General features: G+C 46.5%; 2 protein-coding genes and 2 long non-coding RNA genes across 4 annotated transcripts; 3 read left to right on the top strand and 1 right to left on the bottom strand.

The window, feature by feature from the left end:
• Positions 1-8169: 8169 nt before the first annotated feature.
• Positions 8170-9525, bottom strand: LOC123409794 (WRKY transcription factor WRKY28-like). Its single transcript, XM_045102665.1, has 2 exons — positions 8839-9525; positions 8170-8729 (listed from the first exon to the last, which is right to left on the bottom strand). The coding sequence occupies exons 1-2, from the start codon at positions 9376-9378 to the stop codon at positions 8310-8312; spliced, it is 960 nt and encodes a 319-aa protein (XP_044958600.1). The 5' UTR covers positions 9379-9525; the 3' UTR covers positions 8170-8309.
• Positions 9526-36457: 26932 nt separating this feature from the next.
• Positions 36458-42017, top strand: LOC123412074. The gene is made up of 2 exons (XR_006613400.1): positions 36458-36997; positions 41854-42017. It is a non-coding gene; the product is annotated as an uncharacterized LOC123412074 (long non-coding RNA).
• A 480-nt stretch (positions 42018-42497) lies between these two features.
• Positions 42498-45345, top strand: LOC123412073. The gene is made up of 2 exons (XM_045105025.1): positions 42498-44820; positions 45069-45345. Exons 1-2 carry the CDS (start codon positions 43884-43886, stop codon positions 45161-45163), a joined length of 1032 nt encoding a protein of 343 aa, XP_044960960.1. The 5' UTR covers positions 42498-43883; the 3' UTR covers positions 45164-45345.
• Positions 45346-45369: 24 nt separating this feature from the next.
• LOC123412072 lies at positions 45370-46555 on the top strand. The gene is made up of 2 exons (XR_006613399.1): positions 45370-45877; positions 46002-46555. It is a non-coding gene; the product is annotated as an uncharacterized LOC123412072 (long non-coding RNA).
• The last annotated feature ends 25534 nt before the right edge of the window (positions 46556-72089 follow it).

Below are 72089 nucleotides of genomic sequence, written 5' to 3'. Positions count from 1 at the left end.
TCTGTCGCCACGACCGACGCGAGGCTCGTCGCGGCGGGCACGAGCTCTGGCCGCGAGCATGAGCTCCGGCTCGGCCACCACAACAGGTGCGAGGCTCGGCCACGGCGAGCATGAGCTTCGGCTCTGCGCAGCCACGACTAGTGTGAGCTTCGGCTCTGCGCAGCCACGACTAGTGTGAGCTCCGACTCAGCCGTCACGATAGGCACGAGGCTCGACCTCGGCGGGCGCGAGCTTTGGCAACGAGCACGAGTTTCGGCTAGGCCACCACGGTGGCGCGAAGCTTGGCCAGGAGCTCTGGCCACAAGCACGAGCTCTGACTCAGCCGCAACAGCGAGCGCGCGCTCTGGCCACGGGCGTGAGAACTCCGGCGTGTTATTGCATATGGAACAACCTAGGATAACTATGATGTGGAGCATGGTGTGAGGCGTGACCAGGCAGCTTTATATTGCCCCCAAATTCGAGACGAGTTTGACATGTGCCGTGTTAGATTTTGGGGCTCATGTGGTTCCGATTGACGTGATTCCGACGTTGAAAATCCCTATAAATCCAAAAATACCCGAAAGTTAACCTAGAACTTCCGCTCTGATGACGCGACTCTTTGGATAGGAGAAATCTCATCCGGAGCTCTTTCTGGTACCCTGTCGGAGGAGCTAATCATCACCAGAGGACATCTTCATCATCCCGAGGGAGGCAATGACGAGAAGGGAGTAGTTCACCCTCGGGCTGAGGGTATGTACTAGTAGATATATGTGTGATCTCTCTCTCTCTTTCTCGCTCGCTCTCTCTCGCTCTCGTTCTCTCGCTCTCTCTCTCTCTCTCTCTCTCTCTCTCTCTCTCATACGGTGTTCCTTGCTATCTTGATGTGATCAATTGAATCTTTTCCTTTGAGATTTTGTTATGTTGGATCGAATATTAGATTTGAGATCACTTGATGTATATCTTGCATGAGAATACCCGTGGCGACAATGGGGTATTCTATTGACTCACTTGATATATGTTTTGGTATTCAAATTGAGGATTCCTGAGGTGACATTGGGGTAATATATGAATAGGGGTTGATACACGTTCTTGTCCTACTTTCTTTGATAGAAATCTTCGGTACTCTTTGAAGTTCTTTGTGTTGGATTGAATAAGATGAATCTAAAATTGTTTGATGCATGTCGAATAATTAACCCACGGATACTTGATATGACATTGGAGCATATAGGTAACATTAGGTTTGATTGATATGTATCATATGTGTTATTGTAGTACGGTCTCTAGGGTTGTTTGTGACACTTACAGGAATAGCTTAAAAGATTGATCGGAAAGAATAACTTTGATGTGGTTTGCTACCTGCAACAACTTCTTCTTATGTTCTACGCTAATTGGAACTTTGGAATGATTCTTTGTTGCACACTGAGGGATGATCATATGATTTTACTATGTTAGCATTGTTGAGAGATTGCACAAGTGAAAGTATGAACCCTAGGCCTTTTTTAAGCATTCATATACTGTTTTGCTTGTTGTTTACTACTTGTTACCTCGCTGTTTTTATTTATTTACCGTAGGCCTTGTTTCTAAGCATGAATATAATGTTTCTATTTGTTGTTTGTTTGTCTTCTTTTAGTTTGTTGTTTGTTTGTCTTCTTTTAATTTGTAGCTTTCCAAATGTGCAGATTTTTGGATGATCATGGAGAGCTATGGGGCATTGAGGTGCCAAATATGTATGATCTTTTTGGAGCTATGGGATAATTTGTTCGCAACAAAAATTAGGTGACTCGACATCATTATTTAAAGGTTAGCATATTCAATGTTGCTATTGATGCAACTCTCACCCAGATGAATCACCAATTCAATGAAGTTAACACCGACTTAGTGGATTGTATGTCTTTCCTTATTCCAGCAAACAACTTCTCAAAGTTTAACATTGACAAACTTATTCGGCTTGCTGAAATTTATGATGAGGATTTTACACAAGCTAAGCATTTGTTGCTAAGATATGAGCTTTCAACTTTCCTTACAAATATTAGGAGAAGTGAGGAATTTAATGGATGTCCAGATGTTTCTACCCTTGCTTGGTTGATGGTTCAAACAACAAAACATAGGACTTTCCAATTGGTATATCGGCTTATCGAGTTGACATTGATTCTTCCAGTGGCAACTTCATCGGTCGAGCGGATATTTTCAGCAACGAAGATCATCGAAACTGACTTTCGCAATAAGATATCACATTGTTGCCTCAATGATCTAATGGTATGCTATTATGAGAAAAGGATATTCAAAAGTATTCCCGACGATCAAATTATGATACGATTCCAGAAAAACAAAGATCGCAAAGGACACTTGCCTTTTGAGCATAATGTGACTTCTTAGAGGTATATGTCTGCTTGTCTTCATTTTTGATTGTTTCTCTTATCCTTGATGTATTGGTGTATGAATTTCATATCTATTTGAGCACATATTGTCTGTATAAATTGGTATAAGCATTTTTTTTTCTTTTAAAATTTAATGACAATTTGAGCACATATTTGGCACATATTGTCTGCTTAAAACTTTGAGCCCATCCTCCATTTTCTTTCTAGATTCGCCGTTGTGTGTGGTTACACATGAAAGGAGCAGAGGAAGAAGGAAACAAAGCGGGGAAAAGAAAAGAAAATTAATCTTCAAGAAGTAATGCATGTATGTGTATGTAGTGAATATACTAGCGAAGAATGTGGAGTTTAATTGTCGAGGAGAGTGATGTTTGAAAACGGAGAGAGAGAGCAATGGCTCATGTCCGACATATGAGGGGCTACCGCGTGGTGGAGTGGCGGGAGGGCCCACCGTCCAGCACTCCATGACGTCTCGCTGTGTGGCGGCAAGGCCCACCGGTTGATCCCGTTTCATCGCAGGCCGCCGAATCCTGTAACGTGGTGCTTGCCGCCTGGACCTGTCTCCCGGCGTGGCGGCAGGTGCCATGTGGCACTTGGCGTGAGTGCCGTCATGATCTAGGTGGTCCATTCTATCAATCTGATCTATGGATGACCTTTTCTGTGAGTTACACTAAAGAGGTGGTCTTTTTAGATAAAAAATCTTTAAGAAGATGTAACTTTTAGCATTGCGACCTCCAAGAATTGTAGGGTCATCCAGCACCATATGGGGAGGTGGCAAGATCTATTGGGCGCCACATGCGCCCGTTGCAATGCAATTTTGCAATTGCAACTTTGCAAACGGGTGCCTGGAGCGTCCCCGCGCTGGGCCCACTACTAGAAAAACTATCAATAACGACGGTGGCCAAAAACTGTTGGTCGCTAAAATTCTGAGCGAGTCTCCACAGGATGAAAATAAGGCTACCGTGTAACATTAACAACCACGTGAGTTACCCGTCGCTGGCTAAAACATGGGTGCAGTTGTTATTTTCTAATCTCCTCTTATGCGTGCAACTCTCTAACAAACTCAACCAGTTAAACTTTCCTTTAAAGAAAACCAATCACCTCTCCTTAATCCTCGGGTCCTCCACATCGATCCCATCTACGCCGCGTTCTTCTACCCATCGGGATCCCGACGCGTGCTGCACCTGACCGGCAACACGCACTTGTGCTGCAGCCTACACCTCGCCGGCAGCCTCGACACCGGCCTGCCTACGCTGTAGCCTACACCTCGATTGCCGCCTGCCTCGACCTAAGCGTAGCTGTGCTGAATCCACAATCTCGCTGGTCACCTCGACCCCAGCATGCCCATGCCGACGACGGCGCGCTCAAGCTACAGCGTGCACATCTCCACTTGACACCATCAACGTGATTCTGCTAAAAGCTTTGTTGTTACCCAAAAGGTGATTTTTCTGTTACTATTAAACTCGCAACTGAAAATTTGTTTCCTTCATTTTTATTTGTATAAATTCGCTATGTCATGACAAATACAATCCATTATTTTTTTGGATCGAAATACAATCCATTCACTCATAGCTCTTCTAAGACAAAATATATAGAATAAACTATATGGACATATCTAGGCCCCTGTACAGTTCAGTACCTCTGCACTAATAATATGTTAACATGGCTATTTGTCAGTCTGGCCGTAGGTAGCAGCTAGCTTGCAAGAATATGATAACAACATGGTGCTACTAGTTTATGCAATTTTTAATCTGTACTAATCCATTTTCTTCATATAGTTAGCTTTTGTGATTCTGAAACTGAGTTTCCAACTAGCTTGTATTGCGCTGATAAAAAAATTCTACACTTTGTTGTCTTGAAGTTACTCATGAAGTTGGTGCCAGCACTGTGACGATAACCGAAATGATATGGATTAACTTTATGGCACAAAAAGATGTCTTTTTTCTTTTATCCACCCTCTTTACCGATTGGTTGTATATTTTCAGGCCCAGCAAATGGTATTGATGAATTAACAAGTAATGAAAAATATGGAAAGTAAAGAAGCCCAGCGTAACCTTGCAGCTACCTAAGTCTAGTGAGCACCACAATGGAAGTGAATTAGTTGGTGTAATTTTGGAAAGTGAAGAAGCGCAGGGTAACCATAGCATTGGAGCTACATCAAAGACTGGTAAGTTTAATGCAACTGGATTAGTTGATACCCCATTCGACCTGCTACAATATTTTTTTGCTTGATTGTTTTTCCCTGATTTGTGCTTGACTAACATAAGTGTTTTGAATGCACAAAATCATAAACTAACGAAAAGCTCATAATTCATGGGATGAAGATATTCATGAAAAGTAGATGATTTCACGGAGTCCCGGGTAGAATTGTTCGTAATCCTATAATTACCATGGTGAGGCTCTAACATTATAAAGCAATTTTTTGTAGAATTGTTCGTAGAATTGTCCAATATTACTGGCAGAACTCAAACATATTGTTCACTCAATTATGATAAGTTCTATAAAAGGCTCTAACATTATAAAGCAATTTTTTGTACTGCTGTATTTATGATATTCTGCTTATGAACACCTATTTGGGAAAAGTTTGCAAATATTGATGAGAATATTTTGTAGGTTTGATGGTCCACCATAATATATAAAAGTATTTGGAGGCATTGTAATCACTGACGAACAATAATATCCATTCAAACAACGATGGTGCCCCTTGATTGAAGATTAATACATACTATCTTTTTTAGTTGTCTCGTTTTCCAGTTAGATATGAGCAAGTATATTGACCATGTAAGGAGTGGTTTTGAGGACATTTCTTAAATGGGATTTACTCCCAAATTGTATGTCAAAATTTTGTTATTTTATCTGATTTCTGTTATTAAAAGAGGCTATGATCCTATGAATTCAAATTCTTCTGTCTTTATATTCATGTGGATGTTAATATTCAAATGTGGGTGTTGTATAAATGATCGATGAACAGGAAATAGAAGTAAATCGAGTTTGTTGTCATGGATACCAAAATGGTGAAAACAATGGTCGGTAATGATACTTTAGTTGCCATTCGAAAATTATTCACCAAGACAAAAGTGGTCGTTAATAATATAGTTGTGGTCGTTATTGCCTTAGGATTGACGACAACAAATCATCCCGCCGTTATAAGAATAACGACCACGAAAGCTATGTGGTCGTTATATTTTTAACGACGGAGCCTACTACGATCAGCAAATTGTGGTTATTACTGACCTCTAACTACCACAATCCATCTTTTAACGACCACGTATACCGTCGTTAAAAACCGTTTCCCTAGTAGTGGCCGACCCATGTAGGATGACTCAAAGGATGAAAAGAGAGGTGACGTACAATGCGGGGTGTGGGGTCGCTTTCCCCGATTGCTTTCCTCCTTTCTTTCTTTTTCCTTTTTCCTTTTTCTTTTTTTTCCTTTGACCTGGTTCAACGGTTTTTTTTCTTTTGACCTGGTTCAACGATTTGAAAAGAGTTCATCAAATTAGTTTTTTAAATGATGAACTGTTTTCAATTTTTTGGACTTTTTTCAAGTTTGATGGGTTCTTTTCCAAATTCGATGATTTTTTTTCCAAAATCGGTGAACTCCTTTTACAATTTGATGATTTTTTTTCCAAAATCGGTGAACTTTTTTCACATTCTATGAAAATTTTCATAAATCGGTGAACTTTATTCAAAACATGAGGAATTTTTTTCTAAAATCGATGAACTTTTCAAAATTGGTGATCTTTTTTGTTCCAAAATTGATGAATTTTTCTAAAATTTAAATGTACTTTCTTTTAAAATTTGATTGCCTTTATAAATATTGGTTGATCCTTTTTAAAAATCCATGAATTTTTTAAAAGAATTTATAATTCATATTTTTTTTCTTCTTTCTTATTAAAGTCAACAATTACCAATCAATTGGTCAACAGCAACAGTTTGCGGCGAGCGAGCGAACGTCACACGTGACGAGTTGAGCGCTCGCCACAAGGGCCGACCCATGATTTGGCGGATGTGAACGCCAGCTGGAGCCTGAAGGGGCAACTAGGTGCTCCCTGAGGAGGTGGCTTGTTGTGTTGGGACCCCCTATTGCACACCTTGAGCACCACGGAACGTAATTCGCGCTCGCAACAACTTCTTGGTGGACCGGCCCACAAACGAGCTGCAAGAGGATAAAAACCTGCAAAAATTGGCACAGGATCAGGATTTGATCTCACGCTTTCGGGCTTCCCTGCCGAGAGGCTTACCACTTGACCAACATAATCCTAGTAGGTTTTTGCAGCGTGGAAATTATAAGAACAGAGATGTACACGTGATATTTATTGCGCACTTATCGTTTCAATTTTTCAACTATTTGAAATCATGTTCACAGATTTCAAATTAAGTTGAGCAATATGCAAAAGAAAATCGCATATTCAAATGAAGTTCATTTTGTTGTGGAAAAGTTCACAAACTTTCAAAGAGTTAATGAATTTGCCAAAAAGCACAAAATAGAAAAAAGTGCATGATTTTGGAAAAAGGCTCATTGAAATTTGCAAAAACAAATCATCAATTTTGAGAAAAGTTCAAAATATTCGAAAAAGAATCAATTTTGAAAAAGTTAACTGAATTTAAAATAAATCATTCGATTTTCAAAAAGTTCCGGGAATTTTAAAAACAGTTCATTGTATTTGAAAATTTTCATCAATTTTAGAAAACGTTCATGGAATTTTAGGAAAAGTTCACTGGACTATCAAAAAGTTCATCTATTTTTTAAAAAAATCATCAATTTCGAAAAAAGTCGTTGAATTTGAAAAAATTACAACGAATTTTAGAAAAAGTACATCAAATTTTGAAACAAAAAATCATCAAAATTTGAAAAAGTTGATCAAAGTTTTAAAATGGTCATCAAATTTGAAAAAAGTTCATAATTTTTTTTTAAAAGTTCATCAAATTTTAGAAAAAAGATCATCAAATTTTAAAAGAGTTCACCATGTGAGAAAAGTTCATCTAAATTTATTAATAAATAAAATCATACATTTTGTATAATATTCACGCATTAAAATAAAGGATAAAAAGAAAAAAGAAAACCTGAATAAAACAGCCCCGCAAATGACAAGAGAATCGGGTAAAGAACGGTTTGGGAAGCTTCCGGAATTTTTCCAAAATAGACGATTCCTGTGACCGGAGGAACAAATGTATATGTAAAATCATGTTTGTCGTAGGAAGTCATCAATGTCGTAGTTGTGGGTATCACTCGCGCCAAGGATCTGGTCGCGGGGTCGAACTCCCACTTCGGCCCTTTTTTCGAACGTTTTAGTGAATAAAATAGCCGATAGATAGGCCGGCCCATCTTGAATAAGTGGAGGGATATGCTACAGGCGTCCGTATGGGAAAATCCTATTTGACGCTGCAGGCGTCGGTTAAAGTGCATTTTTTAACTGGCGCCTGCAGCGCCGGTTATGGGCCGGCTCAGTGGAAGGGCGGTTTTTCCGAATTGTTTTCATTTAGTTTTTTCAGGACTTGTTTTTTTTTCTTGTTTCTTTAATTTACACTTTTTATTACTTTTCTATTTTTATTTTATTTTTTAAATATTTTTATTTACTGTTAAGGCGTCGATTAAGAGCTTCCGTCCGTTTGTGAACGAACACATAAACGTCAATTATGAAATCCCTGCAGTATGGGCCGCACTTGCGAAAGCAGCGCTCCAAGGGCCCATAGCGGCATAGGCCCCATAGGTTACCCTATGGGCTATGGCCTCAACTTCGCATTCCGGGCCTGATTTTTTGTTGGACCCACATTCTTTTTTGAATTAAAATTTCTTTTCTGAACCCAATCCGAATTAATTGACGCAGCCTCTGCCTCTCCAATCCAATTTAATTGACTCGGGCTTTATATAACTTTATACAGTGTCAGTTTTTCTTCAATTTTTCCCCCTCTTGAAATGTGCTTTTCCTCTCTCTTGTGCTGGGAGATTTCCGATCAAGCAACAGGGATCCGACCAGAAAGCGCGGAGACGAGTGCCGCCTTGAACCCGGGGTCCCTCGTCAGCGTCGCCGCCATCTGCTCCACAAGCTTCTTCCTGTCGGCCACCTGATCCGCCGTCGAAGCTTCCTGCTCCCGCTGCTGCTGGACAAGCACCGGCGCCGGTGGTGACACGCGGACGGGGGCTGCGTCGCCGCTCTTCCTGCCACCAGAGCCTTGATGCTTGGGCGGCGGTGCGTGGTTGTGGTCGCCGTCGTACGTGGCCACAAGCACGGTCTTGTCCTCGGCGCTGCGCTGCACCTTCTTCTTCACCTGGCACGACGGCGCGGACGAGCACCGGAAGTAGGCCCTCGGGCACGGGTTGTCCTTGGTCACCTTCTGCCCGTACTTCCGCCATTGGTACCCATCCTTCACCACCTGCTCGTCAAAATCAGTCGCGGGTTGATTAGTCAATGATGGACGGCAAGAAACTCTCGTCCCGACCGGTGATCACGAGGAAGAAGTTTGCTGGGTGTTCGTTACTTACGAGGCTGAGGTCGGAGGGGTCGGCGTGGACGTAGACCTTGGAGACCCTGCTGGCCTTGTCCTCGTCGGCGCGGACGCGCTTGCTGTCGCCGGGCTCGTGGACGGACGTGCACTCCGGCTGGCCTGGGCCTACGTTGACGCTGCCGGCTGCGGCGAGCGGTGGCGAAGGATTGCGGTCGGCGGTGTTCAGGCTGTCGCTGCGGGCGCGCTTCCTGGCCGGCGAGGCCGCGGAACTGCCCTCAGACGTAGTCAACGACTGGTGGTGGTTGTTGGCCGCCGCCATCATGCCGCTGACCTTTCCCTGCAGGTCGGAGTACTTGGCCACCAGCGCGCGGAGCATGTCGACCAGCCTCCTGTTCTCCTCGCCCACTCGCCGGAGCTCCGCCTCCAGCGCCTCAACCTCGTGATTTTTCTTGGAGGACATGAAGTCCTCCTCCACGAGCACCTTGGTCACCGGGGGAGCACCTCGCGGCGCCGTCGGCTGGCCGACACCGAGGGCGAGGCTGAGGCAAGTCTGCCCGATCATCCACTGCTCCTCCATGTCTTCCTCGAATTCACGGTATGGCTCAAGAATGAAGCGAACCTGTCAGTCAGGCGGCGGCCGGAGAAGAAGGCCGGGAAGCTAGACGGGCATGAGCTAGAGAAGTGGTCGTGGCTGGGACTGGGAGGAAGCGCGCGGACATGAATATATAGAGTGGAGGCGGAGGGGGCATGGGAGGGTAGGAAGGAGGAAGACTCGGGAGGAGGAGGAAGCATCTTGGGGTGGCCCGCCTTGGTAACGCTTCTTTTGGTCGCCGTGACCACGATGGAATATTTTGTTCAAAAATTTTAGTGAAGCTGGAAGAAGTGGTACTACAAGGATTTGTTTTTGTGGGCGACAAGGAATCGGTGGATCATGGATGGATTGGCTTTGGGTTGGAGGAGTACGTGGGAATTGTTTGATTAGGTATTAGTCAAGTGGGGTGGGGGCAGACCACAAACCCTTTCTTTGGGGTCTCCGTTTGGTAAGGAGAGCCATCGCCTGCCAACAATTAGCAATGCTTTCATGCATACATTTTTGGCACCCCAACAAAGAAAAATGCGTGTGGCCTGCCTTCAATTTCTTTAGTAATTATAGAAAGGGAGATATGTACCTTTTGCCGGCTTTTATTTATCCGAGTCGTGATGTTTTTCATATATATATATATATGTTTTTTTATATCTGTATCTATTGTAAAGATTGAAGAAAAGTACAGAATATCTCAAACACAATAAAAATTTGCTTTGAGGTTCGTGGACCAATGAGTAGCCAATGTCGGGTCAGATCGGCTGCCGACACGATGTTGTCACAGCTTCCATATCGAAGCAGGCATGACCCTATTGATGACATTCAAGAAATCTTCATGCACATGCACCTTAGGACCAGCGTCATGTGGAGTCTTTATCCATAACGTTGAACCCTTGAATCGATCTGAAAAATCTGACATCAAATTTCATCGAGTCATCGAGAACCATAACCTTATCATCCTAGGACACGGTGGGAATATAAGCTCCGTCGAATTTGTCCCAACATGCGAACTAGAAGGGAATATGCGTTGAATTTATCTAAAAAAATGAACTCAAAGATGAAGCGTCGCCATCCGCCGGAGTGCCGCCCATGTAAGGACTAGAACCCTAAATTACCTACTAACCGGAGCCAAGGTACCATGATTTCATTCCCTGCCACTGCCCACCAGACCTAGAAGAGGATGGGAGGCGTATCTACCGACCCCCGTCGTCGAGGATCAATGAGAGACACGCTTCACTTTGTTCACCTTATTAGGGTGAGATTAGAACAAGTTTCAAGGTCAACCTGGTTTCACAAATGCAATATACCTTCATGGAAGAATTTTAGAGAACTCCAATTCATAATATCTTTTAACTTGGGAGTGTATTTAATCAATCACATTGTTGTACAGTTTCAAGTTTAGTTTTATTTAAAAGTAAGTTAACTCTTATATATGAGTCAACGGGAGCATTGTGCCGCCCACTTGATGAAACAAACTATAAATTCATATAACCCATTTCTGCATATAAGGTTCTAACATGAGACCTTGTGTAGGAAAATTCTTGGGTAGGACCTCCTCACCTTTTGATTTTCTATGCACTACATTCAAAACATGCAAAGAGTCATGTCACAGATCAGGACTGATAAAACACACAAAAAAAGTTGCTTTCCAGTTTCACTCGTAGTTTATGTTCGCCTTTGTTTCAATCTCTCCATGTGAAATTTGAACTTTTATAAGTCACTCTTTTTCTGTTAATATTTTGGTTATTTTTTCACAAAAAGTGTCACAAATGCACTTTTATTTATATGATTATGCTTTTCTTGAATTAAACAAACAATTGATAAAATCATCTCATCCACGCCTTTCATTTGTTTATGTTATTACGCTTTAGTGCCGAGGCACAGTAAGTTCACACACCTTGTGTTTACGTTTGTTTTTTAGTTTTTCGGAATTTTGGTACATTTCTCTGTTTTTTGGACGTATCCTATGAAAAAGAACATTGGTTCTATTTTATATTCCTGTCTCGGGCATGTGTTTTGAACTAATCACATATTTCAAATGCACCTAAATCCCACTCCAGACGCGTCAGGCTGAATTAGAACATGGAATTTGATTCTGTCAACCACTGGAAAAATGATTCTGTCTCGAGATATGCGCTGGGCCTGGTCCCAGCACGAACCAAGACTTTGAGTTGACGTGATCCCGGAAAGAATGGGTACGCAGCAGGTGACTAAACCAATATCCAGATTTGGCTTGATCTCTTCGCACCATGCATGTACGCAGCCGCCCACTCCTAATTAGCTAGCAGAGAATGGGCAAGTCGATGGGGGAAATAACACAGACCAGGTCACCTTGGTTGATTCTTGATTGGATCGTCAATGCTGATTAATTAACTACTAGTAGTACATTCCATAGACTTCATCCAGAGGACATACTTAAGTAGTGTGACGTATACACAAGTACTCATTCCGTCTTAAAATAAGTGTTTTAACTTTGTACTAGGTCTAAATTGTATTAAGTTTGAAACACTTATTTTGAAACAGAGGAAGTATGTGAATACCATGCTACCCAATATATGCATGACATACCACATGACACATGTGTATGCAATCCGAAAAATTTAAGAAAAAATTCCGCAGAAAAAAAATACTATTTAAGAAAAAGAAAGTCCATGCATGACATATCTTGTACAGACATCTCTCTTGGACCGGTGCTGAATTCTTCGAAATATCCCGGTTTCATATATGACATCAAAAGGTAACGAAGAATTTGTTCAGCATTCTGGAAAAAATGAATATGAAGAAACATAGAGGTTCATGAATTTTGACACTAGACACAAGTCAACCGGGACCAACACTAATCAAAACGGCCGCATCGGGAAAAAGACGACGGCCTCTTCCGGCACAAACCACAGGTACACACTTGTTTGCTCGCACGTGCGAAATCGAGGAGAGCTGCAAAGCCTGTGATTATTATCACAAGGTTGTTGTTAGGATCCCTTTGTTTTTTACGTGATTGTTAATTAGGATCCCTTTTTGGTTAGCCAGCAAGAATATCATACTCGTATGTTCGTGTCCAAGTTAATGTGATGCATGGATGGGCATGGGATTGATGCATCGAATCTCCAGGTAGCCACGTTTATCCTACACGTTTAGCACGTGTTGTGGCACATGCGCATAAAGATTCTTAAAAAAAAAAGAAGCACATGCGCATAAAGCATGCACGAACGGCACACCTGGAAAACGCCTGGAAAATGCAACAACTGATGGAGCTATCAGGTCACAGAAGATAAGATTCGATCAGAATTGGTTACATGGAACAGATTTGTCCCGCAATTAATTAGTGATACCCTCCATAATGGTCAGCCCCAAGGGTCCTCATGTGACTACAAATGATTACCGTGCAAAAAAATGGTTTGATCATTTGGAGAAACAAGACCTAAGAGGGACCTATGACCTCTTCAATTATTTGTTTTTTTGGTTTTTTTAAGAAAAGGAGGATATATTCCCGGTCTATGCATCTGAACGATGCATGCAACCATTTTATTAATTATTTTCAAAAACCTTACGAATCAATACATCAGTAAGCCTGAAGCCACCATCTTGACAACACATGCCTCTACTGCTATCCCCATGATAAAGGTGTGCCGAATGTCCGAGCCTAATACCAAACAAACATCGCACCAAACTTTAACATCTAAAGCCGGATGCCCCAACCCAGCCACATACCGGGACTCGGTCCAAACCGGTCCGGCGCACAGGTCGTCGCCGTCGTCTTCCACCCACCCATCTCCAGAGCTGGTACTGATGCAGCGACCTTGGCAGGCCTGTCGTCGACGCCACCACGGTGTCAGACAACTCCACCATCCTGCACGTATTCATCCACACGTGGCCGTCGGCGAAACTCCGCAGCACAATGCCGCCGGGATCCGTCATCGGCCTTGCGGTGAATGTAATACCGCTCTTCCTCTTGTCCCCTCCAGCCAGCACTTGCTCCAAAATGATGCCCCCAGCAGGGAGAACGACACCGAAAGCGTCGCCATCGTCCGATCCGGTAGACCCGGATCTAGGGTTTCCCCCGAAACATCCCGATCAAGTTGGCGTGACGTGCAACGACGATGCCTCGAGAAGGGAACGACGCCCGAGACGACGCCATTGTCTGCCAAGACCGCAGTCAGGCACGATTTTCACCGGTAGCCACGTGATCCCGATCTCGTGGCTCGCTGGAACCGCGCAGAGCCTCGCCATGAAGACGTACGCCGCCGTCGGTACTCCGGCAGAGATCCTTCATCCCCTCACCGGTCCCTCCACGTGTCGTTGGTCAGCGTAAGGCCACCTCGCGGCGGATCCGATCGGGGCGTTGGATCCGCAGCCACCGCCGCCACCATCTCCACACAGATCAGCCAACCCCGCCGGAAGGGGCACTGCCACCACCGCCGTCCTTCAAGGTCGCCGCTCCTCCGGACATGGAGCTTCAGCCACCGCCACATAGCATAGGGTCGCCGCCCTCGGACTCCCACGTGAGGTGCCCTTGCCGCCTCAGATGGGATCCCGCAGCAACCACCCGCCCTGGTGCCTTCGGCACCGGGGCTGCCGACACCGCGGCCCATGCCGGCGGCAGCGGTGGCAGGAGGAGGCGCGAGAGGCGGCCTATGGCGCTAGGGTTCAGGGGGCCCTAGCGTAGCCCGGGGGAGGTGACACGAGGGGGTACCTTTTGTGTTTCCATTTGTTTTTTCGGTAATCATATTGAGCGAATGTTCACGGAAAGAGATGGCAGTCACGAACTTTTCATGTGGCTAGCTTGGGTGTCGTGTTGATGGCAAGTTTAGTTCGTGAGGACGACAATTTTTTAGGCAAAAACAGAATTATATCGGAGTTGTTGTGCTTGCTAACACAATTCGAGGCCATGCATGTTGACTAAACTTGGATGGGTTGATTTCACTACAAGGAACCTACTCATTTGAGTTGCGCTCAGTTAACATCATGTGTGGTTGTTGATTTGGCAAACTTGCAACTCGAATACCTACTCTACGAGGGCAACATCGCACTTGTTAACACCATGTGCCACATGGCACAGCCGTTTGGAGCACGGTGTGACGTGGCATGTTGAAAGCAAATTAACTACGCACTATTGTGAAATGTAGAATAAACAATTTTACCTAATAATACTTCTAATTAATAAAATAGTAAATGTGGCGTGTTTTAATTTTTTTTGTTTTAAAAATACATGTAAATGTAACCGTACCTTCTAAACTGTGACAGAAGAAGCACATATAAAATACCAAATTCAGGAGGATTAAGAAGGACGACTAGTTGTGCAGTAAAACTGCAGAACGTTTGTCCAATTGTTTGTGGCCGTTGGACTATTGAAGAGCAGGCCTCTCGCAAGGATTAATAACTTGATCGAATGTTGTCATGATGCATGCCAAATATCTTCATAATTAACAGTATACTTTTCTCTGCAGCAATACCACGAGAACTCAGAATTGTTCAATTTCAACCAATAGACCCATCAGAGACGACCAGAATGTAACGTGCAAAACAGGCACGTAAAGAGCATTTGAAGCTTGCTTTGACTTTTCTTGACGTTGGATGGGTCGCGAGCTAGCTCTAGGCACCTTGAGTTCGTAAACGGTGGACTTTTTCGTGCTGACCTTCTCATACATACGCACTGTGTGTAGTTTCAACGGTACGCAATAGCTTGCTCCACTGGTCAACGCGAGGCCATGAATGGGCCGTCTTCTTGGAAAGAGCTTTCTGATGGGTTTGGTGACGACTTGCTTATTGGGGAGGTCAAGGGCGTTGACCTAACGCAAATGCAAACATTATGAAAGTCAGCAGGATGCTGTCCACGTCGGTCAAGTGGACCCTGACCTGATGGAAAGATAAAATGTGATAAGTCATGACTTGTTGTGTCATCTTGAACGACATAATCATTTAAAGCGAGCAAAAAAAGACAGTGTTTGACACTAAATTATATTACTTCCTCCATCCAAATGTATAGGACATGCGCGTAGTTCTAGGTCGTTAATTTAACTATTTAAATATATATTATATATAATAAATAATATACCATTAAATTCATACGGGAATGTAGTTTCTGAATATGTAGTTTTTATCGCATATAATATATATTTAACTAGTTAAATTGACAACCTAGAACTACGTGCATGCCTCATACATTTGGACGAAGGTAGTACGGATGATGGCCACGACCAAGATGGCTGACCGCGTCGGTCCAGTGGACCCTGTCCCTCGGCCGGCGCCGGTGGTGGAGCGGGACTTGGCCATTATTGCTTGCTGGCAGCCTCTTCGCTGTGTGGATGGTGGCTTTGTCCCGGACCTTGACCCGTGCCGTCGATGGATGCATGTAGTAATAGTACGTTCTTTTGCCAGCCTTTCCGCTTGCCCCGGTGAGGTTCATACATGCAATGCAAGTGATAAACGAGTCATTTGCTAGTGGTGGTCTATTTGCTGGCTTGGCTAGCTGCTCCTCGCGTGACGTGAGTTGGAACAACTAGGACGGTTTCTTTGTCCGTGAATCTTACGGGTCAACCAAGATTTCTTAATCCGCTTGTCTTTGGGTTCCCAATGCGAGCGAGACTGGCACGGGTGGGTCGCAACGCTGTACGACATAAGGAGAGGGGTCTCGTGCGTTCACACATACACCGGTCTAGGGCGTGTTTATTTCGCCGGCATCGAAAAATCCCCTCATCCTCGTCCCCAGATGCTAATTTCCCTCGATTCGGCTCATTTTTTGGTCCGACGATCCCGGATCGAACCCAGTGCACTGGAAAACGTTTGGGGACTCCGAATGAAAAAAAACAACGATGCATGGGTCACCATTGTCAGGCAAAAAATGTTTTTTCCATCTTCACATTCGCCCCTCGCGCATACTCCACCTTTCGCCATAGTGTCGATCACGACGTCGTCCACCTGCCTATTGCCGCTAGAAAGGCCATCCCCCCGCCGAGAAAGAGAGGTTCGCCGCTGCATCGTCCCCGCTGCTTCTAGGCGAGCTTTTCCGGCGCTCCGGCCATGCAAGTGGGGATACGGGCGACTGTGCGCCTACCATGTCCGCCAGGTGTTCGACGATTTGTCTCAGCGATGGACTCCCACGATGAGGAGGCATTCACGACGCTGCTGCAGGAGAAATCCAATACGGAAGTCCGGGACGAAGAGCACCTCATGGTCCTCGCCACTCTGGTCGGCCTGTTCATGAGCAACGCAAAGCCGCGGCGAGGTGGCTCGGCGTCGGGCTTGCTGAAAGCAAAGCAGAGGCATTGACTCAAAGGCTATTGCTTGCTCTATGCCAACTACTTCATCGATGTTTCACTGCACGGCATCAAAGTATTTCGGCGCCGTTATCGGATGAGCCGGAAGCTCGTCCTCAGAATTGTGAATTCCATCAGGGAGTTCGACAACTACTTCAAGTGCAAGAAGTATGTCGAGTGGGCATTTGGTGTGCTCCAATCTCGGTCTGCTGTTGTCCGGTACCCCGCTCAGACCTGGTCGAAAGATCAAATGTGAGAAGTCATGACTTGTTGTGTCATCTTGCACAACATGATCATTAAGAGCGAGCAAGAAGAGCTAGTGTTTGACACTGAACCATATTATAGGCAGGGTCCTCTTGCCTAAGTTGATCACCAGCTACCGACAATCTGGACTGCCTTCCTCAACATGCATCAGGACATCTGAGAGCCACATGTGCATCAGCAACTGCAGAACGATTTGGTGGAGCACTTATGGAGGCTCAAGAGCAACGCCTAGCTCGATGCGTGATGAATTATGAGTTTTTATTTGTTGAACAATTTTGATTTGTATTGATTTCTGTGAATATTGTGATAAAAAATAACCATCTGTTGAATTTGAGCCGAAACACGTCGAATATCGGCCAAAATTGGTCCAATTTTATGTCGAAAATGGACCAATTTGCACCAAAAGTAGGCCGAAATCGGTGGCTGGGGGCGACCTTGGGGCCGGTGTTGGGGAACGTCGCATGGGAAACAAAATTTTTCCTACGCGCACGAAGACCTATCATGGTGATGTCCATCTACGAGAGGGGATGAGTGATCTACGTACCCTCGTAGACCGTACAGCAGAAGCGTTAGTGAACGCGGTTGATGTAGTGGAACGTCCTCACGTCCCTCGATCCGCCCCGCGAACAATCCCTCGATCAGTCCCACGATCTAGTACCGAACGGACGGCACCTCCGCGTTCAGCACACGTACAGCTCGACGATGATCTCGGTCTTCTTGATCCAGCAAGAGAGACGGAGAGGTAGAAGAGTTCTCCGGCATCGTGACGGCGCTCCGGAGGTTGGTGATGATCTTGTCTCAGCAGGGCTCCGCCCGAGCTCCGCAGAAACGCGATCTAGAGGAAAAACCGTGGAGGTATGTAGTCGGGCTGCCGTGAGAAAGTCGTATAAAATCAGCCCTAAAACCTCCGTATATATAGGTGGGAGGGAGGGGGCCTTGCCTTGGGGCTCAAGGAGCCCCAAGGGGATCGGCCGAGCCAAGGGGGGAAGGATTCCCCCCCCCCAAACCGAGTTGGACTTGGTTTGGTGGGAGTCCTTCCTTCCCTTCCCACCTCCTTCCTTTTTTTTTCTTTCTTTCCTCTTTGATTTTTCTTCTCTTGGCGCATAGGCCCTCTTGGGCTGTCCCACCAGCCCACTAAGGGCTGGTGCGCCACCCCTAAGGTCCATGGGCCCCCCCGGGGTGGGTTGCCCCCCCCCCCCCCCCCGGTGAACTCCCGGAACCCATTCGTCATTCCCGGTACATTCCCGGTAACTCCGAAAACCTTCCGGTAATCAAATGAGGTCATCCTATATATCAATCTTCGTTTCCGGACCATTACGGAAACCCTCGTGACGTCCGTGATCTCATCCGGGACTCCGAACAACATTCGGTAACCAACCATATAACTCAAATACGCATAAAACAACGCCGAACCTTAAATGTGCAGACCCTGCGGGTTCGAGAACTATGTAGACATGACCCGAGAGACTCCTCGGTCAATATCCAATAGCGGGACCTGGATGCCCATATTGGATCCTACATATTCTACGAAGATCTTATCGTTTGAACCTCAGTGCCAAGGATTCATATAATCCTGTATGTCATTCCCTTTGTCCTTCGGTATGTTACTTTCCCGAGATTCGATCGTCGGTATCCGCATACCTATTTCAATCTCGTTTACCGGCAAGTCTCTTTACTCGTTCCGTAATACAAGATCCCGCAACTTACACTAAGTCACTTTGCTTGCAAGGCTTGTGTGTGATGTTGTATTACCGAGTGGGCCCCGAGATACCTCTCCGTCACACGGAGTGACAAATCACAGTCTTGATACATACTAACTCAACCAACACCTTCGGAGATACCTGTAGAGCATCTTTATAGTCACCCAGTTACGTTGCGACGTTTGATACACACAAAGTATTCCTCCGGTGTCAGTGAGTTATATGATCTCATGGTCATAGAATAAATACTTGACACGCAGAAAACAGTAGCAATGAAATGACACGATCAACATGCTACGTCTATTAGTTTGGGTATAGTCCATCACGTGATTCTCCTAATGACGTGATCCAATTATCAAGCAACAACACCTTGTTCATAATCAGAAGACACTGACTATCTTTGATCAACTGGCTAGCCTACTAGAGGCTTGCTAGGGACGGTGTTTTGTCTATGTATCCACACATGTAAATGAGTCTTCATTCAATACAATTATAGCATGGATAATAAACGATTATCTTGATACAGGAATTATAATAATAACTACATTTATCATTGCCTCTAGGGCATAATTCCAACAGTCTCCCACTTGCACTAGAGTCAATAATCTAGCCCTCACATCATCATGTGAATTACATTGTAATAAATCTAACATCCATACAGTTCTGGTGTTGATCATGCTTTGGCCGTGGAAGAGGTTTAGTCAGCGGGTCTGCTACATTCAGATCCGTGTGCACCTTGCATATATTTACGTCCTCTCCCTCGACGTAGTCGCGGATGAGGTTGAAGCGTCGTTTGATGTGTCTGGACTTCTTGTGAAACCGTGGTTCCTTTGCTAGGGCAATGGCACCCGTGTTGTCACAGAACAAGGTTATTGGATTCAGTGCGCTTGGCACCACTCCAAGATCCGTCATGAATTGCTTCATCCAGACACCCTCCTTAGCCGCCTCCGAGGCAGCCATGTACTCCACTTCACATGTAGAATCTGCTACGACGCTTTGCTTGGAACTGCACCAGCTTACAGCACCCCCATTAAGAATAAATACGTATCCTGTTTGTGACTTAGAGTCGTCCGGATCTGTGTCAAAGCTTGCATCGACGTAACCTTTTACGGCGAGCTCTTCGTCACCTCCATACACGAGAAACATCTCCTTAGTCCTTTTCAGGTACTTCAGGATATTCTTGACCGCCGTCCAATGATCCACTCCTGGATTACTCTGGAACCTACCTTCCATACTTATGGCCAGGCTAACATCCGGTCTAGTGCACAACATTGCATACATGATAGAACCTATGGCTGAAGCATAGGGGACGGAGCGCATATGCTCTCTATCTTCATCAGTTGCTGGGCACTGAGTCTTACTCAATCTCGTACCTTGTAAAATTGGCAAGAACCCTTTCTTGCACTGTTCCATTTTGAACCTTTTCAAAACTTTATCAAGGTATGTGCTTTGTGAAAGTCCTATCAGGCGTTTTGATCTATCCCTATAGATTTTAATGCCTAGAATGTAAGCAGCTTCTCCTAGGTCCTTCATAGAGAAACTTTTATTCAAGTAATCCTTTATGCTCTTCAAAAACTCCACGTTGTTTCCAATCAGCAATATGTCATCCACATATAATATTAGAAACGCCACAGAGCTCTCACTCACTTTCTTGTAAATACAAGATTCTCCAACCGCTTGTATAAACCCAAATGCTTTGATCACCTCATCAAAGCGTTTGTTCCAACTCCGAGATGCTTGCACTAGTCCGTAAATGGATCGCTGGAGCTTGCACACTTTGTTAACATTCTTAGGATCGACAAAACCTTCGGGTTGTACCATATACAACTCTTCCTTAGGGAAACCGTTAAGGAACGCCGTTTTGACATCCATCTGCCAGATTTCATAATCGAAAAATGCAGCTATTGCTAACATGATTCTGACGGACCTAAGCATCGCTACGGGTGAGAATGTCTCATCGTAGTCAACTCCTTGAACTTGTGAAAAACCCTTTGCCACAAGTCGAGCTTTATAAACGGTCACATTGCCGTCAGCGTCCGTCTTTCTCTTAAAGATCCATTTGTTCTGAATAGCCTTGCGGCCCTCAGGTAGTACTCCCAAAGTCCACACTTTGTTCTCATACATGGATCCTATCTCGGACTTCATGGCTTCTAGCCATTTGTTGGAATCTGGGCCCACCACTGCTTCCTCATAATTTGCAGGTTCATTGTTGTCTAACAACATGATTGATAAGACGGGATTTCCGTACCACTCTGGAGCAGCACGTTGTCTCGTCGACCTGCGTGGTTCGACAGAAACTTGAACTGGAGTTTCATGATCATCATCATTAACTTCCTCCTCAACCGGCGTCACAACGACAGAGGTTTCCCCTTGCCCTGCGCCACCATCCAGAGGGTTGAGAGGTTCGACAACCTCATCAAGTTCTATCTTCCTCCCACTCAATTCTCTCGAGAGAAACTCCTTCTCGAGAAAAGCTCCGTTTTTAGCAACAAACACTTTGCCCTCGGATTTGAGATAGAAGGTGTACCCAACTGTCTCTTTTGGGTAACCTATGAAGACGCACGTTTCCGCTTTGGGTTCCAGCTTTTCAGGCTGAAGCTTTTTGACATAAGCATCACATCCCCAAACTTTAAGAAACGACAACTTTGGTCTCTTGCCATACCACAGTTCGTATCGTGTCGTCTCAACGGATTTTGATGGTGCCCTATTTAAAGTGAATGCAGCTGTTTCTAATGCATAACCCCAAAAAGATAACGACAAATCGGTAAGAGACATCATAGATCGCACCATCTCTAATAAAGTACGATTACGACGTTCGGACACACCATTACGCTGTGGTGTTCCAGGCGGTGTTAACTGTGAAACAATTCCACATTGTCTTAAGTGAGCACCAAACTCGAAACTCAGATATTCACCCCCACGATCAGACCGTAGGAACTTGATCTTCTTGTTACGATGATTTTCCACTTCACTCTGAAATTGCTTGAACTTTTCAAATGTTTCAGACTTGTGCTTCATCAAGTAGACATAACCATATCTACTCAAATCGTCAGTGAAGGTGAGAAAATAACGATATCCGCCGCGTGCCTCCACGCTCATCGGACCACACACATCGGTATGTACGATTTCCAATAAGTCACTTGCACGCTCCATTGTTCCGGAGAACGGAGTCTTAGTCATCTTGCCCATGAGGCATGGTTCGCACGTGTCAAGTGAATCAAAGTCAAGTGACTCCAAAAGTCCATCAGCATGGAGTTTCTTCATGCGCTTTACACCAATATGACCTAAGCGGCAGTGCCACAAAAATATGGCGCTATCATTGTTAACTCTAATTCTTTTGGTCTCAATGTTATGTATATGCGTATTGCTATCAAGATTCAATATGAAAAATCCTCTCACATTGGATGCATGACCATAAAAGATATTACTCATAGAAATAGAACAACCATTATTCTCTGACTTAAAAGAGTAACCGTCTCGCAATAAACAAGATCCAGATATAATGTTCATGCTCAACGCAGGCACTAAATAACAATGATTTAAGTTCATCACTAATCCTGATGGTAACTGAAGTGAAACTGTGCCGACGGTGATTGCATCAACCTTGGAACCATTTCCTACGCGCATCGTCACTTCATCTTTCGCCAGCCTTCGTCTATTTCGTAGTTCCTGTTTCGAATTGCAGATATGAGCAACAGAACCGGTATCGAATACCCAGGCACTACTACGAGAACCGGTTAAGTACACATCAATAACATGTATATCAAATATACCTGATTTTTTCTTTGGCCGCCTTCTTATCAGCCAGATACTTGGGGCAGTTGCGCTTCCAGTGACCCATACCCTTGCAATAGAAGCACTCTGTTTCAGGCTTAGGTCCAGCTTTGGGTTTCTTCGGTGGATTGGCAACAGGCTTGCCGCTCTTCTTCGAATTGCCCTTCTTGCCTTTGTCGTTTCTCTTGAAACTAGTGGTCTTATTCACCATCAACACTTGATGCTCTTTACGGAGTTCAGACTCTGCGACTTTCAGCATCGCAAACAACTCGCCGGGTGACTTGTTCATCCCTTGCATGTTGTAGTTCAACACAAAGCCTTTATAGCTTGGTGGCAGCGATTGAAGGATTCTGTCAGTGATAGCTTCTTGCGGGAGTTCAATTCCCAGCTCAGCTAGACGGTTTGAGTACCCAGACATTTTGAGCACATGTTCACTGATAGACGAGTTCTCCTCCATCTTGCAAGCATAGAATTTATCGGAGGTCTCATTCCTCTCGATCCGGGCGTTCTTCTGAAAGATGAACTTCAACTCCTTGGAACATCTCAAATGCTCCATGACGCTCAAAGCGACGTTGAAGTCCCGGTTCTAAGCCATACAAGACTGCACATTGAACTATTGAGTAGTCCTCCTTACGTGTTAACCAAACGTTCTTAACATCCTGATCAGCCGTAGCGGGTGGTTCATCTTCTAGCGCAGCATTAAGGACATAATCCTTCTTCCCAGCTTGCAAGATTAGCTTAAGATTACGAGCCCAGTCTACAAAGTTGCTTCCATCATATTTCAACTTAGCTTTCTCTAGGAACGTATTAAAATTCAGGGTGACAGTTGCGTGAGCCATGATCTACAACACAAACATATTCAAAGTGGACTTAGACTATGTTCAAGATAATTATAGTTTAACTCAATCAAATTATTTGCTAAACTCCCACTCAAAAAGTACATCTCTCTAGTCATTTGAGTGGTTCATGATCCACTTACACTAGCTCAAGTCCGATCATCACGTGAGTTGAGTATAGTTTCAGTGGTAAGCATCCCTATGCTAATCATATCATCTATATGATTCATGATCGACCTTTCGGTCTCATGTGTTCCGAGGCCATGTCTGCACATGCTAGGCTCGTCAAGCTTAACCCGAGTGTTCCGCGTGCGCAACTGTTTTGCACCCGTTGTATGTGAACGTTGAATCTATCACACCCGATCATCACGTGGTGTCTCGAAACGACGAACTGTAGCAACGGTGCACAGTCGGGGAGAACACAATTTGGTCTTGAAATTTTAGTGAGAGATCACCTCATAATGCTACCGTCGTTCTAAGCAAAATAAGGTGCATAAAAGGATTAACATCACATGCAATTCATAAGTGACATGATATGGCCATCATCACGTGCTTCTTGATCTCCATCACCAAAGCACCGGCAACGATCTTCTTATCACCGGCGCCCCACCATGATCTTCATCAACGTGTCGCCATCGGGGTTGTCGTGCTACTCATGCTATTACTACTAAAGCTACATCCTAGCAAAATAGTAAACGCATCTGCAAGCACAAACATTAGTATAAAGACAACCCTATGGCTCCTGCCGGTTGCCGTACCATCGACGTGCAAGTCGATATTATCTATTACAACATGATCATCTCATACATCCAATATATCACATCACATCGTTGGCCATATCACATCACAAGCATACCCTGCAAAAACAAGTTAGACGTCCTCTAATTTTGTTGTTGCATGTTTTACGTGGTGACCAAGGGTATCTAGTAGGATCGCATCTTACTTACGCAAACACCACAACGGAGATCTATGAGTTGCTATTTAACCTCATCCAAGGACCTCCTCGGTCAAATCTGATTCAACTAGAGTTGGAGAAACCGACACTTGCCAGTCATCTTTGAGCAACAGGGTTGTTCGTAGCGATGAAACCAGTCTCTCGTAAGCGTACGAGTAATGTCGGTCCAAGCCGCTTCATCCAACAATACCGCGGAATCAAGAAAAGACTAAGGAGGGCAGCCAAACGCACATCTCCGCGCACAAAAACTTTTGTGATCTACTCGAGAAGACATCTACGCATGAACCTAGCTCATGATGCCACTGTTGGGGAACGTCGCATGGGAAACAAAAAATTTCCTACGCGCACGAAGACCTATCATGGTGATGTCTATCTCCGAGAGGGGATGAGTGATCTACGTACCCTCATAGACCGTACAGCAGAAGCGTTAGTGAACGCGGTTGATGTAGTGGAACGTCCTCACGTCCCTCGATCCTCCCCGCGAACAATCCCTCGATCAGTCCCACGATCTAGTACCGAACGGACGGCACCTCCGCGTTCAGCATACGTACAGCTCGACGATGATCTCGGCCTTCTTGATCCAGCAAGAGAGACGGAGAGGTAGAAGAGTTCTCCGGCAGCGTGACGGCGCTCCGGAGGTTGGTGATGATCTTGTCTCAGCAGGGCTTCGCCCGAGCTCCGCAGAAACGCGATCTAGAGGAAAAACCGTGAAGGTATGTGGTCGGGCTGCCGTGAGAAAGTCGTATAAAATCAGCCCTAAAACCTCCGTATATATTGGTGGGAGGGAGGGGGCCTTGCCTTGGGGCTCAAGGAGCCCCAAGGGGGTCGGCCGAGCCAAGGGGGGAAGGACTCCCCCCCCAAACCGAGTTGGACTTGGTTTGGTGGGAGTCCTTCCCACCTCCTTCCTTTTTTTTCTTTCTTTCCTCTTTGATTTTTCTTCTCTTGGCGCATAGGCCCTCTTGGGCTGTCCCACCAGCCCACTAAGGGCTGGTGCGCCACCCCTAAGGTCCATGGGCCCCCCCGGGGTGGGTTGCCCCCCCCCCGGTGAACTCCCGGAACCCATTCGTCATTCCCGGTACATTCCCGGTAACTCCGAAAACCTTCCGGTAATCAAATGAGGTCATCCTATATATCAATCTTCGTTTCCGGACCATTCCGGAAACCCTCGTGACGTCCGTGATCTCATCCGGGACTTCGAACAACATTCGGTAACCAACCATATAACTCAAATACGCATAAAACAACGCCGAACCTTAAGTGTGCAGACCCTGCGGGTTCGAGAACTATGTAGACATGACCCGAGAGACTCCTCGGTCAATATCCAATAGCGGGCCCTGGATGCCCATATTGGATCCTACATATTCTACGAAGATCTTATCGTTTGAACCTCAGTGCCAAGGATTCATATAATCCCGTATGTCATTCCCTTTGTCCTTCGGTATGTTACTTTCCCGAGATTCGATCGTCGATATCCGCATACCTATTTCAATCTCGTTTACCGGCAAGTCTCTTTACTCGTTCCGTAATACAAGATCCCGCAACTTACACTAAGTCACTTTGCTTGCAAGGCTTGTGTGTGATGTTGTATTACCGAGTGGGCCCCGAGATACCTCTCCGTCACACGGAGTGACAAATCACAGTCTTGATACATACTAACTCAACCAACACCTTCGGAGATACCTGTAGAGCATCTTTATAGTCACCCAGTTACGTTGCGACGTTTGATACACACAAAGTATTCCTCCGGTGTCAGTGAGTTATATGATCTCATGGTCATAGGAATAAATACTTGACACGCAGAAAACAGTAGCAATGAAATGACACGATCAACATGCTACGTCTATTAGTTTGGGTCTAGTCCATCACGTGATTCTCCTAATGACGTGATCCAGTTATCAAGCAACAAGACCTTGTTCATAATCAGAAGACACTGACTATCTTTGATCAACTGGCTAGCCTACTAGAGGCTTGCTAGGGACGGTGTTTTGTCTATGTATCCACACATGTAAATGAGTCTTCATTCAATACAATTATAGCATGGATAATAAACGATTATCTTGATACAGGAATTATAATAATAACTACATTTATCATTGCCACTAGGGCATAATTCCAACAGCCGGATGGGAACCCGAGCCCTCCCACGCCCCTGATTTTTTCGCTGACGCGCCCCCAGGCGACGCTATTCCAAGCCTCGGGGGGCGCGGACGGTTGGAGATGCTCTTAACTTCAAGAAGACATATTAATTCAGCCCGTGTGAGTTTCACCCTTTTTTCCTGTCAACGGGAGGCGCCTAGCATGGTGGACGCCGACCGGTCAGACATCGATGCGCAGCTTTTTTGTATGAAGTTTATCTTGCATCGAAGCATTATATGTAGATTAAAGAGGAGAAGGAAGATAGCAAATTAGAAGGGATCAGTTTAGCAGAGGTAGAAGAAGAAGCACACACCTCGCATCCTTCGAGGCCCCTCTCGTGCAAGAAGACCACCCATGAGTACTCATTGTGCATTGCTCGGGCTTGGCTCTGGTGCAACTATCAGTTCAAGCGTAGCTCGCGGACCTGGCTCTGAGATAGTTTAAAGTTCATGCAATGCAGGTCCAACAATGTACACACGTAGCTAAACATACCAAAAAATTTCGGTATGAATCTGATTGGGCCTAATATGAAAATTAAACATGCTTCATTTTTTTAACACAACACGCTCCAAATTAATCTGTTTGTTTGGCTCTTTGCTTGTGTACACAGATATATTTTTTAACGATAAAGGAGATATCGCTACACATACGGCTGCTACTTTTCCCGCGCGCCCTGGCATGCATGCTTGTTGTACTTCCTCCGTTTTAAAATATAGAACCTTTTAAAGATTTTTTACTAGAAGACTATATACGGAGCAAAATGAATGAAATCTATACTTTAAAATATGTCTAAGTATATCCGTATATAGTTTATAGTGCAATCTCTAGAAGATCTTATATTTAAGAACGGAGGGAGTAGTTGACATTGTCGTGGACTTTTTTCTTCTTTATTTTCTTTTCTGCTGAAACGATGTGAGATTTAGATTTGACCGATTGGAGCAGGTCTCTCATGCGAGTGTTCGATAGTCATGCATGATGCATGCCAATTCTTGTGAATTAACCGATGTAATGGGAGAATATTTCGGCGAGGATACGTAAGGGCATTTCAAGCTTTCTTGGACCCTTTTAATTAGCTACAACTAGTATTTCCTTCGTCATGGTTTGAAAAACGTGCTTGAAATTTTTTTGAAGCCTAGGAAGTTATCGATTGATTGTGAGATGAACAGAAAAATAACATTATTAAGAGGATGCTTGGATCCAAGGGACTAAAACTAGTCTGACAAAAACTAATCACTTTAAGAGGTTAAAGTTCCAAGCATCCCTGACTAAAGAAAGGCTAAAACTAGTCTTGAGGCTAAAATCTTTTAGTCAGGGATACCCCTACTAAAATGTGCATTAGTCCTCTCTCTCCTCTTTTAACTTCTCAGACTAGTTCTGGATTGGAGGGTTTGCAGGATAATAAATGCTGATTAACTTGATTTTAGTCTCTTTAGTATTTGATCCAAGCATGGGTGAGGCTAGCAAGTTTTAGTCTTACTACTTTTAGTCATGAGACTAAAACATATCAAGCACCCTCTAATACTCATGCGTCTAATGAGCTGAGAAATTAACACAACGCATGCATACAAGAGTAGCATTAATTAATAAAAGTAATTATTTTAACATTATAAACTTAGTCTATTGTGAAGTATGATTTTTACTCTGCTTTCTAAATCATAACAAAGGAAATAATAGGCACCAAGGGTTGCCTTTACGGTTGGCTTTACAGGGCTGACTTGGCTACGGTCCACCCAGCGTATGGGTCAGCTTCAACGGTACGCACCCGCTACGTACGTGCTACTTGTTGCCGACCCTTCCTTCTCTGAGAGATGCTATGCAACCACGGGTCAACGCCAGCCCATGCATACATGCATGGAAGATAATTCTGATGGGGTTGACAACCCGCATCACCAACGACCAAGCATTTCATGCATGGAAGATAATTCTGATGGGGTTGACAACCCGCATCACCAACGACCAAGCATTTCATTTCATGCTTCCTCGCATTCGATCGTTTGCCACTCTTGTCAAAGTCAACCACGGGAATGTTATACGGTGCATTTATTGCCGTGCGCATGCATGCATGCTCCATCTGGACTTCTCTTGTTCGATGGTGTTTCTTTTTAATGGGCTAGACTTTATTTTAGTCCCACGGACTAAAGAAAAAAATCCCTTCAATAGAAACTTTTTCTAGTCATTTAAGGGGGTGTTTGTTTCCAGGGATTTTTTTAGTGTAGGGACTAAAAAAGTCCCAAAAAGTCCCATATGAAACAAAGAGGAGGGACTTTTAGGGACTAAAGTGGGGTGTTTGAGACTATTTGGAGAAGTACCTGTGGGAGAGACTTTTTGGGACTTTTTCCTATACTGCCCCGCATCGCATCGCGTCTCCAGCCCTATCCGCTCGCTCGTCCTGCCCAGCCGCTCGCGCTCGCGTCTCCCTCCCAGCCGCTCGCGCTCGCGCCCCCACCAGCCGCCGCCGCCAGTTCCCTCGGCCCCGCCCAGGCAGCGCCCGCGCCGCAGCAGCCTACCGCTCCTCGGCGGCGGCCTCCTCCTCCTCGGTCCTGCCCGACGCGCTCGACCGGAGCTCCGACGCCTACGCGCGCAACGCCGCCGTCCTCGGTGGCCTCCTCTCCGACCTGCGGTCCCACGTCTCCCAGCTGCGTGCGCGCCGCCGGTCTCCTTCTCCCTTCCTTGACCCGACCCCTTCCTCTCCTTGACGAAACGGGAGGCCCTGCAGGAGCTGGGCGGCGGAGGCGCGGGGGCGGTGAAGCGAAACGAAGGGCGGGGGAAGCTGCTCCCCAGGGACCGCATCGACCGCCTGCTCGACCCCGGGGCCTCCTTCCTCGAGCTCTCTCAGGTCACCCATCGTTCTCGGTTAGAGTGTCCCCTTCTCTGAAGTAAATTGTACTGTACTAGGGAGTAGTAGTATGTTGATCTTTCATTATGAACCAGTGTTGTGAACAAGAGTTCTTTGCTTTTGTAATATTTGCTTATGAAGAAGTGTTATTTAATAATATGGTCAGGGATAACATAGTCTTTTTATATGTCATTTAATGACCTCTAGTCCCTCTTTAGTCCCTGGAAACAAACGGGTAGGGACTAGGGACTTTTAAGTTGGGACTAAAAAAAGTCCCGGGACTTTTGAAACAAACAGGGCCTAAGGAAAAGTCCTTCCTGTTTCTTTATCTAGGGACTAAAACAAACTTTTTAGTCTAGTCCCTAGGTAAAGAAACACCACCTAGGTCAACTCCAACGCGCGACCCCATCCTGTCCGGCCCCGTCTGTTTAGGTAAAAAAGACAAACCGGTCGACCCAGCGCGAGACGGTCCGGACCCATCTTGTCCGTTTTGTGTCTGGGGCGATCCATTGCGAGTGCAAACTAGCGCGGGGTTTGGGTCGTGGCGGACAGCAAACGGACGGACGCTCGTCCGCGTCGGGGCCGCGTGGCAAGCGACCACCTACCTCCCACCCGCCCACATCAATGCGCACGAGCGGCAAGGCCCGCCTATCATGCGCCCAGGGAACGGTCGCGGTCCTTCTCAAATGGGGAAGCCGTGGACCAGTCGTCGTCCACACTTCCCACTACACCTCGCGGCCTCCACGAAACCCGACACACCAAACCCTAGCCTCAAACTCGTCGGCCGCCCGCCTCGCGGCCATGGTGCTCTGGAACTACGGTCGTAAGGGGAAGCACGACCACGAGGCTGGCTCCTCGTCGGGACTCCGTTGCGGCTCCGTGAAGGACGAGGCCGCATCGCCACCGCGTCGGGCCTCCATGCCTGCTCCCTTCACCATCGGCCCTAGGCCCGCCGGCCAGCGCGACCGACAGTACCTCAACGCTGAGGTATGCCGGCGCTACTAGGAGACGAGGACGTCGGTCCCGTGGAGCGACGTCCACCTCCCGAACAACTGGCATCTCTTCGTCGACCGGGTCCGATCCAGCCCTTGCCAACGAGCGGCCGTGCGCGCCGCGACGAGATCAAGCGCCACTGCCGCCTCCTCCCCGACGACCTCTACTACGACGACAGGTATGTCCCCGATTTCGTGCTCTGGGACACGTGGCTCGCGGACGAGCACGACGTGCGGCGTGCCTCGTACTTCGTCGGCACGGTGTCGGGGCCGCGGCGGCCACGTCGGGAGGTGCGCGGGCGTACACGGGTGCGCGGCCTCACGCCCACGTCGTCGCCTTCCCCGTCTCCGTCACCACCTCCACCTCCTCGCATGACAGCGCAGGAGGAGGACCGGCTCATGCATCGTGTCATGAAGGACTCCATGATCACACATGATGAACGCCAATGGCCGGGCCTAGAGGACGCGATGGCCCTCTCTGCGGCCGGCGACGTCGCCATCCCCGAGCTGATGGAGGCGGAGGAGGTGATGGAGGACGCCCCGGTGGCCGCGTTCCACCCGGATCTGGTGGGCCAACAGTGGAGCTGGTCGTGCACGGCTCCAGAGATGGCGCACGCAGTGAGGGGCGTGAACTTACGCACCACGCCGCCGCGGTCACCGGAGCGGGACGCCTCGCCACGGGAGGAGGTGGTGCAGGCACCTACCAGTTTCCAGCCCGCCCCCGCGCACCATGGATCGCCGACCCATCTCTGGACGTCGTCGACCTACGTCGACCTCGTCAGCGACGACGACGACACCGGCGACCACTGAAGACGGCGACGTCATCGACAGACGTTTTTTAATTATTTTTTATGTTAATTCTGTCAACGATTGTGAAACTGGGCCGTTTTGTGGTGGTGACCCTTAATTTTATGTTTTAAATTTTTTAACTACGTTTATTTACTTTTTATTTAAGTTTTTTTAATCACGTCCAACACAAACATGATTTAGGGTGCGGCCGTGCGGTGGACACACGCATGACCCAACGAATAGAAACGGACATGGACGAATTCATTTCCGTCCCAAACAAATAAAATCCGACCAAATCAGACGTCCGTTGGGGTCGTGTGGTAGAGTTGGCCTTAGCTAGACAAATCGTCAACATTGTCAAAGTCAACCACCGTTTGTTACGGTGCATTTATTGTCAAAATCAACCACCGAAGAAGTAGTACCGTCCTGGAAATGTGGGACTTGATTAATTTGTTGTTCAATTAGCTAGACAAATCGTGGAGATGGTTTCCATCAGTGTGTGATCACCAGCGCCTCCCCTCGCGTAAATTTTCGAAAAATGTGAACAAAAATTTGAAATTGAAGAAATTGTTTTCGAGAACGTGAAGCATTTTTTGAATTTGTGAACAAATTATAAATTTCAAACAAATTCAAAACCACGAACAAATTTGAAAAAGCGAACATTTCATGATATTCTGAACAAAAAACTAAAACCGTGAACTTTTTTGAATTGGTGTAATCTGTCTCTAATAATAAAGCAAATAGGGTTTCTGATCGTCCGTCATGGCATTTTTTAAAAAAATCCCTGACATTTTATGTATTCAATCCGCACTTTCTTTTTAAGTGGAGAAAACGAAAAACGGTTCGTTCGGTCTGATATATATAAAGTGCCACCTCTATTTCAGCACAGTCATGTACTTACCGCAGTGGTCGACACACCGCCAGCTTGCTGCAGAGACCTGAGTTTGAGTCCAGGCCGGCCTGTTTTTCGTTTCCTATTGCTTTATATTTTTGTAAATTCAAATGCTTTTAAAACATTCATATCTTTTAAATCCTAACTCCAAATCTAAAATGTTATATATGAAAATCGCTCAGAAAAAAAGAAGATTTCAAATATGCTATTATTTTACATGTTACTTTCCTGTTTTCTTTTCCTATTGTTTCATTTTTTATGTAAATTCAAATGTTTTTCAAACATTCATATCTTTTAAATCCTAACTCCAAATCTAACATGTTATATATGAAAATCGCTCAAAAAAAATTAAAATTGGTCACGTAATTTTCAAAATTCATATTTAAAAACCTGTGTCCCCGGCCGCTTTAGCATATTAGTAGCCCAAATGGCTATAACTCAACCCTTTTACCCCATAATCCTTGATTCAATCACACATAAGCTTATTTTGTTATTTTTTCTATTGAGCATGTATTTTTTATATTAATAAAACAAAGAACTGTGGGGGCGCTTTTAAGGGTGGTTGTTTCACGCACAAATTTAAATATATGACGCACAAATTTTAAAACGGAGTGAGTACTTAAAATGAAAATAGATGGAACACTGATGAGCATAATAAAAGGTGTTGATAACCTATTGAGGTATTTAACGTGATTCATAAATTAAGCTGGTCTTTTTTTCCTCTCCGAAGAGCATATACGAAAATCGTAAGAGTCTAAAGATTTTTTATTCAGTTGTAACACATGTACGTGTGACAAACTGACACGAGAAAGAAGGAAAATAGCTATAGTCATAAGACATGTAACAATGTCTCCTGTTGCAACGCATGGGCATTTATGCTAGTAAATTAAAAAATGTAATATTCCATGAAATTCCGAAAAATAAATTGAAAGCACGAACATTTTTTGAAATTCTTGGTCATTGCTTGAATTTATGACCAAAATTTTAAACCGTGAGTTTTTGTTAAAATTCCTAAACATTGTTAAAAAATTAAAATTGGTCACGTAATTTTCAAAATTCATATTTAAAAACCTGTGTCCCCGGCCGCTTTAGCATATTAGTAGCCCAAATGGCTATAACTCAACCCTTTTACCCCATAATCCTCGATTCAATCACACATAAGCTTATTTTGTTATTTTTTCTATTGAGCATGTATTTTTTATATTAATAAAACAAAGAACTGTGGGGGCGCTTTTAAGGGTGGTTGTTTCACGCACAAATTTAAATATATGACGCACAAATTTTAAAACGAAGTGAGTACTTAAAATGAAAATATATGGAACACTGATGAGCATAATAAAAGGTGTTGATAACCTATTGAGGTATTTAACGTGATTCATAAATTAAACTGGTCTTTTTTTCCTCTCCGAAGAGCATATACGCCGTAAGAGTCTAAAGATTTTTTATTCAGTTGTAACACATGTACGTGTAACAAACTGACACGAGAAAGAAGGGAAATAGCTATAGTCATAAGACATGTAACAATGTCTCCCGTTGCAACGCGTGGGCATTTGTGCTAGTAAATTAAAAAATGTAATATTCCATGAAATTCCGAAAAATAAATTGAAAGCACGAACATTTTTTGAAATTCTTGGTCATTGCTTGAATTTATGACCAAAATTTTAAACCGTGAGTTTTTGTTAAAATTCCTGAACATTGTTAAAGAAGATGATGTCACACATAATGATACATGCATGCACTACCTCTAACCATGCACATAAACCACCCTACACACATAAAACTATTGTCACCTCACCACAAGGAGACTTTCTACAGAAATGCTGAAAACCAGATTCCCGTATCATCATTGGATTCCTTGGGATTTTCTACCCTAAATCCATATATCATACTGCCCATGTTGCACTCAAAAAAACACCACAACAATAAAAGAAACAAAATGACATAGAATCAAACTACTGCTATGTCAAGAACAGGGTTGTTCTTGAGCCTGCCCTATTTGGCAAGTATATTTCTGAACATATTCCAGAAATGGAAATATCTCCAATTATTACAAAAAATAACACAAACAATAAAATAACAGGAAAAACAATAATAAGGAGGGGGACCCACCTGACCCCCTGTGGCCCACTCTCAGCCACACACCACACAACACACACAACACAGCACACCACACCACACCAAAATTAAAAAACAACACACCACACCACACCACACCAAAATTAAAAAAAGAGGCAGGGGATTTGAATCCACGCCTCCCTGGTGGAAGCTTTGCGCTGGCGCCACTGGGCTAGAAGGGGGGTCTGAACCAGAAGAGGTTCGGTCCCCGATAGGCTAACCACCGGGCTCTTCTTCTACCTCCAGGTGGGAAGGAGGGGATCGACGCCGGTGAGCGATGCGGCAACTGCGACGGGTAGGAACTACCGGCGGGGGTGCGGGAACCCTAGGGGGTTCCATTCTCAGGGTTACTTGCTTGGTCTAGAGGGTCCAAGGCCCCGAGCTGCGCATCTCTGCACGCGGCGGCGACGGGCGGCTGCGACTTGTACTGCTACTCGAGCCACATCTACGCCACCACACCTACGCGAACTGCTGCACCACCTGCTGATGCTGCTACTCGATCCTCTGTTGAGCCACTGCACCACGCGCGCTAGCTGCTCTGCCTACGTTGCCTGCACGAACACCTACACGCTCGACGACTGCTCCTGCTGCTCTCTGCATCTGCTACTATGCTGCTGCGCTGCCATTGCTGCTACTGCAGCAGCCGAAGCTGCTCCTGTTGCTCCATGTGACAGAGCAGTGCCGGCGATCTACACGAAGCGAGCAGCTAAAGAGGGAAGGGGAAGGAGGAGGAGAGGCTCGGGCTGCTCACCCAAGGGGAACCGAAGCGGATCGGGGCGAGGAAGAGGCGTGGGAAAGGCACTGCTGCAGAAGCTCGGGCTCCGGGCAATCGCTGGAGACGAGGACGGGGCCATCGTTGTGGTGGCCCTCCGGCCACCCTAGAGGCGGGAATGGAACGCCGGGAACTCCCTCGAGTCCCTAGACATCTCCCTAGAGACGGAGGAAGCCACCACTAACGAGGAAGCCACGACAACGAGCCGATGCTGCCCCTGACTCTGTGTGTGAATTCTCTGAACCTCTCTGAATCTCACGTGAGAAAGGGAAGAAGAGGGGGAAGAAGGAGATGGCGACGGGGGAGGAAGATGGCTAGTGCTGGAGAGGGGGGGAGGAGCTTTTATTAGCCCAAGGACGCTGGGTGGCCACTGGATACGACCAGGAGAGGATCAATGACTCTCTCCTGGTTCGTACAGGTGTTGACGAACGCAGGAGGAAGAGGAACGCAGGGCTGGGCTGGCTGGGCCTAAAGGTCTACTGGGCCTCCTCTCTCTCACACACAAAGGAAAAAAATACAGGGGAACTAATCTAATTAAAACCCACAACAATTTTGAAATAAAAAACAGGGAGGAAAGGAAAGGTAAAGAAAAAAACTAAAAATAAAACTAAGCTTCTAAAATGTCCTCCTATTAATAAAAATATATGGGACATTTTTAGAGCAAAGTAAAAAAATGTTTTTATTTGAAGTTGACTCTGTTTTAAAATAGAGACAGAAGGAAAAACACAAAAATAAAGCCATACGCTTTCCCCATAATTAATAGAAGGATTTTTAAAAGAATATAAACATTTTTATTTGGGAAAATCTGAAACTTTAAAACAACCCAAAATAATTGGAAGAGAGGGGGGGGGGGGTTTAAGGTGCTATGGTGCAACAAGGGGTTTTGAGATGCACTTTTTGCACACACTCTCATGCCAAGATCAACATCACACATGCACTCACATATCCCACCAAGGTGACACAACAACACAAGGATCAAAACAAAGAAGACAAATAATATGATGCTATGCATGATGCATGAAGCACATGAAATGATGACACCACTAAGTTTCACATCCATCTAATTAAAAAACAAGGTTGCCATACAAGGAAATGTTACATAAAAGAAAAGGGATGCACTGGGGCTGTCACATGCATGCTGCTGCAACGCAACAATAGGCATGCCAAGCTAAGAGCATATACAACCAGACCCCTCGAACCTTTCTCAAACGTCTGGCAAGTCACCGGGTCGTTGTTTGATCATAAAAATCGGATCCAGACATGCCTCTTAAACTAGACTCAAATGCCCGGGCTGATTGACACCCTTCATTTTCGGCCCAAATATGAAACGGACATGGGGAGTTCGGACGCGCCCGAACACGTCAAGGATTGACAGCTTGACCCCATATGGACTCGCCGAAAAATTTGATGGTTCGACGGACGCCTCGACCATCGACGCAATGTGAACGCCGCGTGACGCTGCTCCGGGGTCGGGGCCGGCTATTTAAGCCGGCCGGCGCCCCCTCTTCCAAGTTATCCATGCTCTTATAACATGAAAAGCGTGATAAGAGATGTTGGCTCGCCAAATTGCCAAGAGGGGAAGGAGCAAACGAGGAAGAAAGGCAAAAGCAGTACCAAAGTGAAGAATAACATCCATCCATTTGTCCAGAATGTCAAAGTAAATAAATTCACATTAAGGGAGATGAGCTATAATTTTTTTTATATAACTTCCTACACTTTCTTCCATACAACTTGCTTTGATTCAACTTTGTGTGAATAAATTATCCTGAAAATTACAAAGGCAAAAGGTTTGGTGAAGTCATTGGGCCGGTTTGCGATAGGAGTTGGGCTCCCATTCTCCATCGGCCCTCACATTATTCGTCCTGAACCCTAGCTAGCTCGGATCAGCTGGAGCGGCGGCGGAGCATACCATGCGAGGCGAGCGCTCTCATATGATCGGATCGGTGGATCCAATCGGACCCCGCAGCCCAACCCCGACCGTCCCGCTCGCCTTGGCCGATGACCACGTCCCTCCAAAACGGCGGCGATGATGGAGGGATCCGCCAGCGTCGGCCAGGCTCCCAACCCATGGACTCGCCGGGTCGCCGCTCCTCGGGGCCAGCCCCTCTCGCCGCGCCTGCTCGGGGACCCCTCGGGGATGCCGCCGGTGCGGTGGGACGTCCGCGGCGGCGCCGGCTGGGCACCGAGCGGCGGGTCCCGTGGCGGGGGTTCCGGTCGGGGGCTTGGTCCGGCCGGCGCGGGATCTGAGCTGCCGTCGATCTGAGCCGCCGGCGCTTGGCTGCATGTTGCTCTGGATCCGGTACGATCCCCATCTCTTTCTCTCCGAGGCTCACGCACACACTCGCTCGCTCACTCTGTTTGTGCGCGCAGTTCACGCCAACGAACCCAATCCCTAAGCCGAATCAGGCGAGCTCTCGTTGCCGGATAGCTGGCCAATCGTCCGGTTGGTCGCCGCGTCAGTTCCGCACCGCTGTGGTGCTGCCAGCCACCGCAGCTCCATTGCCTTGGATTCGGGTGTGCTGTGGGCTGGGAACCATAGTACGGTGTTTGTCTGACGCGTCGTCTGCACCGAGAGGTTTGGTCGGTCGACGCCGGGCATGAGCAGCTCCTGAGCGCGAGCATGTAGTGGGTTTCATGGTCATTTTGCTTGGTGAGCAGAGGCAATCTCCTTGGAAAAAATAGAGGGGTGATGATGATGACTGTGGGTCTGTGGCTGAAATAATCATGTCTTGAGACATCAAGACAGCCATGGCGAGGTGGGACTAAACAGAGCTGAAAAAGTCGGTGGTGTCCGCGTTGGAGTTGGCCTGAGAGCCCATCCTTACCTCTGTTGCAGCCTGTTCAATTCGTCGCCAATGTTGTGATCTGTGCCTAGGACGGTCGTTCTGTTGAGCGATAACCAGCGCAGTTCTCTTACACTGCGATGGGTAGGTTGTGCAGCAAGAGATGTGAGCGTTGGGTTTGAAGACGAAAGACAAAACTGAGCCCTATTTTGCTATGCAACTTACATAATTTTTCACTTCTCAGTTGCATTTTGTTTTGGATTCGGTATGGATCCTCCTCACCTCTCTCTCTCCCTAAAACAAATCAGTCAAGCTGTCATTGCCGACTCACTTACCCATCATCCATATGGCTGCCGTGTTAGTTCCCTGACGCTACGGTGCTGCCAGCCACTGCCATTCGATGCCTTTGATTTGGTTGTGGCGTGGGCTGGGAACCTCATAGTGTTGTCTGATGCGTTATCCAAGCCTGAGGTTTGGTTGGCTGATGCCAGGTATGAGCAGCTCCTGACTCCTGAGAGCATGGTTAATAGTATAGCCAACTGCTGGCATGCGTGTATGGATATTATGGTCATGTTGCTGCCGAAGTTACTGTTTTGACCTTTTTGGAAAGGTTCAGCACAAAATGAACCATGTCCGTAACTTCAGCACAATCTAACCCCTTCTATCCATCCATCCATCCATCTACTATCCATCTCGGGCAATGATGATGAAACATGGCTGACATAAACTTGTCTTCGATTATTCGAGGAGCTCTGAGCATCAAAAACCCACTCTCCCCTCTTTTGGAACCTTCTATCGTTCTCACCGAATATTGACGGCTCTGTCTTGGATGGTCATTCTGCTGAGTGATAACCAGAGGAGCTCGACCTGGTGGGGGTTGATCTGGTGATAGAAGATGGTGGAGCAAGGGTTGTATGATGTATCAAAGGCGAATCTGAGCCCTCATAAATCTCAATGCCACTAATCGGTGTACTACCTATGATACTCCCATTGTGACCAGCCTTCCTCTCTTGCAGCCTGTTCAATTCATTGCCAATGTTGAGCAATCTGTGCTCGGACGGTCATTCTAATGAGTGATAACCAGGGCAGTTCTCTTACATCGCGATGGATAGTTTATGCAGAAAGAGATGTAAATTTTGGGTTTGAAGATGAATGACAAAACAGAGCCCTCTTTTGCTACGCAACATTAACCTTAGGTTCAGGTTTTAATAGGCCGGGCCGGGGCCCTGCCGGGAGTTAAGGCCGAGCGGCCGTAGGATCCGACGTGGCCGGTCAAAGCCAGCCAGCCCGCCCGGTGCCGCAGCCGAGGCGAGAGGTGATGTCGTGTCAGCGGTGCAGCGCAGGGCCGAGCAAATGCAAGGGTCGCGTCAGCGGCATGCTGGCTTCTTCGGCTTTCGGACCCAACTGTCGTATTCACATGCCCGCAGAGAGCTCCCCTCCCTTCCAGAGCCTGAAGCATTCCAGAGCCCTCATCTCCCTGCTCGCCCCCATTTTCTTCCTGTCCGGCTCCGGCAGCAGACCCCACCTTCACCCATATCCAGGAGCAGCATCCACATGCCCCCACCTTCACCCATATCCAGCAGGAGCAGTACCCACATGCCCCCACCTTCACCCATATCCAGCAGCCACCGAGCCATTCGTCGGACCTCTCACGCCGCGCACTCAGGGCCCGTCCGGCCGCCGCCGCCACCTCTGCACACTCCTCCGCTGCCACTTCTGTCCAGACGCACCACCTTCCACAGTTCCTGCACCACATGCAGCGCCTCCAGTAGCGCCGAGCAGCCTATCATCACCACCAGCGCCGAGCAGCCTATCATCACCACCAACCCACTGCACAAGCACGACGACAACCTGCTTCCGGCGCGCAGCCCCCGTCGTCGCCCCTCGTCGGCGTGTTCGTGGACAAGAAACACAAAGCCGAGCGTGTCCCCCGCTTCTACGCCGGCATCGCCAGCTTCAACCCCGTCATCGCCACCGCCGCGCGCCACACCAACATGTGCCTCACCCGCCTCAATGGTGCTCTGCGGTGGCACCTTCGGCTGCCGCAATGGCCGGCTCCTCCCCTTTGAAGCCGACGCCGACTCCGACGGATAGCTGTGCATCTACGACCCGCTCTCCCAGCGGCCTGTTGTTTCCATCGCCCCACGCACGCATCTTGACGACGGCTGGAAGTGCCTCAGTGACTGCCTGCTCAAGCTCGATGGCCTCGCCTGCCATATGGATATTGTGTCCGTGGAGTAACGCGGCCAGCAGGTGCAAGTGCAAGCCCAAGGCTCCTTCCGCATTATATCCTTGCAGCGGCAACGCAACTCCAGATGCAAATGTTTCACGGTGCAACTCCATGGTGATCAAACATCCATCAATCTCAGGAACTCAAATGTTTCACAATTCAGTTACATTTTGTTTTGGATTCGGTATGGATCCTCCTCATCTCTGTCTCTCTCTCAAACACTAAAACAAATCAGTTAAGCTCTCATTGCCGACTGGCTGACCCATTGTTTTGGTGGCCGCCCCGTCAGTTCCCCATCACTATGGAGACCGTACAGCATTCCATTGCTTTGGATCCGGTTGTGGCGTTGGCTGGGAACCGTACAGTGTTGACTTGTGTGTCCTCTGAGTGGGAGGTTTGGTCGGTCGAGGCAAGGTATGAGCAGCTCCCGAGACTGATCACCATGGAGGCAGAGCACCAGGTGAAGGAGTCCAAGGGTGGACTCCTTCTGGATGTTGTAGTCAGCAAGGGTGTGGCCATTCTCCAGCTGCTTGCTGGCAAAGATCAGGTGCTGCTGGTCAGGGGGGATGCCCTCCTTGCATTGTCCTGGATCATGGCCTTGACATTGTCAATGGTGTCAGAACTCTCAACCTCCAGAGTGATGTATGCATGCATGTATGTGTGTATGGATACTATGGTCACGTTGCAGCCGAAATCACCGTTTTAACATTTTTGGAAAAAAATCAGCACAAAATGAACCATGTTGGAAATTTTAGCACAATCCAATCCCTTCCATCCATCTATCTATCTATCTATCTGGGGCGATGATGATAAAACATGGCTGACATAAACTTGTCTTTGATTATTCGAGGAGCCATGGGGATAAAAAACGCCACTCCCCCTCTTTTGGAACCTTTTCATTCTCACCGAATATTGCCTCTGTCTTGGATGGTCATTCTGCCGAGTGATAACCAGAGGAGCTTGACTTGGTGGTGGGGATTGATCTGGTGAAAGAAGATGGTGGAGCTAGGCTGTATGATCTATCAAAGGCAAATCTGAGCCCTCTCAAATCTCAATGCAACTAATACTGTGCCGTCTACACACCTATTTATTCTTATCGCCTTTTTATGTTTAAAATTGATGAATTGTCATGGTTGTGGCATTGGGCCATCTCATTAGGAGCGACTTCACACAGATCACCTCTCATGGTGTTTGGTTTGGCTTCTCATGATTTTTTCATCCATGGTGGGAACCAGTTTGGTGCATCCCAGCCTTTTCTTTTCTATCCTTACTTTTCCTTGAATGGCTGTGATAATTCTGCTGCCCTTGGGTATTTTTTTTTCTGAAATTATCTTCTGTATCATTTTGGTTGTTTCAATTGCTATTTGACTTTCGATAATTTCATTTTGCTACTGTTCTCTTTATCTAGTTATCAGTTTGTACTTTTGGGCACTCATTTATTTACTGGTTTTCATCTTAAGGGTCATATAGGGCAAGTTCAGATGTCAAGATTACTGTTTCCTTCATGTCATGTTTATAAATGGCTGTGATGATATAGCTTCCCTGTGAGAGCTTCTATCTAACACCTGAATTGATTTAGTTGGTGCTAACCTAGGACTAGGAGTGATTGGGTCACAACAAATAACCTGTTTAGCGGCTAACAATTACTGTTAAACATTGGAATTGAGAGGAATGGATGTGTGTGTGGGGTGGGGGTGGGGGTGGGGGGTGGAGATTACATGGAATTAAGAATCCACTGAACAGTGTGTTTGCTCACAGCAGAATGCTTTGAAATAATGATGCATCATTAAGGACTACTTTGTTTGAATGAATAATTTTTCTTTGTAAGGGCCCTAGAAAGAGGCAGAGGGTTTCACATCTTTTCGTCAAACTATCCTATTATTTGCAACTGTATGTCCTTTGTTATGCATGTTCTTTTTCTTCTCAGCATTCCCATTTACTCTTAACTGCATTTTATGTTGCGGAAGGTCTTACATTCACGCATTTGCTGCACTATGGCAACACAAGCATCAGTAATAGTAATAATTACATTCGGTATATAATGTATTCATTATATATTTATTTAATCTACCATTCTATTTTTCCTATACACTATGTTCAGTGTAATCTGCAACATTAACCCTGTTTTTATTTGGCTTGCAGTGACTCCTTTTATGTGAAGTGAACAAATGTCAATTGCTTCTTTCATTGCCAGTAATACAGCCATCAGTGCAGTGTTCCAAATTAACTTCTGAATACAGTATATATGTTTCCGTTGTATGTTGATTATAATTATGGTTTTCTGAATGGCTATGGTGATTTCCGCCCCTTGGTCTCTTTCAACATATCCTGAGGTAGACATTCACATCTCTTGGTTGATTCCATTCAACTTTGCCCAGTTAGACAGTTAGTCGTTAAACTAGGAGGCCTTGCTCTGCAGCAAGTTACCAGTTGCGGCTATTTGTTGCTGGGCGTAGAGAGAAAGAAGTTTTATTCCTTATGGTACTACCTGAAGCATTGTCCAACTTCGGTGATTCATGGTCCGGTACATCTGAACCATTCATTCAAGTAATACTCCAAAAAAATTCTCCACTTCTAGACGATGCCCGCGTGTTGCCATGGGAACCTTGTCAAAATATCAAATAATAATAGGTGCTAGAAGAACAACTAAACTAATGCAAAAAAAAAGAAAGAATATTCTCTCGGTTTACATTGTACTCCCTCCGTTCCTAAATATAAGACCTTTTAGAGATTGTACTATAAACTACATACGGATGTACATAGACATATTTTAAAGTATAAATTCACTCATTTTGTTTCGTATGTAGTCTTCTAATGAAATACCTAAAAGGTCTTATATTTTGGAACGGAGGGAGTAGTTAACAACATGCCATTTTCTTTCTATAAAAAGTGCAAATCCTGAACTACGTAGGTATGCTTCAAGTATCCGTGCCCTATATGACAATATAAAAATCAATTCGAAACATATAACTTATCAGCGACATGTATGTCTTTCTAATGTGGCACGGTTGCATGGTTAAATTAATGCAAAAGGTGCAACTTATAATTGACATACATAGGTGCTTATGGGCATGGTTGCATGCTTAGAAACATTAGATCCTGGATTGCATGTAAACAGATGTAGTAACTTATGATTTGTGATTGACATGCATAGGTGCTGATGTGGCATGTCTGCTTGTTAGGAAAAAATAGCTATTGGGTTTAGCTATTTAGGAATAAAGGATTCCTCATGTACTTTTTGTTATGGTATCTGAGTCTGACACTTCTACTTCTGCCTGATTATAATAATTTTATCAGTGGGTACTTCTGAAATATACTCCAGAGAACAGCTTGATTTCCTGAACATCCTTTTTTTAAAATAACTATCTTATTGGCAATCGTGAATGGTCATGATCTCATGGTGAAAATTAAGTGTTTATACTCTACATTTTGGGCCTGTAGCTTGAAAAGTGAACCTGCCTATCTATGGCTCTGGTTCTTTCTGTCTGGACCTTCTGGGACAGACATTGGGTGATGCTACTGCTATTGTTCCTTTGCCCTGGTGGTGGCCTTGATATAGTAGTCCTCCTGTTAAACACTGAACCTGTACATGCTATTGTAACTACTAGCTCCTAGTCTTCAAGGCAACTACTAGCTCCTAGTCTTCAGACACGTCCTGTGTTACGGTTTGCAAGCACCTGCGCGTGCCGCTGCTTCCGTCCTCTCCCTCTCTTCTACTTATGTAACAGTTCAGAACAGATGCAATGCAAGATATACGGGAGAGTATAACTGTTTAGCTTGGTAATCAGAGCCATGGCCGGCACCGCGGCTAGCATCGTGCCGGCTACTTCCTCGCCTACTCTCCCTCCCACCACTACACAGACATCGCTGGCCATCTCCTCTACCGCCGGCGGCGTACTCAGCTCCTTTGCCCCTCCTGCTGTCGCTCTTCCCTCACTCATTGTCTATCAAGCCAACATCTCCTCCTACCTTCGCTTCCTCCTCGACCCTACCCAGAACAACTATCATCGCAGGCGCAAGATCTCCCGCTCTGTTGCGGTAAGTACAATGGTCTCCAGCACATCGATGAAAACGCCCACCCCAACACGGACGACCCGGAGTGGCGCCGGGTGGACATCTCCGTGCTCCTGTGGTACCATGCCATTGTTGTTGATAGCCTCCTCGACGTCGTCATGACGGACGACACCACTGCCCTCGATGTCTGGTTGCGCATCGAGCGGTACTTCCTCGCCAACCGCGCGGCCCGTGGGCTTCACCTGCGTCGGCAGTTCAACAACCTTCAGCAGGGCGATCTGTCCATCGCCGAGTACACGCGTCGGCTCAAGAACCTCGCCACCGCCCTCAGCGACGTCGGCAAGCCGGTGTCTGCGGACGACCTCATCGAGCAACTTCTTCATGGCCTTGCCAAGCCCTTACATGCCCTCGGCGCCAGCATCGGCGACACCGTCCCCGTCCCCGACTTTGAGACTGCCGTCTCCGGCCTCTCCAATGCCGAAGAGAAGATGCAGCGCCACACGCTCCTTGATGGCACCTCCGCCCTCGTCATCCATGGTGGTCGCGGCTCTCAGCCACACACGGTGGTGTGCGCCTCGCTCCTGATGAATCCACTGGGCGCGCCGGCCAGAACAACCCCACTGGTCACGGCACCGGCAGCTCGGGCAACGGCCAGCACGGGCGTGGTTGTAGTCGAGGGCGTGGCCGTGGCGACGGCGGTCACAGCTCCTCGTAGTCTGCAGCTCCAACCCCTGGCTGGGGTATTTCACCCCTTATGGCGCCGCGCTCCCTCGTTCGTTGTGGGTTCCGCCAAAGGCCGTCGGTGTCCTGGGGCCGCATCCTGCTACTCTCACCCAGGCGTATCCGGTTATGTACTCCGGCTCGACGCCCTCCCCCCCTGCTGCACTGTTGCTGCACTGTACGCCGCCCCTGGATCGGCCTCCTACCCCACGCCGGCGCCCTTTGCTGCTCCTTCGTTGCTGTCGGGGCCTTCTAGCTGGGATCAACAGGCCTTGTTTCACCAGGCCTACAACAACGTCGTGACCCAACACCCCAATAGCGCCACCGACTGGATAATGGATTCAGGCGCCTCATCACACGTCACAGGTCAACAAGGTAACCTCTCCATCTGTCATTCTCCTTCACGGCTTAATTCTTCTAGCATCATTCTTCTAGCATCACCGTTGGTAATGGCCATAAGCTCCCTATTGTAGCGACTGGATCCACTACTCTCACCCACAAACTTTACCCTTCATGATGTTCTTGTATCACCATCTATCATCACAAACCTCATTGGCACTCGTAAATTTACTATTGGCAATTGGTGTTCCGTCGAATATGACCCTTTTGGCTTTGATGTGAAGGATCTCGCCAGCAGGAAGGTTCTCATGCGCTCCATGTTGGGATTGCTAATGTTAAACTTCATGCACTAGCCAACGCAACCAAAAGTCCGAACTGATAGAAAGGGCTAGGCAATCCACATAGTGTAACACCTCCTCTCACGTGTGACGGGAAAGACAAGTCAACACGTGCAACCGGAAGAGAGCGACGGCGCAAAGCTCACGTATGACTCAAGAGGCCTCTACGTGGACACAAAGGGGGGCTACCAACAATTTTTAATAAATTGCGAAGCCAGGACTTGAACTCAAGACCTTAGCTCCGATATCATGTTAAGCTTCATGCACTAGCCAAGGCAACCAAAAGTCCGAACTGATGAAAAGGGCTAGGCAATCCACATATAGTGTAACAGCTAAATCTTTTCTTTCGTTTTGCTATACCCAGTTTTTTGCAAGTCAGAATAGCAATGCCTTTAAGGTCATAAAACAAGATGCTCTAAGGTCATAAAACAAGATCCGATGCTGATCCTGCAGAAACTTCCATGTCTTGTGGTATTGGAGTTGACTGGGTACACATGCCAAACAATGTACTGCTCTGCCCAAGGGTTTCCTCAAATGCAAGAGTTAAAACTTAATTTTTCCACGAAGGAGTGGAGGATGGAGGAAGGGACAATGCCAAAGCTCTGCCACCTAGAACTCTTTATGTGCATGGAGATGAAAAAGCTCCCAAAGGGTTGCTGCACTTTTCATCCCTCGGTCACCTGAAGGTCAGCTATATGCCCCAGATTTCTGAAGATGACATCACACGGAAGGAGCTACGGCAGAAAGGATGCGGGGTATACATACTTATACACAGCTTAAGCATAGTTAATTTGCCAGACCGGTCCGTTTTGTTCCCCTTCCATTTTCATTGATGTCTATACTTGTGCTTGTCTTATGAGTGCTTTGTTTTCTGCGCAGGTGGAAACTAGGGGGTGATTGCAGATCTGTGGGGTGCGAGGAATTCAACTTCATTCTCGTCTAAAATGAAGGACGCCATGGGCGATCAACACACCCCGCCCTCGTTGTCCCCTCCCGATTCATTCTCGAACTCAGCTCCCTCCTCCCCATTCCCAATCCCCATATCCCTTCTTCTCCCTCCCTTCAAGGACGCCATTGGCGATCAACATGACAGGCTCGCTCCTCCTGCTTCTCCGTCTAGTCTCTAGATCTGCCCTCCTGATGCCAATGTTGCCGCCACCTCGTCCTCAGATGCCGTGTACAAGATGGAGCTGAGGTGGTCTAGGAGAGGCCGCTGCCCATTGCGGACCTTCATCCCCGGTGCCAAGGTCGCTCCACCGCCGCTAATCCTCCAAGAGGTCTGTTGCATTTATTTTCTTTCATGCACAGAAGTGTCAGGTTCATTTTCGGTGCAAATTGTACATACAGTCCAGAAACTGGATCTTATTCGGTGCAAATTGTACAGAGCCATGCATCTCGTACTTGCTCAAAATAAATCCATGTGCATCGATGAATACTTGGGTGCTGATACATGAGGTTTATTCCTCAAAGATTACTTGTGGAGTAGTGTGGTTGTTGATGCAATGTTCCTCCAAATTCGTCATGCTTGCCAATAGAATGTGGTATACTGAACTGCGTGCAGCTCCATGCTTAAAAGCACCAACCCATTTATCTGAATATTGAAAAGAGACAATAAAAAATGTATGCGCAAAAAATATCAACCTGGAAGAGGATACACGACCTATGTGTTTGTTTTTCCTGTCTAGTTTGTAATAAAAAAGACTGACCTCAGCTCCATCTTCAAGACGATGTTGTATCTGCATTTTTTATTTTCAGCAGCACATCTGTTTCGGCACAACCCCAAAACACATTAATGGAGAAGACCTCTGTGGCGGGTAAGCCGTGGTAATAACTATGAGTAACACTTTTAAGGGTGGAGTAGCATGGCTGGTGGATGCAAAATGTGATCAGAAGCATTCATAGCTAGAACAAGGTCCTTCACATCGCGAGCGCCACAAGTTTGTGTCAGATTTTGGGTCAAACATCATCACACTAAACAATTGAAATATAGTGAATGATTAGTTAATAGGTATTGCGTATCATTAGCAGTGCACCAGCAGCCTATTGTGATATGGTTTCTACCGTACAATGTTGGTTTCTTCCGAGTAAACGCCAAACCTCAAGAGACAAATAGCACTCCCTCCGTTTATAAATATAAGTCTTTTAAGAGATTTCACTGCTATATAAAGAGCAAAATGAATGCATCTAACATTGTAAATTATGTCTATAGTAAAATCTTTAAAAAGACTTATATTTAGGAATGGAGGGAGTACAAGAAATAGCAAACATACTAGCATCCACATGGTGAACAATGGGGCCTATGAAGATGTCGTGATGATTAGTCCACACTGCAGCATGACATGAACAAAGTTCTAGGCCGTCTTCTTTGTGTTAAGTAATTTTACATCATGCACACACCCTGCTTGCTATCAGGCTGAGAAATGAAGAACGCGGGCCAGTCCATCTCTAACAGAACAACAAGTTTGACGATTAAGCCAACTGAATAAATCCATCTTCTCCATAGCTCCGGTTTCAAGGTCACCGATGTACACGCGCCCCTTGTTATCCTTGACTAGGATCATATCACTCTTCACTCCCAGGATGCTCAAGTGCATTGGCCTTCTTTGAATCTGCTCGGGTGGTTTCAGCTCAACAATATGGGGGCACATCCACCCGGCACTAGCAGCATCCTCAATAATTTCGTTGTCTTGGCGTGCGTAGATCTGTAGTCGGAGACTTGGCCTATGCAGAACTAGCGACAAGAGCGTCTCATCGGTATCAACCTTGAGTTGTGGCTCATCATAGCTTAGGGAAGACCAGTAATTCGAAGTGTCCGCTACCATCGTCCAAGAGAGGCGGCGCGTCTCCAAGTCCATGTTGGGCTATTGGCTCAAGTCTCCTCCTCGTTGCGTTCTCTTGTGATTAGCATGTACGTGGATTAGTTCAAGAAATTATCCGCCGCTGTTCCGTGCCCTAGCCAGTCCGTCCGCCCCTCTCTCCCTGCCCTGCTGCTCTCAATCTTATTCTTACGGTGGCGGCGCGATGCAATCAACCGGAACTAGCCAAGGACACATGGTTTAACACATCACTACATCACACCATCCAGTAATCTCAATTCTCATCTTGTATCATTGTTCAATTTATAGATCAGCTTTTTGTTGTTTACTTGTTTTGGCTGTGTGATTTGTGATATTATGATTCTATGAAGAGTTCCTATCCACTGTCCTCGTAATAATCGAGATCGTGATGCAAATTATCTTATATGAGTTCCTATCTGTGATGCAAATTTTTCCTATGTCGAAAAACTAATTGTGAGATTGCAATTCGATACGAAGAGAGAAAAGCGCCGTGAAATACCGTTATGATTAATTCTTTTTAAGCCCGATTCTTCAAGTTCTCAACCTACTAAATTGTTAATGATGCTGACGCGCGAGTTACAAATTCCAGTCGAATTGACACTTATATTCAGAATATGCTGGACATGGTACAAGTTGCAGAACAAGAAAACAACATAACCCCAACTTATGTGCAAGACCTGATAAATGTTCTCAAATAGGAGCTACCACCGGACAGGCAAGAAGAAGGGTCAACATTTCTATATACACCTGAGGGGCCATATCAGCCACAAAGTGCCCCTAAACACTCTAACTATATATTTATCAGTTAAGCACTGTCTAATGGGTGACAAATTACTTCGGTATTGCATGATCGTATACGTTAAAAAGAATTAGCAGGTAAGTTATTCATCTCGTTTGGCAATTGTAGAGGCGAATTTAAAGTCATAAAATTGTATGCATGTTTTTTAGTGTGCGGCACATTACTATAGTATGATGATAGTTATTTATTTTTGGTCTAAAGAAAATGAACTTGACTTGGCCTCCCTATACCAAAAATCTGGCTCCGCCCCTGGGCTTTGGGTCTCTGCCTACTATTTAAATGATGCCAGACGCCAGGCAAATAATCGCACCACACCTCTGCTCCCCATCTCCTCCTTGCATCATTTTTTCCACACTTCTTGTGGATCCGTCAAGACGGAAGATGAGTTCTACGGTATAAAAGCCAACATGTGGCCCGTCGAGCGCACCGGATACGAGCCATGCATCTCTCTGCTCCACCTCCCCCGCCGCTTAGGCCGCTGCAAACCATCTTGCGGAGGAGGCATCTCCAAGCCGGCGCATGGTTCAACAATTTGCTGCTCCAAACCAGCTCACCATGGGGTAGTGAGTTGCTCCAGAGCGACATGAGGGGGAGCACGGCGACACAGGTATCACGGCTACCGTGGACGGGGTTGTGTCGTACCGCTCCTTCCGTACCTGTGGCTGTGCCATCCGCCACCCTGACGTTGAAGATGGAAGTCGGCTTCACGAAGATCGACGATGTAGCGGCCATCATGTCCTTGCCTACCACCATCAACAAGAAAAATTAGAACATGGAAGGCGTGCAATGATGGTGACCTGTCCGCTCTTGCATGCCACCTTCAACCCCCTCCCCCCCGCCCGGTGCTCCGGTGCCACTCCGGTGAGCGCCCCCCTCCCCTTGCTCCGGTGCCACTCCGATGAGCGACGCCCTCCCCCCGTGGTCCGGTGCAACTCCAATGTGCGGCGGTGCTGAAAAAGGGGGAGGGGTCCTTTGCATTGAAGCATATACCTTTGGGGCTCACAGCAGCCCGATGAGCGGGCCGCCGGACATGAGGAAGACAAGAGAGACCCACCTTGGCTGGTCATAGACTAGTCAAGGGCATCTGTGTTATCAGCATGGATATCCGCCGACACCGAACATCGACTAGTTTTACCTTAGCCCGGTGTTATTTTTAATTAAAAGTTGTCCAAATTGTGATGAATTTCATCTGGTTTATATAAAATATGCCGTGTTTGCATGAATTTCATCTGTCTACTTGAAACAGTGGTTGAAATGTGTGCGGACAGTGCTGGCTAATCGGCTCCCCCCCCTCCCCCCCGCGTCAGCGTTGGAGATGCCCTTATACCTAGAAAAGTCAAATTTTGGCAACTTCAATGTATAAATCGTTTATGAATTCTTATGTTCACATTTGGCACAAATAATACTTGCGGAAGCTCAAGTGCCGCTCGAAACAAAAGTATTACTACATTGGTACTTTGGCAAGGGGGTATTGTTATGATGCCACATGCATGATATCAAATTTGCAGCTTCACTGCCTACACATGATATCAGAGGAGAGCCACATTGTCCACGTGTTTCAGTACCTTGAGAAACACATCGTTCATTAGTGGCATGGTAGATTGGCAGTGATCGTCGTTGTCACCTCCGTCGCCGTCTCTTCATCTGACGATGGTGTGTTCGATTTGGGATCCATGTGACGATGGATCGAATACCCATAGGGCTCAGGTTATGTACATGAAATCGTGAAGCTATCTTCCAAATTGTAACCTTTAACAACTCTGAGACCCTTGCAGTCCAAATTGGCCTCTCTGTCAAAGTTAGAGCATGAGCAGCACGAGCGTGAAGTAAGGAAAATGACATACTCAAGTCTGTGTTGCAATGATTAACCTACGATGGCTTCCCCACCGGTGGAAAACAAACATTTCCTAGCCTCTTCTTCGGAGAGGATAAGGAACAAACATATATATAACCTTTTCTTTTTACGGAAAGGATCAAATGTAGTGTACAGTTACATCGAAAGTACAAAGCATCTCAAATATAATAAAAATTACGTCCTTGGTCATTTAAAAAAAATCCATTTTTGCGACAAGTAACTTCGGACAAAGGGAGTACATCAAGATTCCGAGACCATCGAACGACCACTGATACCGCCAGAACAAGCCAGCGACACGCCGTTATTGTTGGTCCCGTGCTAGAGCCGGCTTGACCTTACCGATGACAACCATGAAGTCTTCGTGCATGTCCCCCTAAGGACCAGCGCCGTGGAGCCGCAATCATCGCCATTGAACTCTTGCATAGATCTGAAGCATCATACACCAAATATCGCCGCATGAGGAGAGACCCTAATATCACCCCTAGGAAACTAAAGAATCTATGTCAGTGCTCTACAGACTATATCCAAAAGGACGAACTCGAGAAGGATGCAAACCCAAAAGACAAAATCAATGAAGAAACACCGTTATCCATTCGAGCACCGCACCTGACATGATTAGAAAACCCTAACCTAAACTACGAACCGAAGCAGAGGCACTGTGATTCCCCTCCCAATCACCGGCTGCCAAAGCGGCATGCAAAGGGATATACAAATCGACGGGCTCGCCGGTGAAGTCTGAAGAAACTTTTCTGCTCTGGTAGCCTAGGGCTATGGGAGAAAAGTAGCAAAGTAGAAAAAGAACATAAGGTTTCCTTTTTCACAAGCATATCTTTTCCCTATCGGGTAGGGGCATCTAGGGGTGGGTATATGGGTCAATTTTTCTCCGTACCTAGTTTTGATCAATGTTGCATAGACCCTTGCGTTCCAATTCAGTTATACAAGCAGATGAAGCCCATGCAATCAAGATTTTTGAAGTATTCAAAATTTCCTTCGTTTCCTTTCCGGCAAGTTTAGAATCCACAATTCTTCTACATCCATACGGTTAGTGAGACTACTTAGAATCAAAAAGAGAATATATTACACAAATAATAGTCTTGGATCAAGTCAACAACCAGCCATGCATGGACAATCAAAAACTTGTGAATTTCGATGAGGCAGGCATTTAACTTCCATCCATGGTCGTTGCATATTGGTTTGTGGTATGAACCCGTAGAAATTGGTTTTGGATATGAGTCGATGGGAACTGATTTTTTATGTGAAGTTTAATTTGTTGGTTAACATAACACTCAACACCGACTCTATTATTCTCTATAAAAAAATATCTGGATAAAATGTAAAATGTCGAGAGTATCATCGTAACATGTGATGTCGACCCACAAAGTCCGGAGTATTTCTCCAAACGTCACGTCATGATGAGATCATGGCCACCTGGATGTTGGTCCGGCCTCATGCTGTAATATGTCGAAGAACCTTTGCTTTGAAAGTGACAATTTCATCAACATTTGTTAATTTTGAGTTGTTCAGCATTCTTGGAAGTTCATATTGTACAGCATTGTCACCCACACACACACACATGGACCAGATTCCTTCACATATGCTCAAAGCGATTGAAAATCAAAATTACATGCAGAAATTAATCAAAGTTGCTACCATTAATACAAACCGAAGTACTGTAAAGTGGACTTAATGTTGGTCGAAACAAGTAACAAGCGTTACTTGGCGTAATGATGACAGATCATAATCCATCCAACGATCTAACATGGCAAGAATGGAAAGCCAACGATCCTCATGCTATGATTTCCATATCAACTGGACTTACATTACATGCATGCACCTACCCCAACCACTTACCAAGCCGTGAAACGAATAACACCAACCAGTCCATCTCCATCAATATGAGCTTGTGACGATTAAGCCCATCGAAACAACCAGTCAACTTCTCCGTCACCCCTGTCTCAAGGTCGGCCATGAAAATTTGCTTCTGCCAATCCTTGAGTAGCATCGTGCCACTTTTCTCTCCTAACAACCTCAAGAATGTTGGTGTTTGTGTTCTTTTCATATGCCTAGGTGGTTTCAACACAATAGTGCCGGCACTGAGCCACGTGATAGTAGCACCATTGCCACTCTTTTCATCATCTTCCAGTGTGTAGATCTCTAGCCCGGCTCTGGACATCGATCGAAATAACACCGAGAGTGTACCATTGGCGGTGACCCTGAGTTGTGGCTCGCCGTAGGCTCGGGAATAATTCGACGAGGATGTGATCGTTCTACGAGAGATGTGATCCGTCTCTGCGTCCACATCAAGAAAGTAGTAGGCTGGCCAGGACCCGACCCTCCAATGCGCCTTGCGGCGAGACACAACGACGTCAAGATGTTTGCAGTCACGAATCTCCCCATAGGGTCCGAAAGTAGTTATTTGTGTAGGCTTGCTCCACCCTCCTTCGCTGGATGAGTAGGTGTAGAGATTGAGATTGGGATACATGATGCCGAGGACTAGCACCTTGAACAAGGTCGAGTAGCCCGGCGCTGCAGATGACAAATGTTGCTTGTCCGGGGAGCAGTCTGCAGCAGTTAGGATAGCGTAACCGCTTCTTCCAAAATCCAAACCATCGGTTAACAGGGCCGGGAGCACGTCGCACGCGGCGGCAAGCAGATTGCACGCGGCAAGGCGGTATTGATAGCCGGAATCGCCATGGACGCCGATCCTCACGAGAAGCAGACCACGCCGTGCGGCGAGTGGCAACGCATGGTCGAAGATGCACGGGTCGATGTCCGGGAAGAAGGAGGAGAGGGAGCGGCGGCGGCTGCTGGGGCCGAACACCGACCACGGCGTCGGGACGAAAAACGTCGCGAAGGTTGCCACCCCCGGCACGAAGGTGGGGTCCGTTCGGTCGAGCCGTTTCAGGGCGAAGAACCCTGCCAAGAAGGTCGACCATGTCGCCTGATCGTCCGGCCAACAACGACGGAGGAAGGAGGCGTCGGATACGAGGCGGCACCACTGCCTGCAGGTGACGGCGCAGCGGAAGAGGGTGGGGGCGTCCTCCAAGCGGACGAGGATCTCGCGGATCGCGTCCTCCGGGAGCGACGTCACGCCGGTGGCCGCCGCCGTCTCTTCCATCTTCGATCGATCTGTGGAGGGATCGGACGAGGATCTGCAAGGTATTTACGTGCGTGATGTCAATCAAACTATAACTATATATAACTAAAAAGAGTATCTCGAGCTGGCCCATGGCTGATTTTTCTCGGGCCAAACCAATTACAACTGGCCCATAGCTACGCAAAGCCTGCTAAATAAAGAATTTTCTCTTACTTATACCGCGCAGAAAAAAATATATCAAGTTTCTCTTGATCTTCAGTCGTTAATCATTTATTAGCCTTTTATTTATGACCAACAAGCCAATTTCCTTGGGTGCAGTTTATTATTGTACTACTTTTTGCCCACACGTACATAATCGATGTCAGATGGAAGCCATAGCAATGCGAGAAAGGTTGCACCCAGCTGAATGTATGGTTGCACGCGGAGTCAGAGACTCTTTGGAGGTCAATAATGATTTCTACACGGACAATGTTGTTTGGCAAAGTATCAGGTGAAAATAGGTTTTCAATGAAAATCTGAAAATTCTCACGTGGTCCATCAGATCTATAACGAACGGCACTGATCAAAGGTGGGATCCCTAATGATCCACTTAAACACAATTACCAGAAATCTCCCTCACTTGTTCACCATCAAGGAGGAAGAATCCTTCGTGAGTGTCTTTATGATAGGTTCATGTTTCGATCTTACACGCCGCCATGTAGAATCACGTTTTGGCGGCCATTAGCCCTTGCCTTCCGACGGCAATGACGGCCCCTCCGATGACAGCAATAGGGCCTCTGTCGGGCATGACAGGGTTTCCGTTGGCTGCTCACCTTCTGCCGGGAGAGAAGTCTCCGGTGACTGGATTGCACGCTTCGTCCCACCGGACGCAAGACTGATCTTGATGTCCGTAGACCATGTAGGATAGTTGTGGCCATTGAGGGCAAGTTCCTCAAACTCTTTGACAGTCATCTTTGTCTATGTACGTGGGAAACCAGAGATAATTAATGTACGAACGGTATATTAAAGACCATCATAGTTGTGTAATAAGAATGCAAAAAAATATAGTCAAGTGAAAACTTGAAAAATTCTCAACCTCAATTATGTGAACATAACACATTGAAGATCACTTAGACCTCACAGTAATGGGCTACATTGTCATTACCTTGTGTATGCTACAATTCAGATATAGGGAATACACTTTAGAGGTAATCGCTTGTCGAGATTGACAAAACGTAGATCTCACAGTAAAAGAGGATAGTCTGCAAATGAGTAGCCATCGTCAACGTAGCTCACAACGGCAAAGGAGGCTTTGGCGGCCGCGCTAGCAAGCACATGTCGCCCATCGCCGCACGAGCTCGTCGTCGACCCCGACGACACGGTCGCGCGCAAGTCGCCGTAGGACCTTCAGCTCGCCGACAACGGGGAGCCGCGACGGGGAGCGGCAACGAGGAGCCGCAACGGGCGTGCAACTTCTGGTCGCCGAGAACGAGCGGCTGGGTGGGAGAAGGAGATCGGGGGGAAGAAGACGAAAAAAGGATGAGCCAAAGACAGCACGAGACGTGGGATGTCGATGCATAGAGTGGATCGGGCTCGACCGGCTGAATCACTCGACCACGTGTTATACAGAAACGTTTCCCATGCAGAAAAGTTGTATGGGTCCAAGACTCTTTGGAGGCCACTAATAATTTCTACACGGACCGTATTGTTTGGCGAAGTATCAGATGAAAATAGGTTTTAAGTGAAAGTCTGATAATTCCCACGTGGCCCATCAGATCTACTCCCTCCGTTCTTAAATATAAATCTTTATAGAGATTTCACTAGTGGACTACATACGGATGTATATAGACATACTTTAGAGTATAGATTCAATCATTTTGCTCCGTATGTAGACCTTTAGTGAAATCGCTTAAAAAACTTATATTTAGGAACGGAGGAAGTATAATGAACGGAACTGATCAAAGGTGGGATCTCTAATGATCCACTTAAACACAATTAGCAGAAACCCCCGACTTGTCCACCTTCAAGGAGGAAAAATCCTTCGTGAGTGTCTCTATCATAGGTTCACATTTTGATCTTACACGCCGCCATGGAGAATCACGTTTTGGCGGCCATTAGCCCTTGCCGTCCGACGACAGTGATGGCCCCTCCGTCGGCCGTGACAGGGCTTCCGTTGGCTACTCACCCTTTGTCAGTTGCGTCTCAATCAGCAGAGTACTCAAGCTCTGGCACCTGCCGCGGCTGGCCACCTTGCCGGGTGGCGGCGGGGCCCAGCCGCCTCGGCCCGTGGCGGCAGGGGCCACGCGTCACCCGACGCGCCTGCCGTCAGGAGAAGTGAGGTCTCTTCTCGCATTTCATACCGCATGTGGGTTTTTTTATAATAACATTCGGCTAGTGGTTTTTTTGGATAAAAATTCTTCATGACATGCCTCGGGTTCTTCCTAGCCATGCAGAGGTAAGCTGTTACGTGAGCATAAACCATAGATCAATCACTAGGCAACGTTCATCATCTCGTACTCTCAAGTTATGACGCATTAGATGGAAAAATAGGCTGATGCTTACCGGACAATGATTTGTGCAAACAAACATATCTGCATCAACGCTGTACGTATTACCAAATTAGAGTATGAGACGGTGCAATGGTACAAATACTGTACAAAATATGCATATTTGATGATTGTTTGTTTGTTTATACGAACTGGACATGCTAACACCCATGATGTTGCATACGGATGGAGCCATGATATGGAAATTCATCCTCCTCCGATCAATATAGACAACTTCAGTACACCGAAAAAGGGAGCTACAAGTGGCCCATTTTGTGTGAGTATCATTATGAGCATAATTTTAGTCAAATTTCTCTAACAGTCACTAGCTTGTATAGTTGGAGAATAATTATCTTCCTTGATGTAAAACTGTTACACAGAAGTTCCTTATGTACTTGCGATGGAGACAATGGAGCCCGGTAAGATAGGCACGCAGGCCATGGTCCTTATAGATCCTAGATACAAGGGAATACACAGGTTACATACAATGCCGGTACATGTACAGTTTAACACCTCCTCCCTCAGCCGGAACTCCATACAGAAGGATGTTCAGGCTAGAGTAAAAATCATGGAAGACCTGAAACGACAGCCCTTTGGTGAAGAGATCGGCGAACTGCGAGCTGGTAGGGACATGCAAGATGCGGACCTCCCCAAGAGAGACTCGATCCCGAACGAAGTGCAGGTCAATATCGACATGTTTGGTGCGTTGATGTTGGACGGGATTGCAGGCGAGATAAGAAGCACTGATGTTGTCGCAGTAGACTAGTGTAGCACTCGGAGGCGGATGCTGGAGCTCAAGTAGAAGCTGCCATAACCAGCAAGACTCGGCGACACAATTGGCAACCCCTCGGTATTCAACTTCGGTACTTGATCAGGAAACAGTGGGTTGACGCTTGGAGAACCACGATACGAGGTTGGAGCCGAGAAAAACACAGAACCCCGAGGTGGATTTGCGGGTGTCACGACACCAAGCCCAATCCGCATCGGTATAGGCCACAAGATTCTTGGAGGAGGATTTGTGGAACTGCAAGCTGTAGTGAGATGTACCTCGAATATACCAAAGAATCCGTTTGATCAATGTCATGTGGATGTCGTAGGGAGCGTGCATGAACAATATTGCATGGCGTAGGTTATAGCACTGGCGAGACTCTGATAATGGGTGGGGTTGGATTGGAGGGTGCCATACGTGGAGGAGAGTTCGGCGCTGGTGTCGATCGGAGTAGAAACGGGCTTGCAATTTAGCATCTTCGCCCGATGTAAGACCTCAAGAGTGTATTGCTGCTGACCCGAGGTATTTTCTGTGACACTGATGCCCAGAAAGTGGTGCAATTAGCCAAGGTCTCACATGGAGAATTCAGAATTGAGAGAGGCAATGATGGAGTGGAGGGAGGTAATGGAGCTGGCAGTAAGGATGATATCGTCGACGTAGACAAGAAGATAAGCAACGTCGACGCCCTCATGAAGAATGAACAGAGAAGAATCACTCTTGGAAGCGCAGAAACCAATGGTCAGGAGGAATGTTTTAAACCAGAGAAACCACCGTTGAGGAGCCTGTTTGAACCCATATAAGGATTTGTGGAGTAGGCAAACATGATACGGACGGGAGTTGTCCACAAACCCAGCAAGTTGAGAACAATAGACGGTTCCCCTTAGATCTCCATGTAAGAACACTTTCTTGACGTCCAACTGATGGATAGGCCAAGAATGGGTGGTGGAAAGACTGAGCACAACCCAGATTGTTGCCGGTTTCACCACTTGGCGAAATGTATCGTCGTAGTCAACACCTTCTCGCTGAGTAAAGTGGCGCACAACCCATCGAGCATTGTAGCGAGCCAACGTGCCACTCGCATTGAACTTGTGCCAAAAGATCCGTTTGCTCGTGATAATATTCACACCTGCAGGCTTAGGCACCAAACACCAAGTGGAGTTATTCGTTAAAGCATGAAATTCATCTTGCATAGCTTGTAGCCAATTAGGGTCCTCAAGGGCGGATTTATATGTGAGTGGAATAGGAGAAATGGCGTTGGAGGTGGAGCTGGCGAGAAAAAGTTGTTTGGGCATGAGAAAAACGGATTTAGCTCTTGTGGACATGCGGTGTGAGTTCTAGGGTGGCGCTACCGGAATGGCATGACGAGGTAGACGTGGCAGCAGGATAGAGGGTGACGTGGAAAGTGAGGTTGGTGCGGTGGACCGGTCAGCAGGAGGGTTGGCGGATCCGATGGGTGGGGATCGTGAGGTAGATGCGAGCGTGAGCAGCGCAGAGCTGACATGCGCGGGTTGCGAGCCGGTGCGGGATTGGTGGGAAGGAGGGGTGGTGGACACGAGAGTCGAGGAAAAGTGGTCGGACGAATCGGGCGAGTCAGAGGATCCGTTGGTGGGTGACGAGGTTGTCGGGGTATTGGAACGAGGAAGGTTGGGTGGGGTGGGAGGGTTCGGCACATCCGAGGTAGTTGGAGTGGGGGATACAAGAGATCCTATGGGAGCAGGAGCAAGAGGGGTGGATTCGTTGTGGACGTGGGATTTTGTGGCCTAGGTGTGTCAGACTTATATGGGAAGGACGTTTTATCAAACACAAAGTGCCGAGAGACGATGAAACGACGCGAGGTAAGGTCGTAACAACAATACCGCTTGTGTTCAAGGGGATAGCCAAGGAAATGCATCGGGTGGAGCGGGGCCAGAGTTTATGTGTCATGGTGGCAGATATGTTGGGAAACAAAGGGAACCAAAGATGCGTAAATGATCGTATGTGGGATGACGGACGTAGAGGCGGTAGTAGGGGGTGTGGTTGGCTATGGCCCGAGAGGTAGGTGGTAGGTGGTTGTGTGAACGGCTTCGACCCAAAATGGTGGTGTTAGGTTTACTTGTTGGAGAAGGGTGTGTATGATATCATTTGTGGTGCGGATCAGTCGCTCGTCCTTCCCATTTTGTAGAGGCATGGGGACAGGAGAAATGGTAGACGATGCCATTTGCGGAGAAAAGGGAGCGAAGAGAAGCGTTGATGAACTCGCCATCGTTGTCAGACTTGCACACATTTGATGACGATGTTAAATTGGGTGTGAACATATTGGAAGAAGTGTTGGAGAACGGTGGAGGTGTCGGACTTGGCACGCAAGGGAAAAGTCCACTAGAAATAATTGAAGTCGTCCGAAACAACCAAATAATATTGAAAGCCCGAAAAACTAACCACGGGCAATGTCCAAAGATCACAATGGATTAAATCAAAAGGTGCATAGGTTTTTTAAAAGAAGAAGAAAATGGTAGGCAGGGTTGTCGGGGTAATTGACAGGCACTACAGGGAGTATTAGCGGCCTTATTACAATCGCAAAGAAAATCATGGGCTATGGTAGAGAGAGTATGAGCGTTGGGGTATCCGAGATGATGGTGCCACAAGTCCGGTGAGCTGGCAGCGGTGAGAAGGGCGGATGGCTGAGTCGGGGTAGTGCAGGTGAGTGGGTAGAGATCCCCGTTGCTAACATATATCATGAGCACCTTTCGCGCTCGCAGATCCTTCACAAGAAAGCCACAAGGTTAAAGTTCAACGGAACAAGAGTTGTCACGAGTAAAGCAGCGAACGGAAATTAAACTAGTGACAACATGAGGAGAAACAAGCACGTCGGAAGGAGAAAATCATTAGGGGAGAATGTGGTGGAGCCGGTGGCTGTGATCGGTAGGTGGTGTCCATTTCCAAGAAGTATGCTAGACGGTACATGCTTTAATGAAAAATTGGACTTGGACAGGATACCCAGACTGCCTACTACTCTCTCCGTCTTAAAATAATTGTCTCAACTTTGTACTAGCTCTAGTACAAAATTATGCTAAGTTTATGACTTTTATTTTGGGACGAAGGGAGTACGTGTGAAGCACCGCTATCTAGAAACCACTCTGGGGCGGGGTTGGGGGGAAGCCGGCGTTGTTGTACGCCACATTGAGCATAGCGGCGTGCTCCCATGATGGCATCTGTGGTGGGTAGAGCGAAGTAGGCGCCGATGGGTTGGTGGGCAACATGGGGTAGGCCCGCGCCTGGGAGCCGGTGCGCGAGCCCGGCACGCCGATGACGTTGGGAGGGACCCAGCCAGAGCACGGGGACGGCAACGCCATGCCATAGGGCACGAAATAGATGGTGGATGGGGAGAACCGCGGGTCGGAGGGTTTCCCCCGACCACCATAGTCTCCACGGCCACGATCACGCCCGCGTCTGCGGCCGCGAGCACCGCCATCACCTCCACGGTCGCCACGAGCGTGATTGGACGGTGATGTGTGAGGATGCGGGTGGACTTGGAGCCGATCAGGGGCGGGGTCGGTGAAGCGATCGTCGCGGTCAGCCTGGGAACGACCGGCACTGCTGGAGCGAGCACCACTGGATGAGCCACCCCCGGAGAGAGCGGAGACCGAGGCGCTCTCATTGGCGGCCCTGTGCTTCATGGATTCCTCCACGAGGACGACACGAGAGAGGGCAGTGTCGAACGGGAGGGATTGGTCACCGAGAACAACCCGGATCGTGTCCAGGCGTTTGTCGAGGCCGTGGAGGAACTGTGTGGTGAGGTCCACTTCGGTGATGACATAGTCGATGTCGGCAAGACCGTCGGTGAGGAGTTTCATGCGGCACACGTACTCGGTAACGGAAAGATCCCCTTGTTTTAGGTTGTTGTACTGACAATTGAGCTGCATGTAGCGGGCGGCGCGGTTGGCAAGGAAGAAATCATGAATTTTCTTCCAGAGGGTGTAGGTGGTGGTGGCACCGATGACGTGGTCTATGAGAGGGTTGGCGAGAGTGGCATAGATCTAGAGGGTGACGTGGGCGTCGAGATCGAGAAGGTGGGGCTGCCATTGGGTAGAAGGGGGTGCTCAATGAGAAAAGTGACGCTGAAACGAAGGAGTACGATGAGGAAGAACGACTTCCACTTGTGATAGTTGTGGGCAGCAGGATCGAGGAGAAACTTGATGTGATTTGTGATGTGATCACTGAAAATGGTGAGAGGTGGGCGGCGGTGGTGCCGATGGTGCAGCAGATTTGAAGAGGGGGGCAAACTGAGATCCAGAAGCTGCGGAGGGTGCATGATCGGTACCGAAAATGAAGGGCGGTGTAGGAAGTGCAGAGGTGGCTGAGGCGGTGGCTGCGGCTGGCGCCGCAGACGAGAGGGAGCCCCGCGAGCTGGTGGATCCGAGGGTTGCGAAGGAGGAAGAGGATGCAGTGGCGTCGGCCATGGGGTACCTGGAGACTGATACCAAGCTGGAGAGTAATTATATTCCTTGATGTAAAACTGTTACAGAAAAGTGCCTTATGTACTGGCCAGGGAGAGAGTGGAGCCCACGAAATAGGTACACATGCCATGGGCGTTATAGATCCTAGATACAAGGGAATACACAGGTTACATACAATGTCAGTACATATACAGTTTAACATGTATGACTAGTGGGTTTTATAATTTTTAGGGTTCAGCATGTACACCTGATTGTGATGAGAACTTAAAGCCGACTGTAGGTATGACCTTCGACAGTATATAAGCCGTGAAAAGTTTTAGAAGGCTTATGAACACAATGTTTAATTTTCAATCAAATTGGACAGAAAGGGATTGTAGATGATGTGGTGGTGTGGAGGCGATTTCTCTATAGCAGAGAATTTATGGGCTTGATGCCAACATTTTATCAAGCTGTAACTGTGTAAGAATTTTGAAGTTCTTATTCAGATTATTTTGCCTCCTACACACATATTATTGCAACGAGTCCGCCACCCAATCAATCTTAATTTTTTTCGTAGCTAGATACATGTATAGGAGTCCAATTTACAATCTTTACAAACAAGTTTAGAAACAAACGAAGGGACAAGCCCCAGCCAAACATTACACATCCCTTATGATCGAGCTAGCATAGCTAACTCGTACACTATGTTACAGCGAGCTGCAACATTCAGTTAGGCAAACGGTTACAAGTCACCTTGATGTCTCTTGGGCTCATGACATAATCTACAACGACATGCTTCAGATTTTCAATTTGTTCATCATCACTGAACACTCGCCATACAAATCTACTTGAGAGTTGCACAACCCCAACACTTACAGTATAGAAAATCTCAATGCACATGCTTCAGCATGTTCACGCACATGTTCTGAAATAACAGAGGTTGTGCAGACGTTTCTTCAGAGAACTGTAAAGTTAAGCGACCAATTTTCAAGGAAAAGCGTAGCGTGGGGGCAGCCCGCGTCAGTCGTGTTGTTGCTCGAGGTTGCCGCATCTCGACGCTATACTATGATGGGCGCGGCTACCCTGCAGCTCACACCCACTGGCCACTGTCATCGTGGTGGGGCAGCTCGGATGCACTGGTAACACCACGCCGCTCGACTTCACCCATGCGGCTGGTCTGCCACGTGCACATCGTCTACGCAGTCGCACTCCTCTTCACACGGCCTGCATCGTCCTGAAGCAGCCAGGGCGGATGCCGCTGACATCCTTGCCTTCCGTCGGAGCGGTGTCCTTGCCTCGGGTCCTCAGGAGCCCTCCCTGCCGATGGCTGCTCTGACGCGGTGCGTGCGGCGTGCCTGCGTATAGTTGCCATCGGTTGCATCCGCCCCGCCTCATGGCCGCACGAGTCTTGAAACCGTCGTGGCGCAGCAGCAACCCCATGGAACGGCCGTGGAAGAGTTAGATTGGAGTTGCTCAAGGCAATCTCCACATGATATTCATGACTCGTAGCAGTGGCATCGATAAGTGGGGGCGGCAACACATGTGAACTACATAGTCTTAGTTGTGTGATGAAAATCCAAGGATTGGTCTTAATTGGTTGTGCATGGCAGTGATCTTGTTGAAGGCATTGCTTTAAGAGCGCAGATCTTTTCTAGGGTGAAAACCCCAGACCTAGGATTGGACGATGATGATGCTTGTGCACTATTTCCTTCTTGGAGGCGTCGTTTTTGAAGAGTTTGGACTTTACGTGTTGTCTAGGTGGTGATTCGTGCTGCAACTATAAGGAATTGATGATTGTAGTAGGATCATTTTTTTATATTCTTCTTCTTGTTTTTCGTCGTAATGTCTTTGTGACATTGTGTTGTTGCAGAGGCTGGATGTAATTGGTATCTCTGCAATATTAATATATTCCCTTCATCGAAAAAGTTAAATTGAATGTGGGGATTGCTTCAGTTTTCACAAATCTCTTTTTACCAATTCAGGGTGGTACCGGGGAACCATCCCCCGTTCGTCTGATTTGCGATTCATGCCTTGTCATGGCCCACCACTTATATATCACTGTATTCTCATAACCCACCTTTTGTATAACACTAGTATGTCAGGTGGATGGCCCATCACTTTGTACTAGCATGCCAATTTGTGTTTGTACGCATGCATGCAACCTCTTTCCTCTCTCTCTCCTTTCAAACAAATCCATCTTTTTATTTTTACTTACAATGTTAGATGGTCACCATCTTTCACATTAAAATTTCGTTATTGATTTTTTTATATATTCAAATTCCTTACAACATAATTTTCAAAACAAGATCAATCTTAAATATTTTTAAATTAGATTTCAAAATAACATGTTTCACAGTGTCCATCAAATATCTCGTTCCATATATTTCACATAGTTCAAAAATAAATTTCACTAAGTTCATAGATATAAATTATTCCAAAGAATTGAAAGATATATCTTAAGTCAATATGATTGAAACATATATTATTTTTGTGGAACTCCTTATTGCCTTTCACTTGCCTTTCACTCTTATCGTCATTATTGCCTTTCACTTGCACGACCGAACGGTGTGAATAATAATAATAAGAGTGCACGTGCATTGGACTAAGCTGAATCTGCAAGCAATAACTCAAAGGAAAAGACAAGGTAATATGGAATCTGTGATAGATAAACGATAATTTATATGAGAGCCACTCAACATGTCATCGTGGTCTTCTCCTTACGTCCCAAAGAAGAAACAAAAACTATTTACATGGGAAAGCCCCAACAAGCAAAAGAAGAACGAACAATCTTTTTGGGTTTCCTTTTAACACTACAACTAAACAAACTAGAAGGTAAAGCTAGAACTTTTTTTTTTTGGATTTTCTCAAGGTTAATGAAACACACAAGAAGAAAGCAAAAAGAAGAAATAAACTACCATGGATGGTACAATGGAAAAGTATGAACACCGACAACTGGAATGAGTGTGTGAACATGAATGTAATGTCGGTGAGAAACACGTACTCTCCCAAGTTTAGGCTTTTGTCCTAAGTTGGTCTAAGGCCATGGCTAGAAATAACCCTCTCCTGGATACTCCCGAGGATACTGGTCACACTTATCATTGAGGAAGTCGGTGATGCCTGCATTTTCTGCTAGATAGTAGAAATCTTCATAAATTCCGGCTTGAAGAGCCTCTCAACAATCTCCTCATCTTTTCTTTCTTTGAAAAATAGATCTGAAATTATTAGTGACTCCACATAAAAAATGAACAAAACTCAATGAAAACTTAGAGCAACTACTCCCACAAGTGGCTAGAAGCTATATCATGCATCGAAAACTACTTGGGACCCTACAAGTTTGACATGCAAGCTCAAGAACAAGGTCACCACAACATCAAAAACTTACAACATATAAAGCATTAGAACAAAAACTAATTGGACCATTGGAGTTACATACCGATGAACAATCCCCTAAAATAGTTTTACAAATGGAGCTTTGAGCAAGGAGATCAAAAAGGCAGCAAGATGAGCTAAAACACGGGTTTGAGCAATGGTGGGGTTTTTTCTAGAGGAAGACGAAGTGGATGGGTACTAGAATAAGTGAAGGGGCCCCATGTGGGACCCACAAGCCAGGGGCATGCCCACGGGGGTGGGCGCGCCCTGCAGGCTTGTGGCCCACTGGTGCAGCCCCCTCATGTGTTCTCGGGGCCAAAAATTCTTAAATATTTCAAAAAAATCATACCGAGTTTTCAGGGCGTTCTGGAACTTTTATTTTCAGGTCATTTTTCTATTGCACGGATAAACCGGAAAACTCAGAAGTAATAGCATTTTTACTAAATTGAAACTAATGAACAGAAAATAAAAGTTGGGTACAGAAGGTTGTGCCTTCTAAATTCATCCATCTCATGCCCGTCAAAAAGAATCCATCAATAAGGTTGATCAAGTCTTATTGACAAACTTATTTTGAATGACATGGAATCAGAGAACTTTCGAATAACACTAGGTTACCTCAATGCGGATATGCATGTCCTCAACAATAAGTATATCATATTTCTTTTCGACAGTAGGGAGAGGGAATTCAAAGTATCCAATAGTAATCATTGGAATTTTTTCAATGGAGTTGATACTATGAACTTGAGGTTGTTTCTTTGGAAAGTGAACCGTATGCTCATTACCATTAACATAAAAAGTGGCATTGCCTTTGTTGCGGTCAATAACAGCCCCTGCAATATTCAGAAAGGGTCTACCAAGGATGATCGACAGACTGTCATCCTTGGGAATATCAATAATAACAAAGTCCGTTAGGATAGTAACATTTACAACCACAACAGGCACATTCTCACAAATACCAATGGATAAAGCAGTTGATTTATCAGCCATTCTCAAAGAGATTTCAGTAGGTGTCAACTTATTCAAATTAAGTCTACGATATAAAGAGAACGACATAACACTCACACCAGCTCCGAGGTTACATAAAGCAGTTTTAACATAATTTCCTTCAATAGAACATGGTATAGTAGGTACTCCGGGATCTCCATTTTCTTTGGTATTCCACCCTTACAAGTATAATTAGCAAGCATGGTGGAAATCTCAGCTTTCGATATCTTTCTTTTATTTGTAACAATTTCTTTCATATACTTAGTATAAGGAGACATTTTCAGAATATCGGTTCAGCGCATACGTAAAAAGACAGGCCTCGACATTTCAACAAAACGCTCAAAATCATCATCATCCTTCTTCTTGGATGATTTAGGAGCAAAGGGAATGGGTTTCTGAACCCATGGTTCTCTTTCTCTACCATGCTTCCTAGCAAAAAAATCTCTTTTATCATATCTCTTATTTCTAGGTTGTGGGTTATCAAGATCAACAACAGGTTCAATCTCCACATCATTGTCAGTACTAGGTTGAGCATCGACATGAACATCATCATTAATATTACCATTAGGTCCAATGCACGTGAACTCCTTATTGAACTATCTTTTGTAAAGAGTAAAATTACCTGTTTGAAACAAGTGAAATATAATATTTTAATTGAATGAGTGTAATATTTTTTCTGAAACTAGTGAAATGAGTGAAATCTATCTTTTGTAACGAGTGCAATCACTTTTTTTGAAACAAGTGAAATATAGTATTTCAATTGAATGAGTGCAATATGTTTTGTGAAACAAGTGGAATAAGTGAAATCTATCTTTTGTAACGAGTGAAATCACTTTTTGGAAACAAGAGAAATATAGTATTTGAATTGAATGAGTGAAATAATCGAAATACAATAATACTGAAATATGATACATATAATTTAAACTAATCAGAATGTATCCCAGATTGATCTTGTTTGAAAGGTCTTATCGTCCTGGATTCAAATATACATCCGTTGGCTAACCCGACCACAATACATTAGCTTCTCCATCTGCACCCCTAACTCGGGATCGACAGCGTATAAATTTATGTAGTTGTTCCTGCCGACCAACGTGCCACCCTTCTCTCCTGGAAAGATCAAGTGCAACCCGCCTCCTCGAATCTGTTCGGGTGGTTTAGCTTGACGGCCCAACTACAAATCCATCCTACATGGTCACCATCCTCGCTCCTTCCCCATTCTTGCCGAATAAATATTCTTTACTTGAATCCTTGCCGATTAAGGCTTGGGATATCCATATAAATCAAAGATAGTGTCTCCTCAGCGGCAACACTAAGATCTGGTTCATACCATGGAAAAAGATTGGATTTGATCAGAATCACAATCGTCACTAGCGAGACTCGAGGGTTCTCGGAATCCACATCAATAGTATACAAGCTAGTGATATACAGGCGCTTGGAATTTCATTGAACGTGCCAGGGTGCCATGCCATGGCACACAACAGCGTTGCGATGCATGAGCCGCCAGCGGATGCCATGGTTTGTAGGGTTGAAAACTATTTCTGTAGGCATGTTCCATGTCGCCTCGATGTATGAGAACACGTGAAGGGTGCACGGCTGGTGATCGCTATTGTTGCATATGATCAGAACTTTGAACAAAGCCGGGTAGCCCTGCGTCAATGACGAAGGTTGCTGCTTGCCACTTGAGGAGCAGTCTGTGTTGGTAAAGATGGCATGGCCAGTGTCACGATACTTCCAATCGCTCTCTAGCGGGGGGAGGACATCGCATGTGTCGGCAAACAGATTGCACATGGCGAGGTGAAGCGGAACACAGGAGGAAGGGTTTGGTGTTTGAGGAGGCCTCTCGTGGCATCGGGGAAGAAGGAATGAAGGAGGTGTCGGATCTGAGGTGGCTCCACCACCTACATGTGACAGCGAAGTGGAAGGCGGCAAGGGTGTCCTCCAGACGAATGATGATCTCATGGACCATGTCCTCCGGGTGGAACACCACGATGGTCGCCGCCGTCTCCAGAAGGGACACCCTGTTGCGCGATTGGTCGAAGACCGAGTACCCGCAATTACAAGGAGTATATGAATTTTGCCAACCATTCATGAAACTAAAAAAGGAAATCTCAACGGATGGTTTCTTCGGGTCGTGAGTTCACATGCATCTCTAAGGGTGTAGAGAGAATAATAATGATTAGAATGTGGGCCAATATATCTCAAAGGGTATGAACATCTGTCTGCTAACGTGGCCATGATACTTCAACTTCTCCATCACTCCTGTCTCAAGATCGGCAATGTAGAAGTTCATGTAATTGTCCCTGACAACCACCGTGCCACCCTTCTCTCCCAAAAACGTCAAGTGCAGCCTTTCTGCTTGAATCTGGTTGGGTGGTTTTAGCTCAACGACTCGACTATAGAGCCATGTTACCGGACCATCGCCCTCGCTTCTTTCGTCATCTTTCCGTGTACATATTTCTAGCTGGAATCCTTGCCAATTATTGCCTGGCCTTTCCATGTAAATCAAGGATAGTATCCCGTTAGCAGAAACACTAAGTTGTGGTTCATCGTATATGTGTAAATTTTGTCTGATCGGGCTCACAATCTTCGTCAGGGAGACTTGGGAGGTCTTGGCATCCACGTCAATGGTATGCAACCTAGAGTCAGAAGGACACAAGTGATCCCACCCAACGAGCCAGTGTGCCGTGCCATGGCATACAACGGCGTTGCGATGCATGAGCGGCCCGCAGATGCCAAGCTTTGTAGGGTCGAAGACTGTTTCTGTGGGCGTGTTCCATGTCCCATCGCAGTATGAGAATGCGTGGAGGGTGAACGGCTGGTGATCCCTGTTGCCGCAGATGACCAGAACCTTGAACAAAGCCGAGTAGCCCCGCGGCGACGACGATGAAGGTTGCTGCTTGCCGGTTGAGGAGCAGTCTGCCTTGGTAAAGATGGCATAGCCACTGTCATGGTACCTCCAACCGCTCTCCAGCGGGGGAAGAACATCGCATGTGCCGACAAGCAGATTGCAGACGGCGAGCTGAAGCAGGGCACGGGAGGAAGGGAGGCGCATGAGGAGGAGGCCGTGGCGCGCGGCAAGGGGCGTTGCGCGTTTCAGGAGGCTTCCGACGGCATCGTGGAAGAAGGAACGGAGGAGTCGTCGATCACGCCCGAACACCGATGCCGGCATCGGGAAGAGGGACCTCGCAGAACTTTTTGCAATGAGGAACCCGGAGAGGAACGACGACGGGTGGTACGGCCAGCGGCGGCGCCGGACGTCGGCCGCGAGGAAGCTCCACCGCCTGCACGTCCCGGCACAGGTAAAGAGGTCGCCCTCGTCCTTCACGCGCGCGAGCACCTCGCGGACCATGTCCTCCGGAAGCGACATCGCCGTCGTCAAATCGATCGTGGGAAACACACGCCGTGCGACCGGATCTGTTGGATGTGAAAGACGTCGGCACCTCTTTTGGTTGGACTCTCCTTGTATTTAAAAGGGCCTCTATACACTTCGGCCCGTGTTCGCTAAATTTTGTTAAAAATAGAATAGTTGCTTATTAATTAAGCTAATTAGGATTAAATTAATTGTTAGATAAGTTACTTGGTTCTCAAGTAACCATGTAATTCCTTGGCTTTCAAGGCAACTATGTAATTTCTTGGCTGTCAAGTAACTATATGTTTACTTGGTTGCCAAGCAACATGTGTACTTTCGTCCGGGTATAAATATCTTATTTATATCATCAATAAAGACTAATGGATCATCTTTCATTCATCTCTCTTCGTTCTGTATATTTTACATTTAACACGTTATCAACACTTAGTCTCTTTGATGAGAGAGAAAGAGCCCATCAATCGGCAGTTACACGCGCTCGCATCGGCGGCGGTCGTTTTATTAGGCATCCTGTTGGCACAGACCCGTACACCGAGTACTTTTCAACGTACTCTGTACGACGTGATTCCGGCGACCTACGCTTTCGGTCGTCAAACACACACGTAGTACTAAGCAAGCAAGCAGCCAGGCAGGGAGCTGGATGGATCCTTTGGCTGATTAGCTAGCACGTACTTCACCTTACGCGCCAAACAACAAGCCGCCGGATTTACTATCGCTCGGAACTTACACGCTTGGCAGAGACAAAACACGAGGCGCCGTTGTATAGCAACAGGAGCGTGTCGCTCCTGAGATTTGTATTGCTTTGTTCACGATCTGAGTTTTACAGGGGGAGCAAGTACATATATATAGTACCTAGATTACATAGTACAAGCCAACTCGGTCAGGGATTGAATCCGTGCCGGACTCAATTCTGGCTAATCATGATTAGTTCCAATAATCACCCCCCTAAGCACGATGTCCTCACTTCACAGCTTGGACACCGATCCTTTCCCGCATCTCTTTGAACTTCTGTCGTCCCAAAGACTTGGTCAGGATATCTGCAAGCTGATCCTCGGTGCAAACGTAGTTGACTTCAATCTTGCCTTCTTCCACACACTGCCGTATGTAGTGATACCTTATATCTATGTGCTTAGTCCTGTCATGATGCATTGGATTCTTACATAGGGCAATAGCAGACTTGTTGTCAACATTGAGCACCATCCTTTCTGGTTCTTTATCTGTGAGGTCACCGAGTAGCCTTTCTAGCCACACACCTTGACCCGCTGCGGTTGCAGCTGCTATATACTCTGCTTCGCAAGACGATAATGCGACCACCTTCTGCTTTTGTGATAGCCAAGTTACTATGCTCCTGCCCAAGAAATATGCCAGACCCGAGGTACTTTTACGGTCATCCACATCTCCTGCCAGGTCGCTATCACTGTAGCCAAGTAGCTCCACCATCTCCTCCTTTTTCTCTCTCAAATAGACACAACCGAAGTTTGTTGTCCCTTTGATGTACCTGAGTATATGTTTGACAGCTGCCCAATGTTCAGTCGTGGGTGCTTCCATGAAGCGACTCACTATGCCAACGGAATAGGCCAAGTCCGGTCGTGTATTCACAAGATACCTTAGGCTTCCGACCACACTTCTATAATCCGTTGCATCAACCGCAGGGGCTTCACTCCTTTTGCTAAGTTTAAGCCGAGGCTCCATTGGAGCATAAGTTGGTTTGCAATCCTCCATGCTACAACTTTCAAGTATCTTCTTTGCATATGCCTCTTGACATATTGTGATCCCGTTCGGCGTTTGTTGTACCTCGATCCCGAGGTAGTATGTCAAGAGCCCTAGATCACTCATCTTGAATAGCTCCTTCATTTGTAGCTTGAATCTTGCAATCTCCTCTTCGTCTGCTCCAGTTATCAAGAGATCATCAACATAGATTCCCACTAAGAGACGATCCTTGCCTTTACCTCGCTTGTACATAGCATGCTCGAGTGGACTTTTCTCAAAACCAAGAGAAATCAATGTACGGTCAAGCTTGATGTTCCATGCCCGAGGAGCTTGATGTAGCCCGTACAATGCCTTGTGTAGCTTCAACACCTTGTGTTCTTCTCCTTCTTTGATGTACCTCGGTGGTTGCTTCACATATACTTCTTCTTCCAACCCCCCGTTCAAAAAAGCGGATTTTACATCCATGTGATGTAGCCTCCAAGATTCTTGAGCCGCGAGAGCTATAACTAGCCTCACCGATTCCATCCTTGTGACTGGAGCGAACACTTCCTCGAAGTCCACACCTTGCTCTTGCACGAATCCTTTAGCTACGAGCCGAGCTTTATGCTTGACCAAGTTTCCTTCAGCATCCTTCTTGACTTTGTACACCCACTTGAGCCCTATGGATTTGTGACCGTTGGGAAGATCAGCGAGCTCCCATACTTTGTTGTCTCGTATTGATCCCAACTCTTCATCCATAGCACGACGCCAACACTCCTCAGTATTTGCTTCTTCAAATTTCGTCGGTTCCTCGACGCTAAGCAAACATTGTCGTCCTCTTCTTATAACTTTGACAGGATTAATAGTACGAAGTGCTTCCTCCGGATATAAATCCATCACTGGTCGAAGACGAACTGGTGTCGGCGGACGTTCCCTTGTCTCCTGTTCTGTCGAAGACGAGGAATTTTCATCTTGTGGAGTTGCCAAACTCCTGTTTTCTGGCGAACCAGGTTCTCCAGAATTAGTTGCACGTACATGTGAACCTTCAAGTCCACGTGCATGCCTTCCTGTCTCACAGCTAGCTTGAGTAGGAGCCAGATTCTGGCCACGTCCAGGCTGTGGACTTCTAGGCGCAGCTCCCAGGCTGCTCCCCTGTGGTACGCAGTCACTTGGTCGAGCGCTTCGAGCATTGCTTGGTGTGCTGCACGAGCCATCGCACGCCTCGTCTGTTGCGTCCTGCTGCGTGCCTTGGCGCGCCTCTGTC

This window comes from Hordeum vulgare, chromosome 7H (genome assembly GCF_904849725.1).
Source record: "Hordeum vulgare subsp. vulgare chromosome 7H, MorexV3_pseudomolecules_assembly, whole genome shotgun sequence".
Taxonomy (NCBI): Eukaryota; Viridiplantae; Streptophyta; class Magnoliopsida; order Poales; family Poaceae; genus Hordeum; species Hordeum vulgare.
Note: the sequence above shows the minus strand (reverse complement) of the source record. Positions and strands in the feature narration are given on the sequence as shown.

Excerpts from the sequence above, each read along its gene's own strand:
- LOC123409794 (XM_045102665.1), bottom strand. The coding sequence starts at position 9,378 with ATGGAGGAGCAGTGGATGATCGGGCAGACTTGCCTCAGCCTCGCCCTC. Across the intron at positions 8,730-8,838 it reads ACCCCTCCGACCTCAGCCTC|GTGGTGAAGGATGGGTACCA; the intron begins GTAAGTAACGAA and ends TTTGACGAGCAG.
- LOC123412073 (XM_045105025.1), top strand. The coding sequence starts at position 43,884 with ATGACGGACGACACCACTGCCCTCGATGTCTGGTTGCGCATCGAGCGG. Across the intron at positions 44,821-45,068 it reads ACACGTCACAGGTCAACAAG|GATCTCGCCAGCAGGAAGGT; the intron begins GTAACCTCTCCA and ends TTTGATGTGAAG.